At 36.9% G+C, this 72,089-nt stretch overlaps 1 protein-coding gene across 7 annotated transcripts; it reads left to right on the plus strand.

Moving 5' to 3' along the window:
* Positions 1-543: 543 nt before the first annotated feature.
* LOC149576750 (peptidyl-tRNA hydrolase, mitochondrial-like) lies at positions 544-29,304 on the plus strand. 7 transcript variants are annotated; one of them, XM_089819586.1, is made up of 9 exons: positions 680-1,053; positions 10,383-10,601; positions 10,733-10,817; positions 11,067-11,134; positions 16,740-16,790; positions 16,917-16,990; positions 28,377-28,435; positions 28,568-28,644; positions 28,938-29,304. In XM_089819586.1, the coding sequence occupies exons 2-9, from the start codon at positions 10,392-10,394 to the stop codon at positions 29,094-29,096; spliced, it is 783 nt and encodes a 260-aa protein (XP_089675712.1). In that variant the 5' UTR covers positions 680-1,053; positions 10,383-10,391; the 3' UTR covers positions 29,097-29,304. The 7 variants fall into 7 exon arrangements, with proteins under 7 accessions (XP_089675733.1, XP_089675712.1, XP_089675742.1 ...); XM_089819575.1 differs by having other exon boundaries at positions 727-1,053; positions 28,374-28,435; XM_089819592.1 differs by having other exon boundaries at positions 817-1,066.
* Positions 29,305-72,089: the final 42,785 nt, after the last annotated feature.

Genomic DNA, 72,089 nt, shown 5'->3' on the forward strand with positions numbered 1-72,089 from the left:
GCAGAAAGTATAGGAATAAGTTGCATTTTGAAGATTTTTGGGCCAATGTTGTAGACTAAATATGAGATATTCTAGGTTGCCACTTATATTAATCTGTAATGTTCCCCCTAATAATGTCTTTTTAAAGAATAATGTTCCCCCTAATAATGTCTTTTTAAAGAAAACCAAACATATTTTTTTTGATAGGTAATTAACCAAAGCCTAGATTATTTATTATTTATTTATTATTATTGTTAAGATTAATTCTTATTATGTATTAATCTCGAGTAAACATTTTTTTAGGCCTCTCAAATAAGAGGCTTACAATTTACCGTTGTGTTGTAGGCTCTTGCCTAAAAGAAAAATAAACATTAATCATTTAATATTAATTTAAATAAATAATCTTGTAAACTTATATCAAATAATTAATAAGTGAATTTCGAAATAAATTAATTATTTAATTAATAGTTAAAGAGAATTATCAATTAAATAAATAATTAGTTCATTGCGAGAATTTCAGTTTGAATTGAGAACTTTATATGGGCTTCATATCGAAGGGAAACGAAGACTTGATTTTGAAAGTACTTTTCGAAATTTGGAGGAGGTGAAGACTAGATTTGAATTCCTTTCTTTAGGAATCTAGGAATCTCCTGACCCAGTGAAAAGGTAGGAAAGGCTTTGATCGTGCGGGTGGAAAATGAACTTAATTAACTTGTTTCAAAGACCAGTTAAGTTGAGGGAACAACAGATGCTGAAGTGGCAAGCAGTCGTAGACGAAGATGATAATATTTGGCAATGGATTCTAGAGAACTAGGTGGCCGATACGGAATGGATTATATCGACTTGTGTCCGATCAAAGACTAGTTTCAATTGACAGAAGATGAAATACTACTTGTTGACGTGGGATTAAGGGTCGGGTATTATCATCGCCACTCCATCTTCTTACAAGACAAACGTCGCAGCTATTGCAAGGTGGAAGAGTGGACATTGTCAGTACTCTGCAAACCAAAACTAAAGAAATTATGAAAGCCTCACGACCCACACGCCCTGAGTTTGTACCAGTTTATTAGACAGGTAGAAGTACCAGGTGCAAACTTGCTATTTTTTTTTCAAATCTTATTTCTTGGGCAAACCTGTTGTTGTATATATTAATTCAAACGCAGTTATTGCATTCAGATTTCAGTTTATTGTACCTAATGATAAATGATACTTCGTGTAAACATTATGGATCTCAATTGAAGTAATAAAACCCCGCGTTCAGAATTTGCCACAAAATTTGGGCTGGATACATGTTTCAAATATTACTTTATTAATCTGAGATTTACATTCAAGTGTCGATTTTAGAAACTTGGAATTTTACATTGGTATCAGAGCCCTTCATCCTGCCAGCCTGTAGGATAACATTAAATGCGTAAGAAACCATCTCATCGGTACTACCCAAGACGTAATAAGTCCAATCCTGATTTGGAAAACATGGGAGAGCAACCAGTAAATAGTGTTAGGGACCTTATTGCTACATTAGTAAGAAGTCAACAGGAAATGCAAGAAAACCTTAACATGATAAGTACAATGATGAACCAATTCATGACGGTCCAGTTAAATCAAACTCAGAATAATGGAGGGAACAATGGGGCTGGTAGAGAAGAAAATTCTGTCAACAATAATCAGCCATAAAGAACAGAGTCAATACATTCCAGGCCTTTCATGCTCACTTTTACCTCCAGAAAATGAACCCACAATCCATGAAATACAGGATGAGATTTATCAGGATTGGATTATGTCAGGGGTAGAATTCAGATATAAAATGAACTTTAGGGAATATTTTGATCTCAGGATGAAACATAGACCGCATAAAAACAAAAGCCATATGTTGGTACCTATATGGACCCAGTATTTCAAATTTTTAATTTATGGTTTTGAACCTCTTTGAACTAAAGTTCAAAGCAGTTCGAAGTTGTTCGTTGGTTCAAAGTGGTCCGAGATGCAGATTTGTTGATTTAGAAAAGTTCAGAATCCATGTTCAGTTTAATACCCGAATTCAATCTCGGTTCATAATTCAGGTTCAGATTCAAAACATCAGGTTTCAGATTGAGTTTCAAATCCCTGACATGCAAATTCGAGTTGTTCAGAATGGTTCGAAGGTTCAGGTTGGTTTATATGGGTTCAGAATAACTCTTTTTCAGAATGGAGATGATGTGTTGACAGCCTAAGTTCAGTAGTATTGAAAACTTCGAGAGTTCAAGTCTCCGATCCATGAAATTGTAAGTGTGAAATTAACACTTCATTGATGATCGACACTCACTAAATATCTCCAATTGAAGACAAGGGACATGTCAGGTGATATGTATAAGCCTTAAATCAACACTCCAATGTTTCATAGATTATTCAAATAAAGCTCCAGCATCATCAAACTCATGGATGAGTTGGCATACTGATTCTGGGGTATAAAATCAAAGCTTCCCATTGCAATACCTTGATTGGTTCAAAATATAAGTATGAATTGATGGGCGTTATTCAGAGGTGTGGTATTGTGTATCGGATGCCCTTGTACCATGTTTTCTAGTCCAGGGAAGTTAAAATTTCACATGTACAAGAGACATGGAAACTGTTTTACAAATGTCTGTATCACCACAGTAACCACCTTGTACGGCTGGCGGGTTGTATAGAAGTATTCTGAATTATAGACCAAGGCAGCTATGGACACATGTGCCTATGGGTAAGTTGTGTACTTCTATTTGAGAGGCACATATCAAAGGAAAGCGAATGTGTGGTCGGAAGATGCACACCAATTGCTGGACAGATGCTTTGAAATGGGAATGTGAAGATACACACAAAGGACCAAGCTCGACACACCTCTCGGCATCTTCAAACAGTCAAAAAACATAGTGAGTTTCGAAGATTATCGTGGGCAAAAATGATTAACATCGATACAAATACGCCATGATTAACATCGAGTTAAAAAGGATTGAACTCAAATCAAGACATTCGCTAATGATTAGTGAGAGGAGATTGACTGAATTTATAGAAGAACCTTGGGTGCCAACATGTCCAAGTGGTGTAAAGCTGAAGATTCAATTCTGAGTTTCATCAATCATGCTGGGCATCATCATTCCCGCAAATGGTGTAGTGTCATGTTGATGGTATTCGATCTCTCCACTACAATATCCAAACAGCGGCTGGGATCTCCCAAAAACAAACCCGTGGCAGTCAAGATTGAAAACCACACCTTATAAGAGGCCTGTTGTATCATCGACAAATGACATGATCTTTCTTTCAGTTTGGAAGACGTATGCCGAACAGTATGTGTTAAATTTTGGTTACATTTGCGAGGAGGCGGAATGTATATTCTCAAGATGATGACAAAGGTGACCTCGAGCACTACCACATATGAAGAAGAGATGATTCAGATATTTAAGTTGAGACCCTTGCAGTGTAGAAAAACATGAAAATCCAAACATTGTGACTGGTGTTAACCCATAAAGTCTTCGCGATGGAGGACAAGTGCAAGACGAAAACACCTCTCTGCATGAAAGAAAGGAGCCTAGGGGATGTTAGTATTTCTTAAAGCCAACCGAACATCCTAATGCATGATGTTGATAACCCTCAAAGACAGAAATCTATTCTCCTTTCATCCAGGGTTGGCTATGTACATGCATGTGGAAATATCTTTAGAATACTGTCATCCATATATAAGGAGTAGAGCTAAGTTCAGAGTCGTGATTAAGCTCCCTAAAGAGAATCAGTGATTAAAATACCCGTGCAATCAAACTTGTCAGGAAAAGCGTATAAATGCAATGGAAGGAGTTACAGCTGAGTCTCATCACAAATAATAATAGTATCAAGTGCATTATCAATTGTGAGAGGTGTTAGATCGGGAGCTTATTTTGACAAACTTTAGTCGATTCTTTGTGGTGGAACACCAATGGCACATGATAATCATTTACAGAATGCTGATACCAAAGGAATCTATTCAAAGGAATGTGGATCGAGAATATGTTCCATATGCAAACATCCTATCAAACTCATATCTAAACACATGCAGATAATTCCAGGAGACTATTCACCTAAAGACATGGGACTGCGAGATGAAATAAGTCAAATGTTATGCCAATTGAAAAACATCATAAACCACAGAACACTCCGCACTCAAATGAAAAGAATTGGTATCTTGACTGCAATTCCAAGAATCTGAGCATGTAGATAAAGGGAAAGCACTAAACATGCACATCCCTCCTTAATAGGATGACTCATCTCATAAATGACGGGTGGCCACATAATTTGGTGGTGAATAATCTGTCGGTGTTTACTCCAAGATCAACCAAATTACATCCCAAACATAGGAGTACGGGATAATTAAAATGAGCAAAGAAACGAAGAAAGGAGTTAACTTCCAAAAATCAGTTATTAAAACTGAAAGAGATCATCGAGAGACAAAGGAGTTAAATAGGTGGAGAAAGAGAAAGCAAGGGTTCCAGTTTTTCCCATTTTTTCAGTGCTTCGGATGGGAAGGGAAAGCAGACTTTGGGGCTGTAGGAAGAGCAAAGCTCTTGTTTTTTTTTCCTGAACTGTGTGTTAGGAAAAGGGGGTGAAATTTTGATTTTAAACAAAATGTAAGGCAGGGAATTTTTGTTTCTTCCAGATAGTGATTCTGATGCAACATGTAACGAGATCTGTGTCATCTTTTACATTTTAGAGAAGGGAGACTTGGGAGATAATTGCACACCAAAACTTCGAGTTTGGGTAGTTCTCTTTCCACTGATTGTTATCTTTGTGTAATTTCAGTTTTCTCTAAACGCATTTTAGTGTCGCTATTTTCTGAATACGTTTAACTTCAACATGTCTTTGAAGCTTTGATTCTTCGCTTTCTTGGGTTTTCATTCTCTTTGTAATGCTGCATTCCGGTAGACGAATTGTGTGTCATTTACTATTTGTTTCCTTTCAATCAGATTAGTTTTTTTGCATCTATTTCGTGTTTACGAAAAGATGTTTGAAAACCTTTTGTGATTTCTGGTTAAGAGCATCCGTATTTGTATTGCTATGAATTCATTGTAAATCATGCACGGGGAGCTGTACCCAGATAAATTCAGAGGGCATTTATGCTTTTCAATAGCGAAGTGACCCAACTGTTAGTGCATATTCAGTCTTCCGACTTGGGCTTTTGGGGTTAATTTATATTTATTTCTTCAGAGGACAATCTGTTCACTAACACCATAATAATGAATTGCAAAGGAAAATAGTGAAGGTATCAATACCCTGTTATGATGAATCAAGAAAGACAATTGCTAGGGCTTGGGTACAAAAATTAGATACATATTTCTAGTTAAACTCAAAGAGGGAGGATGAAGCCATTAAATATGTTGCTTTTCACTTGAACAATATAACACATGAATGGTGACACCACGGTTGAATAACACTTGGGCACAACTTGATTGACACATGCTAAGTTTATCGAGCGTCTCATTGATCGATTTGATTCCAAATACCCTGAATTACATGTTAAATAATTAACATAGCTTAAACTATGGGGAACTGTGGAACAATATATAGTTGAATTTGAAAAATTAACTGTATTGGTAACAAAAATATCAGAAAGGCATGAAACATTTTTATTCATAGATGAGTTAACAAACTCCTTGAAAGGGTGGATCAAATAATTAAATCCACCAACATTCCAAAGTGCTGTCAAAAGGGCTAGGGAATTGGAACCTTCAGCTAAGGGGAAAACTTTAATAAGGGATCACCATTTAAACAAGACGAGGACAAACTACCAGTCACCAAGGAAAACACATTTAAAGACAAAATGGACAAGGATAAACATGATGAACTTAGAAGGAAAAAAACAATGTTTCAGCTGTAACAAATTGTGGGTTCCAAGCCATAAATGTTTGGGAAAAGGGAAAATACATTATATTGAGGTCATTTCCGATAGTGATGAATAGGATGAAACAAAATTAAATCAAGAAAATGTGCATCCTAATTCAGGAAAGAACCAGGACTTGAATCTGCATCATGACATTATTACAAATGCATGCTTTAGTGTACATAGCAACATTGTTATCAAGAAAGTTGTGAGTGAAAAGAACAACATTCCTATCCTTCCATAAAGTAAACAAAATCTCCATCTTGAAGGTATGCTAGATCTGGGTAAATTTCCTAGGGATCTTAGGGGAATCACCCGACACAACCATATGCCAAGAAAAGGGTTCTGGCCTAAAAGGCTTAAAAAAATCATGTATCCAATGCCAGTAATTTTGAGCATGCCTACAGAACCAAAAAATATGCAGAAACGATTCCGGTTGCCCACAAAAAGGACACCGAGGATCAGGAACCCCAATATGCTTTAGCCGCGGCCCAAGGGGAAGCCCTTGAAAAAGCAGGCACTAGGCAAAATGGGCAATCTTGGGCTTAGAGATAGCACTCCAAATTGTGTCAAAATGCATCGTCCATGATAAAGAGAGGACTGTAGATGCCATCATTGGTTGAGAGTATCCACCATGGGAAGATGAGGAGAGAGCCAACAATATCCTAAGCTTGGCTTGTAACTAGTGAAGGGTGTCACAGGATACCACTTCCAGTCCTTCCACCAAGGTCGAACCGATTGAATTCCCACCTTGTGAATTAAATGATTTGGAATTGCAGAGAGCAGAAGATCAAAAGTCTGTCGATCTTGACAAGCAAGATGAAACTGGACTTGAATATCCTCCCAAGATTTGAGACTCATAGAGACCTTGGAAAAGAGATCTTTAGGAGCCTTGATGCTGTGTTTGAAAAAATGCAGAGCACTCGCACCTTGTGTCTTGGCCAGAGGAACGCCCTGAATTGCAAACAATGGGGACCACCAAAGGTTCTGTTGATTCAAGAAAAGCCCATCAAGAAAACCCATCACTAGCCCAACGAAGCCAAGGCTTGATAGCTTCCCAGGCCTTCCATATGCTTTTGATAACAAAAGAGCCCTGGATGTGAACAAGTTCCTGCATGACAAGAAGGGTTTGAAAGCCAATCCTCTTCCATGCAGGCCTATTGAAAGGAAATCCAGAGGCAATGCACTGCCGAACCAACACTTTCCAAGCTTTATCACCAGTGATAGCACAGATAATCCACTTAGCACAGAGTGGGAGCCCTTGTTTCTAGGTGGAAAGAAGGCCAAGACCTCTAGACTCTTTGGGGAGACAACAAAAATCCCAGGCAACTTGGTGAAAGCCATGGTGATTAGAACCAGACGCCCAAAGAAAGTCATGGAGTAGGCGTTCCAACTTGAGGTAAGAGGCTTTGGAAGGAGCCCAACACGAGGAGTAATAAACATGAGTAGCCACTAGCACCTTTGAGCAAATTTGGAATTTCCTTGCAAGAGAAAGGGGTTTAGTAAGCCAGCAGTCAAGCTTTTTTTCAATTTTCATGAGCACAACATTTCGTAAGTCCACTAGTGAAGCTTGGAAAGCAAAGTGAATGCCTAGAAAGCGAAAAATCTCCATGTGCGTGACCCATTTCCACTCGAATTGAGCAAGCCAGGGTGGGGTTGGAAGAAAAGATTGCCTATAACACAGTGTCTTGTGCCATTGAATAGCCAAACCAGAAGCTTGACAAAAGGTTTCCAAGCATTGCAAGGCATTAGCAATGTTCTACTCGTCCTCCAAAAGAGTGAGAAAAGAATCATTAGCAAAGTGCCCATCGACAAGCTGGGAAGAAGATTCAAGCAAGGAAATGCCACGAACCAAACCAGAGGAGATAGAGTGGGCCAGTAAGTAACCAAACCCTTTAGCAACAAGCACATACCAAGCCGGAGCCAAAGGACAACCCTGTCGGATGGATCGAAAGAGCCCAAATGCTTCATAGTGAGAATTGTTAATGGTAATACAAGCATTAGCATCGCCAAAGAGCATCTCCATAGATTGAAGAAAGTTAGGGCCGAACCCCAAAGCCTGAAGCATAGCCAAAATAAGGGGCCATTCAATGCGATCATAAGCTTTGGCAAAATCAATTTTCAAAAACAAAGTCTGCTGGTTGGATTTGCGAGTCCATTCCATGCCTTCCCAAACAACAGTGATGTTATCAAGAGTATACCTAGACTTAATAAAACCAGTTTGCTCTGGCCGCACAATTAAAGGAAGGAGATGTCAAATCTTAAGAGATAACGCCTTAGCAATGATCTTGTATGACACATTCAACAAGGTGATGGGCCGCTAGTTACAGATATCCTTAGGGTCACCAGCTTTAGGTATGAATTTAATGTTTCCTTTGTTAATAGTGGCTCCTAGGCTCTTAGTATGGCAAGCTTCCATATAGACTTTGTGCAGGTTTGGACCTATAGACTCCTAGAGGTGTTTGTAAAATTCACAAGGGAACCCATCACACCCAGGTGACTTGTTATCTGCCATAGAAAAGATAGCCTCTTTGAGGCCCCTGATGGTGAGAAGCTACTCATAGAAAGCCTGTTGCTCGACCACTAGGCAGTTTGGAGTAACAGAAATACACTTTCTCAGAGCATCCTCTTGAGCAATCGAATTTCCTTGCAAAGCGAAAACATTTTTATAATAATGCACAAAATCTTGTAGGATGTCAGGGAGATTAGAGAGAATAGTATTGCCCTGTTTAATCTTTTTAATCCCAACTTTAGTATGGTGGGCTCTGAGAGCCTGGAAGAACTCTTTAGAAGCTTAATTGCCAACCTCCAACCAATGGAGGCAAGCTTTGATTTGGGCCCCCCTAGTAGCATAGTTATCCGCAATTTGTTTATCATGGTGAAGCTTGACAAGCTGGATTTGTAAATCAACATCAAACAGGTTAAGGGTAAGAGCTTCAGAAGCCTTCCTAAGGGCCTTGGTATTGGTTTCATAAGAGCTTTTTTTGAAGACCGCTAATTGCCTCCCATAGATGCGAAGAAATCTAGCTGTTTTGGTAATAGCATCATTCTACCATTGAATCCAGCCAAATTGAGAGTGAGGATGTGGCTCTAAATCCCAGACACGTAGGATGTGAGCAATAGTGGAATATTTTTTAATAAATTAAAATTCATAAAACTGTTATGCATAAATTTTAAATTAATTAATAAAAGTGCATTTTGGCCACTGCATAGACAGTGCCATATAGCATTCCTACTATCTATATCTGCATCGGCAAAGGGGAATCGGTCGGGATAAATATCAGTCTCAGGGTATGGGGACTTCCATATCTTCTTCGGGAATAAGCCAAAAATCCATAATGTATAGAAAAAAAAGCTTGATAAACACCCCAACAAAGATAAAGCAGTGCTAATCATCCCAGGGGTGGGGATAAAAGCTGGCTCGGGTCTATGCTTTTGATTCCAAACAAGCCTCTGCATGCAGGCAGATCAACCACCCTGCATTCGTAAATACATGTGTCCATAAAGGATTTATATGAGACGATACGTGAGAACTCTTGATGTAGGTGAAGCCACTTGTATATTTTTGATTGATTTTCCGGACTCCACCTAGAGATCTGCTTCTTTATTTTGAGGTTTTCTCTTCTCAGAGTTACAATTCAGTATCAGTTGGTTCTTTCATTGCCAAAGGAAGGTTACAAGGGGACATGCATGGTCAAGAGCATTTGGTTGAACTGGCATCAGCCGGATTTCCTCTCTAAGAGCTTGTTGGAACATATGCTTGAGTCAAAGGTTTCTTACCAAGTAGATCTTATCCAATGTTGAGATTGACCATGGTAATTGTTCTGCCTCTTGCTTTGGTTGTTACATCCATACTTTATAATAGATACAACTACCAAAATAATCTACATTTTATCACATCACTATTTCCTGGGTGGTTGATGATTTTGGTAACATCTACTTTCTACCATTTTTCAATAAAATAGTTTATTATTATTGTCAACAAAATTGATGAAGACTACAACATTAGTGAAAATGTCATATCAAATGATGTGGGGTTGTGCCATATGTGATTGCCATAATGGAAGCTCGCAGTTAAGTGCCAAAGGATCAACATATTAAAGAAAACATCTAGGACAATAAATTATTTCTAGCTTGTTCATTAATTGCAGTCAATTTTAATAGCAGTTTATAGAATGATTTAAATTGACTTAGTGTAGATTGTACATATGATACTGTCTTAAATTCAGCAACCTTGAAAAAGATAACTATTTCTAAGAAAATAATCATATTAGACAAGGAGGAATTGTACTATATTTGATTGCTGTGGGGGCAGCTGGCAGTTAGATTGATGACTGAAGGGCCTCAAGGTTGGACACACATCAAGCTTTAGGAACATCCACCCTGAGCATTTTTGTCTGCGAATATTTATACCTTATGTAATTGGTTCATCAATGAAAGTAAATTTCTAGCTGTTTGTGGGATGATTTGACTTAAAATATTTCCTTGCAGATTATGAATGAACGGCATTTTATTATAAGCTAACTTTTGTCAAACAATGCAGATTTGAGTGATGCTGGGTCTTTTGGCAGCATGCCGTTGCTCATGTTTACCCTTTTTTGTGCCACTGATTCCACACAAGTACATGGTTTCTGGCTTGTCACAGCTGCACAGCCCTCCATTACCCATTAGAAGAGATGGTTCTTCGTACAATAGGCCAAGTCCTTGGCTTCTTGTTGGTTTGGGCAATCCAGGGTCGAAGTATGAAGGCACGAGGCACAATGTACATACCATCTGTCACTTTTCATATTTATTTGTAGCTTAGTTAATATCCATTGATATACACTCCTGTACAAAAATAATGACTTCATTCTTTTGTATCGCTTAATTTGTTTTTTGATCTTGTGAGCTCAGGTGGGCTTTGAGATGATTGATTATATTGCTCAAGCAAATGATATCTCTATCAGTTTGATTCATTGTAAAGCACTATGTGGAAAAGGTGAATGACTAATGTTTGTTTGTACTTTGTAGAGTCTTTTCAATAAGATGGCCTCATTTTGAGGTGACAGTTCTACTAACACAATATGCAATTCAAACTTCAATCATATATTCTTGTTTGCTCCTTTGTTTTTAGACTGTGATGACATTGATTCAAGATGTTGAAATCCCATGAACTCCCAACTAATAAATTGATTACAGTTTTTTGTCTGGAAATACAATAACTACTGAAGCAACTATTTTAATGCAGGCCATATTGGTGATATACCAGTTCTCCTTGCTAAACCCCAAACTTACATGGACCTGAGTGGAGAATCGGTAATTATCACAAATAGTTTTGGTTCATTGTTCATTTGATTTTTGCAATATTTTGGTCTTTTAGGTTTAGTTACTGTGTTCTGGTTCTACAGCAAGTTATCTCTTGAGAAAATGTGTAGAATATTTTCAGCAGGATCAGAAATATCACAACTGTCTGATGGAAAACCTGTAGATAAACCAAATTCAATTAAGGTGTTGATAGGCCTTGCCTCTCTATGAATAAATTTTGGTTAGATGTAGGTTGAGAAAGTTTCACCGTATATGTAGAGGGGGGAGGGGGAATGAACGAGGAAGGGGAGTGGCAGAAGCTTTGATTCATTATATTAGTTACAGCAATGGCTGTAGATTACATTGGAGCATCTCAATAAATTGTTTAATATCCCATATATTACTATTGAACTGCCTACATAATTAGTGAACCTAGCTGCTGACACCAACTAATTTGAAATTAAGTATGCAGATTTTACATTTTTGTCAAGCTATTGGATATAATGAGAATGTATTTCAACATACTTCGTTTAAGGATGGTTTACAGTCCATTCTCTGCAAGCTTAATAACCCCTTAATTGTTACAATTCAATACTGTGGTCTGAACCTCTCAACATCCATAACTGCAATAATGTTATTAAGTCAAATTACTTTAAACGGTGTACTTTCTTCTGCCTTCTATTGGTTATAAGGAAGAAACTGCCATGATAGGTTGTTTGAAAATTCTCAAAGAAATTGCTTCTGTCCAAATGCATAAAACATAATGTGTTGTTATCTTACAGTTACTGGTCCTGTCCAATAAGAGTCTGTAAACATGCCAACTAAAAAGTCTTTGAGCTGTGATAGGAAATCTCATAACCCAACATTTTCTTAATCTCCAGGAAAATCTCTTCGGGTCTGTTTGGTTTGTAGAATTGTAGAAATTGAGATCTACAAATCTCGAATTAGCCAAGTCTCGAATTTGCAAATCTTGAAAATGGTTTTTGGGATTTTAGTTGAACCGTTTGGTTTACACGGAAGATGAGTGGGAAGATACATTTTTATGTGTTTGGTTCCTCAAGTTGGAATTGGAATTAGATTTTGCTGCCATGGAGAAGATTTGCAAGGCTCCCCATTGGGCATGTGCTCATAGATCAAAAGAGTAGTCTCATTATTGGAACAACAACCAAGAAGACGCACAATGTTCTTGTGCCTAACATTATCAAGCACATCAACCTCCATAAGAACACCCCTTTGATGCCAGTGGGCTTCTTTAGGGTTAGTCCAAAGCTTCTTGACGACAATGGTTTCTCCATTGGGCATTAGTGCTTTCTAAACGGTGTCTATTGATTCCATCCCGATGATGTTTGAGCTCTTGACGCACTCAAGAATGGCTTGATTAAGATGGTTGTGGTTCAGATTGTTGGACTCTTGAGAAAAAAGAAAAGTTTAAGAAAAAAAGAACACAGATTAAAGATGGTTGCAGTTCAGATTGTTCCCATGAAGCCGACTTTTGCTTTCTGTAATATTCCGAGTTGTAGCATTCACAATATTAACCAAAACACTGCTGAAAAAATAACCCAGTGAAAGTGAAGTATATGAGAATGCAGTGGTTGTAGACCTCATTCCTTTAGGGGCTTCACTATAAAAAACTCCATTGTACCCACCAAGGTGAAAAAAATTGTGATTCCAGAAACAAAGTATTGGAATCCAAGCCAAAACACACCGATTGGAATGGGCGGCATGGACAATTGTATTGAATCCATCATTCTGACTCTTATTCTTTGGAGGTGAGTGATGCTTGCTTCATGGCCTGGGAGTTTTCTTGCAAAGGGAACGAATTGTCTGTCGTAGATGAGGATTAGGAATACGAAAGGGATGAATGGGAGAGAAGCTGCTGGGATTTTGAAGTGTTTTTCCATTCTTTTGTCCTTTTTCAGGCCTTGAGAGATAGAAGAACATGGCACCAGGACTCCTCTGCATAGCCCCAGATTGCCTGCAAACACACTCCTACGGATTGCGGACTCCAAAAAGAGTCCAATCTAAGTTTGAGCAACTCCTCAAAAAAGTATAACCAGGTTTTAATTTTCAATTCATAGTCTGGAGGGAAGATTGGTAATCAGATTTTGAGGCAAAATTAAGGTCTGATATTCTAATTCCATTTTGCCTTTTTCGACACAAACCCAATTTTTTTCAAATCCGGATTATGCAAATGTCATTTCCAGTCATCTTCCACGAACCAAACGGACCCTTACAGTCTTACTCCAATGTTCTACTTCAGTTGCAGTCTAGAATTGTGAATGATAACTGTAGTTACTGATTTTTTTGAATTCAACTCGGTGGGGCCCAGATTGCTGAACTGACCAGATTTGTCTGATTTGGTCCAGAAATTTCAATTTGAAAGACATTTACAAATTCTACCTTTTTTTAAGAAAATTTTGGAGTTATAAACATTTTTTTTTGATTTCCCAAATGAAGTAAACTTCTATGAACCTGGTAACTTGGCTATAAAGAAAATAACAATTGTTGATGATAGTTTAATTAAACACCTGTTCAATTGTACGACGTGTTTCCCAGTTAAGTCAATATTGGTCAATATAGACATCTTTAATGCACAAGAGTACCGTATAGGACAGTTTGGGACATGTGATGCAAAATATTTCTAGCAAGTTTTTCTTAGGACACGTACACAACTTAGTTACAAAATTTCTTCAAACCAATTGGCTAGATGGCTAGATGTGTCATGTCAAAAGTGTTGCACAGTGTTGATTCAACATTTTTTAGTTCTTTGCTACCAATATCAATGATTTCATCCGCACAACCAAAATAGTATCACTTTCAATGAAAATCAAGGAGGAAAAGTATTGACAATAAAGCTTCATAGTGGTAATGGTTGCACCCCAAGTGACTATCTGATCTGGTCTAAATGAACCAAATGTTGAATTTGATGTCTAGACGAAGAGAAATACGAAGATGTAAAATACGAAGATGTAAAATACTAATGTGCAATGTTATTATAAATAATATATAATTTTTTTATATAAACAAAAATACTCATAACTTGATAAACAGAAGTGAAACTATCTCATAATTTGAAAAAAGGAAAATTCCCATAAATGTGTAATTCATTGATTTGTCAAACATTAATGCAAAATGGAAATAGCAATCAATAATCTTCATATTTCTCTTCGTCTAGACATCAAATTGAACATTTGGTTCTTTTAGACCAGAATTAGTTGCAATGCCACTCTCAATTAGTTGCTGCCTCATTGAAAGAGATTTTAGTAGGATGTGCAACATTAGCATACTAATGAGTTAGATCCCAATTCTTCATCACCTGTTCATTGTAATCAAGTTTCATATTTGACAAGACATTCAAGTTGGACATTGGGGTGCACATAGACTAAGTCCTTAGCTTTTCTCAATTGGTTGTTCTTAACTGAGCGGATAAAATATTATGTGCTCCAAGTCCACTTAGTTGAAGAAGAATTTTCAACTTAGTGAAATTGCATTTGCGTATGCATTCAATACAACATATACAATTATAAAACATAAATTATAATATAAAACATAAATTATAATATCTAGCAACCAAATGTTTTTGAGAATGTTAAAAATTAATTTTTTTGTGTTGAGGTAGAATATTTATTGCAAGAGGCTTCATTTCAATATATCTTTGGCTGTGTATGTTCCACCATTCATGAGCGTCTTTCTTGTTTTTGTCCTAGAGAGCACAAACATCATGGTTCCTTAAGGGTATAAGTGACCAAACTCATTGAAGACAGCAGTTTGTATGTCAAAATTTGAAAAGATTCTTCTAACGGTTTTGTATCCAACAGCGACCTTTTCATCTATATATGGTGCTACCCTCCTCAGCAAGGAATGTATCAGTTGTGTAATATTTTTGAGACCATGCAAATATTAGGAGATGTGAGGGTGTGGTCATCTTGTTTTAATGGTCATAATGATTTTTGCACTTGTTTGAAAATGCTTCCATAAAGTCTATTTCTTTGTGTTACAGTATGGTTCTCTTAGTTTTTTCTTAAACCATGAAGCACATCCCATCATAAATTTCACTAAAACATGACCAATTTGTATTAACATACCTAATTATAGTTATGACGAGCTCAATAAAATTCAAAATATATCCTACATGAGCCCACCACTTATCATCCAGGGTCAATACTTTTAAGTTTTTGGATTCTATCTTTGATTGTCTTCATACACTTAAGTTGTGATGGCCGTCTTGTTCAATGCCTTTCACACCTTCACAAGTATTTGAAAAATAGTTGTGTGATTTGAATCAAGCCTCAACAATTTAACATAGTGTAAATGTTAGAAAGGCTAGGGTTGCCGTTGTGCCAAAAGATTGACTTGTCAATGCCCGATACAACCAATAGTCTTATAGAACCACAGGAGGCCGTTAAGCCATGTTGCGAATCCTATGAGGGATGCTGACCCATTGCCAACAATCGCCCTCCCAGCGTCACTCACCGTGGCTTGTGAGATTTGAACTTGTGACCAAGCTCTGGTACTGATTGTTAGAAAGGCCAGGGTTGCCATTGCTCCAAAAGATCGACTTGTCAATGCCCAATACAACCAATAGTCTTATAGAACCACATGAGGCAGTTAAGCCATGACACGAATCTTGCGAGGGATGGTGGCCCACTGCCAACAGTAAAAAGTAAAACAAATAAAAAATAAAAAATCTAGGTGCTATCATTTTCAAAAAAATATTAAAAAAAATAAAATTACCTTCAACAAATTCAAGTTGGAGATGGCCTTGAAGATAGCTTGTCACATGATGTTTTGTTTCAAAACATTGAAATCTCCTGAACTCTGTGTAGATTTCTTTGATCCACTTGATCTCTATCTCAATCTTTTGCAATATCAAGTTGAGGGATTGGACGGCATATTTTGTCCAAAACATATGCCCGTATATCAAGAATGACTGCTGAGCAAATTCAAGAAAATATTATTTATTCTTTTGAGGTAAACTTGTCATTTACTTTCTGGTTCCTCATTACAATTCACAGTAGAATCAATGTGTGGCAATCTTCCAATTCGCAGAGCAGATATAGAGAGTAGAAGTTGAGGACAAACCCCAATGCAAGAGCATGTGCAACTTTCCTTTATTGGAAAAGGGCAGCAAACAAGTTCTGTAGAACAAGGAGGATTCAGAGCAGCAGTCAGCATGTCAGTTGCAGAAAATAAGTGGAAAAACCATGTGAGTTTAATACCAAATTTTAAGGATAACTTTAAAGTCGAGCATGGTGCAATATTTGATTGGCAATGCCCACAGAATCTCCTGCCAAACATCAGAAAAGGTGCAGATTTCTATGCCAACATTGAAAGGTCAAGTTAGGGTGAATATACTTACGGACAAAAACTCAGTTTGCTGATTTTTTTCAGTATATAATTGAAGTCATTGAACACTAACCTTGTTGGCATTCAAAGATTCATTTCCTTAACACATTATTAAAGAAGAAAAAAATTCGCATCTTTTATATGTGTAAATGTCTGGTAAGTGTCTTATTGAGGCTTCTAGATTTTTATAAGAGTGTATTTTGAATGGATGCCCATCTCTAGTTGAAATTTGTCCTGATCTATCATTTGAATATCTGTTTTTATTTCTAAGGTTGGCCCACTTGCAGCATATCATCGAATACCTCTTCACAATGTGCTTCTGGTATCTGTCTATTATTTTTTACCTTGAAAGTAAATTTCTAAGATCAAGCATTGTTGTATTTAAGTTGTGGAAATGCTTGATTCTTAATTAGTCACGTAATAACTTTTGAATTTCTATGATTTCCAGATGTTTGATGATATGAGCTTACCATGTGGTGTTTTACGCCTTTGTTCACGCGGGGGTCATGGATGTCATAATGGGTAATACTTAAAAGGGAGAATTCATTTTTTTACTCTGTTCCCACCCTTTCTTTTGAGTGAATTTTGTTGGTTTTTAAAAGCTGATTAGTTTCTAACGTTCTATTGTTAGAAATTTGAAATTCTTATACTAGATTTTGAGTTACATCTTACATTCTAACTTAAAATCTTAGCAGAAATTTTTAACATGGGGAACCTTTGAAAGTGTTTTAAAACATTTAATGGAATTTGCTTATTGGGCATGCTCCTTGTCTATTCTCATTCAATTGGAATTTGTTTTTGAAAAATATACAATAAATACTAGGTTGCATGGGCATGCGTACCCACACTCTTGGGACACGTACACTACCCACGTACCTAAGTACTGGGTACATGTACCCAAAGCATTGGGTTCTCAGTGCAAGGCATCATAGCTAAGGAACTTGATTAAGATTTGTGATTTTTGTTTCAGGTTTTTGTTTGTGTGCCAGCTTGTTGTTTATCAAGCTTAATTCAATACATAATCAGTTTGAAACTTTGATATGATAAACAGTAAGCTTTATCATTGTTTAAGTCAGAAGTTTATCATTTACAATGTCATTGTTATATGATTTATGATCTTCTTGTTCATGTTTAAAGTCTGCCTTCTCTGTTATGCATCCAAACATTTATCATTTATTATTATTACAAAAATACCGCAAATTTGCAACTGAAAACAATACATTACATCTGCAAACTTTATCACTGTTCTTGTTTTGAAAAACTATTGTCATGACTCATATTTTCAGATTTTCTATAAATATTAAATTATATTAAAAAAGCTTGACATGCCCAAGTACCCCATTCCCTAATTTGAAAAATAGCCAGACCAGTACCAGTACCGGTACCTGAAGTACCCAAGTACCCCCGTTCCCATGCAACCTTGAATAAATATAATTTGAGACAAAAGGAGCTGAATCATGTTTCGAAAGGATACTCCATCATTATTTCACCAACATAAATCTTATCCCTTAAATAAAGAACTATGACTCTCTTACTTTTTGTTGAAGAAATCAGTGGGTTTGTGCTTGACACTGAGTTGTTTAAGCGCTGTCAATAAGCTAGACCGAAAACATAACAAAATATATAATAAGCACATGAAATTCCTTTAGAGAAACCCAATACAGGAAAATTGTAGAAGAATAATGCCTTTACCTTCTCTTGTCACTATTTCTTTTGCAAATATTACAAGCTATTGTAGATGGTTGGTAAGAGTGATACAAACTACAATGTCAAAATGGTGGTGAAGGGCTACTTTTGAGGAGAGTCACTTTTGGTAATTTTCTTCTTGTTGCTAATTTAATCTCCATTAGATTCCTATTATGTAAGGTTCCTTCATATTTGTGGACTTTCACTCAATTTTCATGATGTGATATGTTGGTTATCACAAAGGGACTTATGCTATTCATTTGATGGACATCAACTGCTTTGACAACTTGAATCATTTCCAACCAAATAAACTGCAAAGGAGAAAGGGTTTAGGATTCCTATCTAATTCTAAGAATGTAGGATAATGTTGATGAGGGGGTGAGCCTCTAACTAGTCATTGCTTCGTCCTGTAAACTAGGCATAGGAGAGTGCTATCTTCTATAGATGAGAGAATGGTTTTCACTTTGTCAATATTCATCCAAATATCCTATGAAGGCACAATCTAAATGAACACCTCCAATAGAAGTTAAACACTTGCAATTTAGGCCCAAAACCTTGCATTGTTACTTACAATTAACAAGTACCAAAAGGTATGGACACTAGCTTCACCATTAATCACCATTCTACAATATCTTCCATCCATCTACTTCTACTCAACATGAAATAAAATCCCCATCTAAGTGAGAGATGTAAAGAACCATGCAATACTCCGAAACGATCATGTATATCCACCATGCATGTGCAACAATGAATAGAGATCAATTTTGGTAGTACTTTGGCAACATTTCTTCAACATAAATCCTTTGCAAATGATGTGAGCAAGCCTTTATATAGGGGCTCAATTACAATGAATGACCAAGATTAATTTGAAATTGAGGGCCAAGATTAAACCACATAAGCCCTAATTAGGGTTTCCATAACCATGGCTAAAAATATTAAATGCCCACCCAATTACAATTAAGCACCACCATGTGGGTAGTAAAAGAATTACATTGCTTTCCAAGGACCAATGGAAAAATAGAATAAGCATAACAACTAGATAAGGTGCACCAATGAATGGGCCGATGAAGAATTTACAATATTTTGTGGGCCAATGAGAAGAGAGGTTTGGTAGAAGCTTGTAGAAGAAGATGACTTATAGATAAATCTATCATTTAATGGACCAATAAGATGATGCTGTTTGTATTTACACCAAGTCATCTCTAAGAATATTCTTTTTTCTACCCCCTTTCTTTCTTGGCAGATTCAAACGAACCTAGACACATTATGGTGAAGCTCTTTCACTAGGACCCTTGGTGCATCCTCATTGGTTGAGAAAATGGTTGCCACCTCAACATGCTCACCCGATAACCTTGATAAATACCCTTTGTCATCTTCATAAACTTCTACTCTTGGAAATCGTCTCATTTAGCTTGGTCTTGCATTCTTGACTGCTTGGTGTATAGACCTTTGAAATCTTATATCTCTTGGAATCCTAAAATTTTGGCTTCCTATATTTTTGGCCTCCCAAAATTTTTTTAGGTTCGTATTATTTCGTGTTTTGGAAATTTTGACTTTCTTCTATATGTCCAAAAAAACCTCAAGAGGTATGACCATCAATCTCAGCCGACTTGGTTAGAGGCGAAAACTAAAAATTAATCAATTTATCAATTAAAATCGCCTCCTTTTATTATTAAAATCACAACTCCATCATATAAAAGTCACACACCATCGTTCTTTAGCCTTCTAGGCAAACCACGCATTTGGATAAATTCAATGCCACAATGGATTAATTAATTAATTCATATTTAAAATCAATCCATATTTTGCAAAATCGAGGTAAATTTAATCTCATCTCAATTTAAAACCCATTTTCATTTTGCAAACTAGAGTTAAATTGAATCTCATCTCAAATTAAAATTAATCTTCATTTTGCAAAATCGAGGTAAATTGAGTCTTATCTTAATTTGAAATCAATTTCCATCCTAGTTAATACCATTAAAATTAATCTCCCCTTGCTTTATACTATTAAATTTTTAATCAAAAGCTCAATGCAAGCTTTAATTACATTAAATGATTTTCTAATGGAAAATTCAAACTCACCAATTATGCTCAAATTGATCTCTTTGGTTAATTCATTTCATCGACACATGGGGAGTTGGAATCCACTTCTTGATGTGGCAAACTTGTCACTTGAGAAGGTGGAGTCCACTCATTTATGTGGCAAACCGCCAAAAAAGGTGGAATACACTCCTTTATGTGGCAAATCGCCAGAAAAGAAGGTGGAATCCACTCCCCTATGTGGATTACTAGAAAAGATGATGGAATCCACCTCTCTATGCATCAACACAAAGAGGGAAACGTAATTCTAATTTTATCAATAATATTTTTTTTGTTTCTCTTTTTAGGCGATTTACTTAGGCAAATTTATACATCTTTCATTCATTTTTTAAATTTCATTTCTCATTTCTAGACTTAGCCAAATTTGATCAATTTTTTCCATTTTGACCCTTAGCTAAATTTCCTCTATGAAATCCCAATTCTGATACAATCAAATATTGCCATTTTTGCTCAATTTTCACACTTTGGGGAGGCCTTTCCAAAACCTAAATTGTTGCCAAACTCGCTCTACCACCTAAACCTATCAGGAGAAAGAGGGGTCCTCATTTGTAATGGGGTGATGGTATTAAAACCTCACAATAGGTAGCTTGCCAATTTTGTTCTGAAGGTTGTGGAACATTTAGTTTGCAACTTGACATGGTCACTGTAGGGTCTAAAATAGTCACTCATGATATGGTACCAGAAGTTTGATGCCTTTACATTGAGTTTAGGTTTTGTTAGGAGCAAGAAGGATCATTGTGTTTATGTTAAAACTATTGATGGTCAAATTCTAATCATTGTCTTATGTGTGGGTGACATGTTTATTAGTAACAATGTGATGATTAGGAAGCTCAGTACTCAACTTTTTGGCTTATTTGATATTAATTAGCTTGGTGTTGCAAAATACATTCTTAGTATGGAAATTAGTTGGAATTGGGTATGCAAAAAGCTTTGGTTAAGTTAGAGTAAGTATGTAGATATCATTTTGCAATGGTTTAGAATGCATTACTGTAAACCAGTGAGTTTTTCATTTCTTGTTGGTGCCAATTTTTCTTTAAATATATTGTTTACCGACAACATATACATCCCAAATGAGATGATATTTTTGCGGTTATGTCTAACATGCTTTATGATATTGCTATTGGTAGCTTGGTTTGCATAAGACATGATATTGCCCATGCAGTGGTAGTTTCGAGTAGATTTATGTCTTTTCTTGATAAGGAGCATCAAAACTATGTTAAAGGTTTTAGACATTCACGAGGGACCTTTGGTTACTATTTGTGTTATCATGGTACTAATGACATGGATATGATATTGGATGCACAACACTTTGTGGATCTAGATTGGGTAAGTCATTAGATTAGGCACAAGTCTACTAGTGGTTTTGTGTTCTCTCTATTTGGTGAAATAGTGAGTTAGATGAGTAAAAGTAGCTTACAATTGCATTGTGCATCATTGAACTAGGGGATTGGGTGCTATAAATGCCTTTAAGGAGGTGGTGTGGTTACAAAAAGTATGCATAAATATTGGTTTTGATCGCAGGGATGGTTAGAATCAAATGTGATAGTCAAAGTGCTGTTTGTGTGGCCAAGAATCCCATGCACCATGCTTACACTAAGCATGTTGATGTTCAAAATCAATTTATGGATGAGATGATAGAGAATGGTAAGATTTTCTTGCAAAAGGTTGACTCTTAGGATCATAGTTCCATGACTTAGACTCGGCTATGACTCAACAAAATGGAAAAACCCTTGAAATTTAGAGATTTTAATGATTTAAAACTTATTTCATCCACCCATTATTGAATAAAGCTTAAAGACACTATAACATCATCAAATAGAAGATAATTTGATCACATACATATATCCATGACATAAGTACAAATGTAAATTGTAGCTAAAGGAAATAGAAAACACAGATATACAAAATTATAAATGTTGTCAACTGTACACAAAAACTATGACATCAAAAGCTCAAATATTCCCAAACATACGTGTAAACGAAAACAAGTCTATGGCAACAATGAAAAAATATACATAAAAAAATAGGGAAAAAGTAAGTGGTTTTTTAAAATGTTAACTTTGTGGATGATTATTGCTATGCACAGGCCATAGGTCACGATCTTGACGGGTCCTGGCATGATCCTTTGGCTCAGCGAGTCATGTGGGTCATGACCCATGAATTGATGGGTCATGTTGGCAGATGATATAAACTTGCCAAGCATTCCATAACTCATGAACCGCTTGAACTCACATGACTCGACGTGAGTTATGGAACACCGCTCAATATAATGTCATAGATGCACTCACTAAATTAGTGACCACAAATAAGTTCTATTATTGTAGGAAGGCTGTGGTTCTTAGATTTTGTACTTGATATTTTTTATTGTTTCTTTGGATGTCATTGTATTGCATAATATCAAATGAGAGAATGTTAGGATAGTGATATTTAATAGCAATCCTAATGTGCTATTTTGGGCATCTCCAAAACTCATGGAATGGGTTCCTGGACATCCATATTGTTGAGGGATATTATTTTTCTCCTTGTTGTCTTGGAATACTAGTTGTGATGGCATTCATGAAGGGTGTGGAGTTGGTAGTGGTAGTTACAAGATATTTTCATTAGATTTCTGAACTTGAGCACTATAATTCAGTAGTGGTGAATTTGAGGCCCATATGCATGCATGGAGGTGAATTTGGATACCTACCTCGTGATGTGTGCCACTAGGGAGGAGTACAAGTAAAATATATGAAGTTTTCTTTTTGCAATTCATGATTCATTGGGAGTTACATTTACTATTCTGTAAAGATCCTCCTCATTTTGGATGTAGAAGTTTTTGCATTCTACCATGGTTTGATGGTACATTTTTTCTTGGGAAACCATTTGTTCCCCTGTTTTGCTATAAATTGGAGGCACAAGAGTAGTTTTTGGTATCATTTTTAATAGGTACACAATTTATGTCAAAATTCATCAGATTGGAGGAAGAAAAGTGCTGCTTATGTACTTTGTTGTAGAAGATTAATACATTCTTGAACCTTTCTTTTGACTGTGGAGTCTTTGTTAAATTTGGGTCTTTTCTAGAGAATAAATCTGTACTTTCTTAAGAACAGTTTGCAATGTCTCTTAGCTGAGATTGTTCTTAACACCTTTTACTTTTCCCTTGGTTATAATGTAGATCAGATGCTTATCTGATTTCTTTGCTTATTATAGAGAACCGATGAAGGACAGTCTGAATATTATTGATATCGATGACTGCTGGGAGAGACACAAATGCCTTGTTATTGATTGTATATATAAGCATCCATCATTTTGTATTACAAGTGTCCTTAACTAATCTGAATCGGTAGTCTTAATGCATCGGTCTTCATTGGTTGTAATTAAGACGAGTCACGATTATGAATGGTTGTGACTCCTCCCGTGGCACTAGATAAGCATCCATCATTTTGTATTACAAGTGTCCTTAACTAATCTGAATCCTTAGATAAGCATCCATCATTCAAAATCGTGACTCCTCTTAATTACAACCAATGAAGACCGATGCATTAAGACTACTGATTCAGATTAGTTAAGGACACTTGTAATACAAAATGATGGATGCTTATCTAGTGCCACAGGAGGATTCACAACCATTCATAATTGTGACTCCTCTTAATTACAACCAATGAAGACTGATGCATTAAGACTACCGATTCAGATTTGTTAAGGACACTTGTAATACAAAATGATGGATGCTTATCTATCTATCTATCTATATATATTTGTTTCTTGTCAACATCATATTTATATATATGTTCGTTCATCATTATTCATGATACGAATGCTTCAATCTGATGAAGCTATATTCTTTAACACTCCCTCTTAGAAGAAAGAGGATTGAATGCATAGTTCCTAGTAATGCACCTGAATCAACTATTATCACGATTCATATTCATACTGAATTTGAATGCAGTGATAATCACAATATCAAGATATTCAATACATTCCTGGGTTTTAACCCCAATGTAATCAACCTTGATACATCCGTCATTATGTGTTTCATTTAATAGAAAAACACATAACAATAGGTCAACTATTTTTAAGATCGTCACCTTACAGTAGTGATCTCAACCGCATGAAAGATCGTTACCTTTCTTGCCACAACATATCCACAATATTGCAATATTGATTTTATTAAATATTCAATAATGAATTTACAAAATATTGAATTACATTTTGATCATACCAAGTTTGTTCCTGAAGTATTCAAATTTAAACCTACCAAGAGGTTTAGTAAAGATGTTAGCCTTCTGTTCTTGAGTGCTGATGTATATCAGCTTAATAATATTTCTGTCCACCATATTTCTTATATAATGATAAGGAATCTATGTGTGCTTGGACCTATTATGAAAAATTGGGTTAACTGATAGTTTAATGCAACTTTGATTGTCACAATGAATTATAGTGGAGTCCAATGGTTTTCCAAATAGTCCATATAAGAGTTTCCTTAGCTATACTGCTTCATGTGCTCCTGTGGAGGCTGCCATATACTCTGCTTCCATAGAGCTCTGAGCAACAACTGAGTGTTTTCTGCTGAACCAAGATATCATTGTAGAACCAAGACTAAAACATCCAAATGTACTCTTGCTATCAATAGAATCACCCCAGTTTGAATCAATATACCCTTGAAGTTGTAGCTCAGTTTTCTCATACTTTAGCCCTAGTCCAATTGTTCCTTGAAGATACCTTAGAATATGCTTGGCTACCATTAGATGAATCTTCTTGGGTTCACACATGAAGTGACTTAGCACATTTTTAGCATAGCAGATATCTGGTCAAGTGTTTACTAAGTAAATAAGAGAGCCAACAATTTATTGATAGTGAGTAGGATGTAGTGATTCTAAGTTTGCTGTTTCACTCTTAAGTTTATGAAGATTAGTTTCCATTGGAGTAAATAGTGGCTTACAGTCCATCATCCCAAATCTGGTCAATATATTTGTAGTGTATTTTTCTTGATTTAAGAAGATGCGATTTTCCTTCTGTCGTACTTCTAGACCCAAAAAATAATTTAGAAGACCTAAATCCTTCATATCAAATTCAGCTATGAAATCCTATTTACATTTGGTTATAAGATGATCTGCAACTGTTATCAACAAGTCATCAACATAAAGAACGAGTATCAAAATGTCATTATTAGATATTTTGAAGTATATATTCGAATTAGCTTCGTTCTTTGAGTACCCCAATTTGAGAAGATAGTTGTCTATTCTCAAATACCAAGCCCTGGGAGCTTGCTTTAACCCATAGAGAGATTTCTTTAGTTTACATACGTAATGTTTTTGATCATGTGTAGTGAATTCTTCTGGTTGTTCTATATATACTTCTTCAATGATGCCATTTAAGAAGGCTGTCTTTACATCCATTTGATGTATTTTCCATCCTTTGGATGCAGCAATGGCCATTATCGTTCTTATTGAAGTATAACGTGCAACTGGAGCAAAAGTTTCTTCATAATCAATTCTGGCCTTTTGAGGAAAACCCCTTGCAACAAATCTTGCTTTGTATTTTTCAATGCTTCCGTTAGGTGCGTACTTGATTTTAAACAATCATTTTGAGGATACAAGTGATTTGTCTTTAGGTCTAGGAACAATATCCCAGACATCATTTTTTAGAATAGATTGATATTCCTCTACCATTGCATCTTTCCATGCTTGACATTTCAAGGCTTCCTCTACATTAGTTGGTTCTGTTTTTGTGAGTTCTGTCAATAAAGCAACATAGCATTTTTGATTTCTTGTTTTCTTATTTTCTTTAGAGACACCATCTGGTTCCACATTGTTTTCTTCAATCATTTTCCTTGCCCATAGTGGTAATTTTATGTGGTTTAAAACTTCATCATTCTCAGCATTAGATGTAGGTGTGTCTTTGTCTTTGGAAAGGCTCTCCCTCAGATTTCTAGTTGAATTATCTTCTATAGTGTTCTCCCTCTGATTCTCATTAGTATAATCATCTTTTATAATGAACTCCCTTTGATTTTCAACTTCTTCGTCTTCTTTGTTTAAAGATGTTTTAAAAGCAATCGCTTCATCAAATTGAACATCCCTGCTGATTTCAACAGACTTTTGTCCTAGAATATGTACTCTGTATCCCTTAGTTGTTTCATTGTAGCTAACGGATATTCCTTTCTTTTCGGAAGGTTCAAGTTTAGACCTTTTCTCTTTGGGAATGTGAATTTAGACTGGACAACCAAAAATTCTTAGATGACTAAGATCTAATTTGATTCCTGTGAAGGCTTCTTCAAGAGTTATATTTTCTAATGTTACATGAGGGCTTTTGTTTTGAATGTAAACTGCTGTTCCCATGGTATAGTTAGGCCTCTTAGAGCAATTAGAGTAAGTTCTTCGTCATCTGCATTGTTTCCAATAGTGGCAAGTTGGTCTCTTATCTCAAAGATTCTTAAAAAATAATTTGTAATTGACTCTCCTTTGTTTATTTTTATATTTAGGAGTTGATGTTTTAATGTCAGTATTGTGCTTGCATTGTTTATTTCAAATGTATCTTTTATAGTTTTAAACACTTCATACGCTGTTTTCAATCTTGCTATGGAAGGAAGTATGTGATCCCTTACAGCATCAATTATGATCTTCTTAGCTTTATTGTTTCGTCTTTTCCTAGTTGTTTTTTCTAATCCTTCTTTAGGCATCTTAATGTCTTTTTCTATAAAAACTCTAATTTGAGTTCTTCAAGTAAGGATATAATTTGAATTTTCCATGAGGAGAAGTTTGCAGTCCCTTCCAATCAATCTTCTACTTTGATTCCGTTAACCATTTTGATTTGAGTAGAGCTTGATTTTTATAAGGCAGAGAACAATTCTGAATTCCGATTTTTTTCTTCTAGTTAAGCTCTAATACATTGTTAAATTTGGATTTTTTATAGAGAATAAATCTGTACTTCTTAAGAACAGTTTGCAATGTCTCTTATCTGAGATTGTTCTTAACACCTTTTACTTTTCCCTTGGTTATAATGTAGATCAGATGCTTATCTGATTTCTTTGCTTATTATAGAGAACCGATGAAGGACAGAGTGAATATTATTAATATCGATGACTGCTGGGAGAGATACAGATGCCTTGTTATTGATTGTATTCTCTCACAGCCATCGGAGATATAAATATACCACAGGGAGTCACGATTATAAATGGTTGTGACTCCTCCTGTGGCACTTGCCATGGGGAGTCGCACCCATTCATAATCGTGGCTCCTCTTCATTACAACCAATGAAGACCGATGCATTAAGACTGCCGATTGAAGTTAGTTAAAGACACTTGTAATACAAAATGATGGATGCTTCTCTCTCTCTCTCTATATATATATATATATATATATATATATATATGTTTCTTGTCAACATCATATTTATATATATGTTTGTTCATCATTATTCATGATACGCATACTTCAATCCGAAGAAGCTATATTCTTAACAGTTTTTTCCTGAAAAGAGTTTCTCCATGTATATTTGGTGTTATTTGTTGCAAATTTATGATGTGCTGATTTTCTTATTGATAGTTTACACACATAATTATTTATGTGTAATCCAATGTTGCATAACTAAAATTCAGATTTGCATCACTTTGGGAAAGTTTTGAGCTTTGTTCATCTTGATTAACAACACTTTTCTGCCTTACTCGAGCAAAACTACCACATGCATTGGGACACAATTTCTATGTCAAAAATGTGACCACAATATTACATAGAACACATACCACTATGATGTTTCAAACACATGATACATATAGAGCAACCATGATGCAAATGAAACTGTTCTGACATATATGTAAAGACAAACCTGATGTATTTGTTTGTACTTCGCACTGAACTGTGTACTCCGGTGTTGCTGGCATATGTCATTTTGGGAGCCATTGGAGTGTTTCAAGTTGCCTTAATCATATTCACCATTAGGTGAGATTAGGGCTCTAGTTGAACTAAACTTAACTTACTTCATGATCACATTCAGATCAGCTTCAAGCTACCTACCTTTTGAATAAATGGGCTTAGGCATTTTTGAGATTTTTATGTGGGATGCCTTGTTGTTCTCTGAAACTAATCTATCTTTTACAGATCCAGCAAAGACCTCCTTTGTTAACATATTCTTTTTATGTCAGCAGGGTAAGAAGTGTGATGAAAGGTTTTAAACAGAATCAGAATTTCGCTCGTTTACGTATTGGTTAGCTTCTCTTTCTTTGCATCTCACTAATTAGTTAATTATGATAAATCATTGAGCAAACCTTGTCTGTTTCAGATTAACTAAAATGAAAAACCTTAGGTAACTGATGGACATCTGAACTTGCTTGGTCAGGCATTGGTAAACCTCCTCGAACTGTTGATCCCAAGGCTTATGTACTGGAAGTGTTCAATTTAAGTGCTCGTGAAATGGTGTGCGCTCATGGTTATCTATTACAATTTTGATACTTTCTCTTTTGCAGTTGTTAACTAATTATTATTTACTACTCACTTCTTCTATTCAAGTTTATAATGAGAATGTGTAAAAAAGATTTATGATCGGAGTTGAAGAAATGCTTTAGTCATAAATTTTTGATGGCGTCTGATTATAACAACAATACATCAATTATTGGTTCAAGCTTAATCACATTTTACTTGTGCTGTGAACTTGTCCATAACTAGTGGAAAAAACTTATGCAAATTTATTTTGATCACATCTTTAACAGGTTAATAGTGCCTTGAAAGAAGGGGTTGAAGCCGTGAAGCTTCTCACATCTGAAGGATTTTTTGAAAGGGTTAACCGCTTTAACATAATGCAGAAGTATAAGTACCAGAAGTTTGATTTCTTGGATATTGGTAAAATTCATGACAGTAGTGGAGGGTAAATGGATTCTTGAAAAGTCTCTAGTTTCCAAAATCCATGATGTAAATTTTGGCAAATCCAAATTGGATTAAAAATTGGCCTTTTTTAACATATAGAAGTTGTGTGGGAACAATTATTATGTAAATGTTACAATGTGCTTTTCCTACACTTTCTAGTAGCTCTATGTATATCATCCTTTATTAATATCAATGATCTTCAAAAAAGCACAACATTTGGCTTCTCTTTATGCACATATAAAACTTAGCAACTAGTGTATGCTCATTTGAAAAATGGTTGACATTTAAATTTGCCCAGTACTTGGAGGTTTCCAAAGGTTAGTAGTTCTTAAAAATATTAAGCTCTTCCAACATGGTTTTCTGTGAAAATGATTCTTTTATTATACCAAATGGTGGAAAGCATACAACATGCACAAATATTAAAGAGAGTTTTTATTTGTTTTTTTTGATCGGTATAAGGCCAAAGCCGTATAGTATTATATTAAAAAGGAGAATACAAAATCTTCGTTCAAACGAGCACTAGCAGGAAAGAACGAAGAAGAAAATCTCTAGTCTCACCCAGGGCAAAAGCACTATACATGTATACAAAAGTAAAAGGGGAAAACCCCAGTATCAGATCTTTTTGAAGGGAATGCCCCTTCTTTATGAATTGAAACCTTCCAACTAAGGTATTTTATCTCAATTTTGTTAATTATACATGTGCCCTTAATACAATTATAGTCTAAGAAAGGCATTCCTTCCTTTACATCTTTCTTTAAAAATTGAAGCGATCCCTTGCTTGGGGAGTTTTAAATCTCTTGGGTCTTGCCATGGTTAAGGTGAGCTCTTCTTCATTTTGGTTTTGCATATTGGTTTTCGGGTTCCTTCTTTAGTCTCTGCATAAGCTTCATACTAATTGAGAATGTTAGTTTTGAAAAACTAATTAAATGATCAAATGACTAAGCCTCTTTTTTGAGATAATTTTTGAAAGTTTTCATTCTAAAAGAGAATGGCTTTTTATTTAGAACATTTTATCTTTGGTTGATATGGAGATCTTTCAATTATACATGTTAAGAAACCTTGACAATTAATACTAATTATCAATTGGCGAAGATTTGAACTTTTAGGTATCTAGTTTAAAAGGACTAGTTAGAAGAATTTCCCTTTAAGAAAATGGATAAGAGCAAAAGGAGACGATAAATTGGTAATGAGACCGAATCCAAAAACTTGTTGTTTTGGCTAGATGTTTAGGTTAAGAGGGCCAAAAATGTTGATTGTCTACCTCTTTTTTATAAAAGGGATCTCACATCTTTAGAGGTGTTAAAATTGATTTTAAAATCGGTTTTGAACGGAAGTAGAGAGTATGTTTGTTGATAGTATTAAGTGATATGAACCAAATTATAATTTTTGAAGCTAATTTGCATTTGCATCCAATGCTTGAATGTTCAATTATTTTCCATTCTAATAGTGGAAGGGGAGTTTAATTGTAGACCAAAGTTAACCAATGTATTTATTTTGAAAATGTAAAGTTTATTAATGATTTGGATATCATGACAAGTCTTATCTAGGATTTGAGAGGGCATAAATTAGTTCTACAGGTCTTGGATTTAAATAATTGCGACTGATCTTCCATTATCAAAATTTCCCTTTGTTGTGTTTGTGGGAAGTGTCCATATTCATGGCTCTTTGTGGAGAGAATTATATTTTATGCTATTTAGTCATTATCAACATCGACTGTTATGTCCATTTAACCATCTAATTGATTTGGTTTTGCTGGTTAAAACAAAGGATTTGTTGGAAAACAGGGGAGAGTCAAAAGATTGAATATACCAACAGAGAGTCTTGAAAAATTGTTCTTTGGTTTTTTGGAAGGATTTCCATATAGTATCATAAATATTTTTCTAAGTCGAATTCGTCCCCAGTTGCCCGGATTCGGGTCCAAGTCCGCACGGGTCTAGATTCGCTGTGGGTCTGGGCAAGGTCCTTAGTTTGGGATGTTGGTTCGCCTTATTGGAGTGAACTCACAACGAACCCACTGCGAACCTGAGAGCATAGTTGGAAAACTCACCAAAGGCAAAAACTTGCCAAGCTCCCAAAAGTTTAATTGGGAAAAACTCGGCGATTTTTTTAAAAAACTCGAGAACCTAAAAAACCACTGAAATTTAATTAAAAATACATTTATTTTGCAAAATTTAATGAGAAGATGCATCTAATAAGTTAATTAAAGACAATACAAAAGAAACAAGCATTGTTTAGATATATATAAATGCATAGTGCATACAAAATTGCATTCTCATGCGGAATGCTCATGGTAGGAAGCAAAATAGTAAATGGTTTCAATCTGTAAAACTAGAAGTAAATACTAAAAGTCTAAATACATCAATGATCAATACAATCACATCTTCCTCTTTCCACTTGCACTAGCAGGAAAGTGAGGGGGTCTAGTCCTAGAAGAAGTGACCCGCACTGGGATAGGGCGTGAGCTGCGTGGTTGTGAACTCTGTGGCTGTGCCCCCTCGCTCGACTGGCTCGGGGTCCTGGAAGAGGATGCATCTCCTCCTAATGGTAATGCCTCATCCTTTGAGCCTGAATCATCATCCTCCTCGTCCTCATCCTCAATGTCATCCATTGTGAACTGATAATCAGTTTCAAAATCCCCCTCCATGGCCTGCCTCTCCAAATCAGCGATCTCATCCGGTGTAAACAATGGACTTGGCTCCTGTGCTGTCCAATTAGAATAAGGATCTATCTCATCTAGATCAAGTGGACCAGGTAGTTCTAAGATTTGTGCCTTTTTTATGCGCAACTTAAGATTATAGTGCACATAAACAAGGTCATTAAGCCGTTTTTGAGTCATTTTGTTTCTTTTCTTTGTGTGGATGGACTCAAATAAGCTCCAATTGCGCTCACAATGGGATGAGCTACAAGGTTGGGATAGGACTCTGAGAGAAAATTTCTTTAAATTGGGGGTATTGCCACCCCAACTTGCCCACCAAGAATCTGCAAAACAAAATATAAAAAGTTATAAAGCAATAAAAAAAGATAATCAGAAGCACAACTTATCAATTAGCAAAAGTTTTAAAGTTTGACGCTTTACTTGGTGCTTGAGTAGATCTTGCTCTCTTTGCTAGCATAGAAGAGAACAAAGGACCCCTCGATTCCACAAAGATTTGTTGTTCGGTCACAATAAGGTCTCTCTCCGCTTCACTGGATATCATTCTCTCAATTCATTTAGAGAGACCTTCCATGACCTCTCCATTAGGATCTGAGTAGGGATCATCAGCCCTAAAACAAATAGAAAATGATATCAAGTCTTACTACACAACCTTAAAAAATAGAGTAAAATAAAGTCATAGTAAAATCCCAACTTCAAGGACAATCATAGTACCTAAATTTGGGGTTGAGGAAGTAGCCTGCTACATGAATGGGTTGGTGGAGCATATTGTTCCACCTCCTATCAATTATTTCCCAAATGGGGTCAAATCTAAGACTGTCCCCATGATAGTAACTTCTAACAGCCTCTTTCGCCCTATCCATGGCCTCATAAAGACCTCCCATTGGGGATTGTTGCCCATCACATATGCGCAAGACTAGAACCAGGGGCAGAGACATCTACATTTGAAATTGAAAAATACAAATTAGTTAATAACATAGTAAGTTATGAAATAATAATGAAACTTGAATAAACTAAAAATATAATGTTTTGATTCTTGAAGTTAAAGTTACCTCCACAATCTCCGTAGCCTTTGCAAAAAAACTATCATCAAAGACTATCCGTGCCACAGCCTCTCCTTTGGGCTTCTTTGAATAAGGTGAAGCAACCCAATTAGCACACACAAACATTTGTTTCAAAGCCAATATGTGGTCAAGAATACTTTGCAACGTCAGGAAGACCATTGCAAACCTTGTCATAGCAGGTCTCATCAAATCTTTGCCTTTAGTGGCCTTTCTCATCAAACTGAGAACCCATGGGTGATTATAGATATATTTGGTGACTCGCCTAGCATCTTCCACAATTGGACTCACCCAATCAAGTTTTCCTATGTCCTCCAAAAGAAGGTCAAGGACATGTGCTGCACAAGGTGACCAAAAAAGTGTGGGATACCTCTCTTGGAGGATTCTACCTAAAAGATTAGCAAAAAATCAATAATTAGTTACAAACTTTCCATATTTAGTATTTACAAATTACATCAAATCTAAATTGAATAATACCATAGCATTACATTCATGATTCATATTGATTCGAACATAAAAAATTAAATTTACCTGCTGCCACATATGCTGCTACATTATCTGTGATTATTTGCACCACATTCTCTATTCCCACCTCCATGACAACATTCTCCAACATTAAAGCCAATGTGGCAGCATTTTTCACTTTGTTGGAGGCGTCAATAGATTTCCAAAACACCACATCATCTTTGCAAGCAACCAAGAAATTAATGATGGTTCTACTTCTTCCATCTGTCCACCCATCAGATAAAATGGTGCAGCCATACTTCTTCCACTCTTTCTTTTGGTCTTCTATCAATACAGTTGCCCTACCAACCACTTTGTCAAGCAACCTACAAAATTTAGGCATAATATTAATTAAAGTGTTAGTAAAAAATAGGAAATAAGTTATAACAATTAAGATTTAAAATATAACAATGAACTAAAGTGAATCACAATTATTTACAATAACTAAATAGTAAAATACTAACCTTCCACTCATATCCTTGCAATTAGGCGGCTTGTACCCTTTGCCCGATATTGTCATTGCATTCACCATATTGACCCAATAGGGACTATTAGCTACATTCATTGGGATATTGTTGAAAAACCAAAAATCAGTTGCTGCAATATCAGTTTGCTCATGCACCTCCTTGAACCATGCAGTGCCCTCTAATGATGGCTGTGCTCCAGCTGTGTTCCTAGGCACAAAATAACCCCCTATCCTTGATGTGGATGGTGATGAAGTAGGAGATGTAGAAGAAGTGGAACCGGTAAAAGAGATATTTTGTTTGCAGATCCGTGGGCCATGAAGAGATCCTAGTATGTTCTCAAGTGCTTCTTCTTCCTCTTGCATATCAAAAGGAGCTCCTTCAGATTCAGCTATGGCTGCCCTCATAGCTAATTTTGTCCTCTCCCTATTCAATTTTTTCTCTTCAGCAGCTGCAAGTAGGGCATTGATGAATCTTTTTTCTTCATTAGTTACCTTGAGACAAGGATTTGAATCATGTTTCTTTATGCCTGCAAGGTGGTATTTGAGGCAGTTTATGCCTCTAGAAATAATTCTCTCACATGGAATGCATATCACTTTCCCAACATCATTTGGAGCTTCATAGGCATACCGCCATGTCTTATCTCTTGCATTTTTAAGCCGAGTGCCTATATATCCAGATGGGCATGGTGTTTGTGGCCACTCTTCTTGCGGGTTTGTCATGTTTTCTTAATGCTTGTCCGCTGCCCTACACATAAATAATTAAATTTATAGAAAAATGAATAAACAAAGTTAGAACTTAGAGTTAGAACTTAGAAGGTAGAAGTTTAGAACAACTAGGGTTCCAACTTTCAAATGATTTGAAATCATTTACAAACAACAACAAAAACAATAAAAACTTTGCTTAAAACTATAAAAAGTTTTCAAACAATGATAAGATGAACATACCTGGAAAGAAATTTCTCTTCTAAATCCGGTTAGAATCCTCCAAAATCCACTCCAATCTGCCTTGATTCACTTGCAATCAGCTAAAACCTTCTTTGCTCCACACAAATGAAAGAAACAATGCAAAAAAAATGCATTTTGACCTATTTAGGCGTCACTAGCTGCAGGTTCTCAGAACTGTGAGTTTTTAAATAAAACTCGCTGAGTTTTTGGGTAAAATTCGCCGATTACTCGGCGAGTTTTTGGACACTAGCCGAGCTTTTGAACAGGCAAGTTTTTGGCCCATTTACTCGCCGTCCCAAAATACTCGGTGAGTGTTTAAAACTCGCCGAGTAACCGGTGAGTCTTCCATCTATGCTCGAGAGGACCCGAGGCAATAGGGTCAAAAATGTGAAATAAAACAACTTTAAGGAGTGTTTTATTTTTTATTTTTATGTAACTCTAAAAGGAACCTAATAAAAACATATCACTCATCTAATCTCTTATGTTGAGGGGAGAATAATGATATAGCAGCATATGGGACTAGTGGAACCAATTTGGGTTCCAATGATGAGGATCTAGATATAGTTGCAGTTGGGGATGAAGCCATTGAAGGGCATTTGATACTATGATCATTGATAAACTACTAAACACTTGTCATCTATCATTATGTTTCAAACTTTATTATTTGTTGAACTAGTCTATGTAATGCAATTTCATGTTGCAATTTAGTAATTCAATGTATGATTTTCTTTACAATCATGAAGATAGATTAATGAGTGAGTATTTAGTGTTTATCGTTGACATTTGGCATTGATCAATGATCAAGCAACAATTATTCATACTGTGAAATGACTTTGTTTTGCAACTATGCATGTTTCTCTTGTATGTATGTATATATATACACACACACACACACAATCACAAACCCACCCACGAACCCAAATGGGAAATTTTGTTTTTACCTGAACCACGAATCTGAACCTCAAACTTGAATCCGTCCCTGAACCCAAATTGGCAACTTAGATTTTTTTTAGAGGAAACCCGGGAGAGTCAACATTCCCAGGGGATAATACCTTTATTAACTCTCTCCATGAAGCTATCGAATAATTGGGGTAGTAAATTATCAAGAATCTGCAATAGCCTGTGTTTTAACAATGTTTGAGGGGAATTAACTTATTGATAATGAATGTATCAAAGAGATTCTCAAACAATCTATTTAATACCATTACTAATAGTACTGATTTTAAAGAATTTATGAATTGAGATTTAGAGTGGCAATATTAATTTAACCCCAGAAGTCAATTATTGGTAAGAAATTAAGTTTGTTGTCTTTCACTAGAACTGAACAGGACATAGCTATTAGAATATTCATCCATTTGAATGAGACACCAAATTACTATTCCTTAATATACTATTGCATTAATATCTTTCTTTATACAATATATAATTTCCATGTTCAACCATAGAGCCAGACCCTTGAGAAAATGGACAGGCTAGAAGCAATTTCGATGAAAACCCAAACCCTAGATGTCTGGGAAAAGACAGAGAAGAAAACATAGAACTAGGACAAGAGCCTAAATAAACAAAATGGCAAAACCCAGAGATTGCTAGGGAGTTGTGGTAAAAGGGAAAATAAAAACCTAAGATTGAGCCGAATGATGCCATAAGCAAGATACATAATAGACTATATGACCCAAAAATTAAGAGAAAATTCTTTACTCGGAGTCTTCCTTCATAAAGATAATTCTCCGCCTCGTCAAGATCAAAATCTATTTGTCTAGGCATTAGGACGAATGTAGTCTTAGTCCTGCTAGATTTGGCGAAATTAGGGGTGGTAAATTCCAGTTTACTCAGGTTTGTGAAGTCCACCTCTAGTGCCTTATAGAATCCAAATGCTCTTAGGTAGCTGAAGAGCCATTCCCGGTTCACGTTCTCTCTGATGTTTGTCCATCTTAACAGAAAATGGATACTAGCCTTCATCTTTGGCCATGCATCATCAAAGAGGTTGCGTTCTTTGATGTGTAGGAGAGGGCGCCTAGGAACATTTGCCTCAAGCAATGAACTAGGTGCACAAACCATGTAGTCTTCTGCATACGAGATCTCTAAGGTCGGAGTAATGTTAAGTACCGCTTGTTCCAGGTGCTCCAACCAAGTTTCATCAAATAGAAGCCTACAAAATTGGATAATTTCCACATGTCCTATTTGAGTTCTGCCCATACAAGCTATGAGGGCACCTATGAAAGATTCCCAATTCCGGTGATCGTAGAAATTACTGTTTGCATCAAAATTTGAATCTATGACTAGTGTTTGTTACCATTGAATGATCTTAGTTGAATTCTATTTTCTTTTTTCTTTTCCTTGTTTTTTCAGTTTTTTTGGAAATAAAATAATTGCATAACAAATAGGAAATAAATAGCACTTAAGAAATGTAAACATATGCTGCAAATTTTACCATTATGGAATTTTGGAATAGTACATACTCGAACCAACCAACAAGCTAATATATTAACTTCAAAGAGATCACTGCCAATATACAATACTCTCTTAAACATGGATCAACACCAGCTACAGGGAGATGCTTTGAGAATGATTCAACCCTAAAGAAATTGCTGAAAGGAACTGTTCAATGCCAAAGGGAAGCTATGACGTCCAATGATGAAGAGAAGACCTTTTGCAATCCCCATGTGAGCTGTTGTAATGAAATGCCTGTTGCCAAAATCTAGCCGCCCAGTTGCAAGTGCTATACTCCACTCAAATGATAATGCCAAGATAAATCGACCACCTCCTTTGTCAATCTAAATGCAATGAAATACAACTCAAATCACCAAGAACTGCTAAGATTTGCGTCCTAACAATCCAGATTTGAGGGTTTTGTCTCAAGCCACAAAATTGCCCTTCTAGAGCAATTTCACAATTCAATCCTCAGCCTCATCATTAAGATCAAAATATAATCCCTCACCTCATCAAAATCAAAATCCATTTGTCTAGGCATTAGGATGATTGCAGTTTTAGTCCTGTTGGATTTGATGAAATTAGGGGCGGTAAATTCCATTTTACTAAGGTCTGTGAAGTCCACCTCCGGTGCCTCATAGAATCCAAATGCTCTTAGGTAGTTGAAGAGCCATTCCTGATTTACGTTCTCTATGATGTTTGTCCATCTTAATAGAAATTGACTACTAGCCTTCATCTTTGGCCATGCATCGTCGAAGAGGTTGCGTTCTCTACTGTGTTGGAGAGGGCGCCTAGGAACATTTTCCTCAAGCAATGAACCAGGGGCACAAATCATGTAGTCTTCAACATACGAGATCTCTAAGGTCGGAGTAATTTTAAGTACTACTTGTTCCAAGCCTTCCAACCAAGTTTCATCAAATAGAAGCCTACAAAATTGGATAATTTCCACATGTCCTATTTGAGCTTTGCCCATACAAGCTATGAGGGCACCTATGAAAGATTCCCAATTCTAGTGATCATAGAAATTACCGTTTGTTTCAAAATCTGAATCTATGACTAGTGTTTGTTACCATTGAATGATCTTAGCTAAATTCTAATTTCTTTTTTCTTTTTCTTGTTTTTTCAGTTTTTTGGGGTTTTTCGGAAATAAAATAATTGCATAACAAATAGGAAATAAATAACACTTAAGAAATGTAAACATATGCTGCAAACTTTACCATTACAAAATTCTAAAATAGTACATACCCGAACCAACCAACAACCTGATATATTAACTTCAAAGAGATCACTGCCAATATACAATACTGTCTTAAACATGGATCAACACCAGCTATAGGGAGATGCTTTGAGAATGGTTCAACCCTAAAGAAATTGCTGCAATGGACCGTCCAATGCCAAAGGGAAGCTATGGTGTCCAATGATGAAGAAAAGATGACCTCCAACCCCGACGTGAGCTCCTGCAATGAAATGCCTGTTGCCAAAAGCTGGCCGCCCAGCTGCAAGTGCCTTACTCCACTAAAATGATAATGCCAAGATATATCGACCACCTCCTTTATCAATCTGAATGTAATGAAATACAACTCTAATCACAAAGACCTACTGAGGTTTGCGTCCTAATAGTCCAGACTTGAAGGTTTTGTCCCAAGCCACAAAATCGCCCTTCCAGAGCAATTTCACAATTCATAAGTTTCAAAATGCCAAAAGATAATAAACAATTAGGTCTTCATCTCCTTATAACTCCTCCCAAGTGCAAATCAAACCCTAAATGAGAATTACGCTTTTCACTTTATAATAAAATAACATTTTCCCAAATAAAGGCGTCCAGGCTATAGGAAAAATATTACTTTATTAAAATGTCATAACACATAGCGCCAAAAAGTCTCTGGATAGTGAAAATAGTTTATAATAATTCAAGATCTTTCCAACGAGCTATAACACAAGGGCACATCTGATCAAACAAAGCCATATTCCCCTTATTACTCCGAAATGGCTACATAAATAGCCTTATTATAAATTATTTAAATGCTAACTTAGAAAATATTAAAATATATTAAAATATTCCCCATTTTGCCTCTACAAGCCCAAACCAATCAAATAAACACAAGATACTGGACGAGATGGGTCAACTGGCAGTCCCTTCCCTATAATCTAAGGATGCTCCTAGAAACTAGGGAACATATCTTGTCATCCTGAAACTGAAACCATGGAATGGTCCTGTGGAACCTCACATTTGGAAACTGCCACATCGTCCTAAAATGTAGGTATGTCCACTAAAATCAAGGAATCTCACCGAACTGGCTCTCAACTATCTGTAAAGTCAAGCTCGGTCACTGAATATCCTGTATGAGTCTCTATTCACAACTGCTAGCCTAGGAGACCCCCATAATAGGCTAACTCACATAACTCTGCTAGTCAGACTAAAGAGGGGACATGACAATCCTCCCTTCTCAGAGATGCTTGTCCACAAGCAACTGCAATGCTGGGTGCTGCAAAATGGATTTACCCTCCCAAGTGTTATCCTCTATGGGTAGACCTCTCTAGCGTACCAAATACTCCTGAATCACCCTACTTCTCAAACATTGTTCCCTCACCTCAAGAATCTCCTTAAGAACCAAAGTCAACTTATCTTCCTCATTCAAGGGAGGTAAATCGGGTGATGCTATAATATGCTGCCCGAGTGCCTTCTTCAGCCATGATATGTGGAACACATTATGAATCCTACTATCAGGTGGTAACTCAACCTCATAAGCAACCCCTCCAACTCGCTTGAGAACTCTGTAAGGTTCGTAAAAATGAGGTTTGAGCTTTTTAGCTCCTCCCCCTTTAAGGGTGTTCTGTCGGTAGGCCTGCAAGTGTAGGAAAACCATGTCATCCACCTCAAATACCCTCTCTGTCCTATGTTGATCAGCATACATCTTCTGCTGATTCTGTGCATGCTGTAAATTCTCCCGGAGAGAACTCATGATATTTTGGTTCTCCTGTAACCAATCCTGTGCCAAAGGAACTCTGCTGTCACTCAAAGCCAGATCAACAAAAGATAATGCATCGTAGCCATAAAGAGCTCTGAAAGGAGACATATCAATGGACATGTGGTGTATAGTATTATAATAATACTCACCCGAATACAACCAACACACTCGTGCCTTCTACTGCCTCGACACATAGTTACACAGAGACCCGTCAATCCACTTATTAACTATCTCTGTTTGCCCATTCGTTTGAAGGTGGTAGCTGGTACTAGGTGTCAACTTTGTGCCCGTGAGCCTAAAAAGTTCTTGCCAAAAGGAACTCAAGAATCTGTTGTCCTTGCCACTCATTATGGTCTTAGGGAGACCATGGAGTTTGAACACCTCCCTGACGAATAACTCAGTCATCTAGGATGATATGAAATCAACTGCAATCACAAAGAAATGGGCATATTTAGTCAACTTGTCCACCACAACGTAAATACAATCCTTCCCTTGAACTCGAGGAAGATCTGTAATGAAGTCCATGGAGATTCCCATCCACTTCTGTTTTGGTATAGGCAAGGGCTGTAGCAAACCAGCCATGAAAGTATGCTCTGTCTTGTTCTACTGGCAAGTCATGCATTCATGAACATGGTGTAAGACATCATCCTTGAGGCCCTTCCAAGAGAATCTCTCCCGTACCACTCTATATGTCTTACCATAATCGGTGTGCCTTGCTATAGGAGTATCATGGAGAGCATGCAAAATTTGTCCCTTTAACTGTGATTTAGAAACAAGGTAGACTTTGTTTTTGTAATAGATGACATCATCACTCATTCTGTATTTATTATTGTGTACCAATCCATCCATGATCTCACAAGCATGCTGATTTTTGGAATACTCAGCTAAAAGTTGAGCCTTCCAATCTGCTGAAATCTCACTCAATGAACATAGGGAAGCAAGTGAAGGTTTCCTAGAAAGTGCATTAGCAACAATATTCTTCTTCCCCTTAATAAATTCTATGTCAAAATCATAGGCTTGAATTTTGCTTACCCACTTTTGTTGACGATCACTGAGCTCTTTTTGATTAAGGAAATATTTTAGACTATTGTGGTTAGTTCTTCCCATGAATTTGTTGCCAACAAGATACAGACTAAATTTGACTAATGCATGCATAATAGCCAACTTCTCCTTATCATAAGTAGAATAAAACTTCTCATTATCACGTAGCTTCCTACTCTCGTAGGCAATGGGATGTCCATTCTGCATCAAAACAACCCCTATACCCTCACCTGAAGCATCACACTCAAGTACAAAAGGCTGCGAGAAATCAGGGAGTGCTAAAATCGGACATGTGCTCATAACCTTCTTGAGTTTGTCAAAGACTCCCTGTGCTTGCTCTGTCCATCTGAAGGTTCCCTTCTTCCTGAGATTTGTCAAGGATGCTGCTAATTGAGAGAATCCCTGTAGAATGGATATATCACAAATACCAATGTATGCTAATCCCACAGAGTAATCCACGAACCTCCGATAATATGCACATAAGCCAAGGAATCCACATAATTCAATAATGTTCCTGAGATAGGGCCAATCCCGAATTGCCTAGATTTTCTCCTCATGCACCTTCACTCCATCCGTACTGATCACATGGCCTAAATATAAAATCTCACCGAGTCCAAACTCACATTTGGATAGCTTAGCAAATAGAGACTAATTCTCCATGATGCTAAGTACCTCCTCTAGGTGTCTGAGGTGATCCTCCCAAGTACAACTATAAATCAAGATATCATAAAAAAAAACTAGAACTGATTTCCTCAACTGCTTGTTAAAGATATGGTTCATACAGGACTGGAAAGTGGTTGGTGCATTTGTGAGACCAAAAGGCATCACCAAGAACTCATAATGCTCATAGTGACATTGGAATGCAGTCTTATGTACGTCCTCATCCTGCACACGTATTTGATGATAGCTTGAACGAAGATGATAGCATTCTGGAGTGATTTGACCTTGAGATTAAAGAGCTCGGTTGAAGAAGAGGTGATGCTTGGTCGTTATTGGTAGTTCCTGGATGCAGTATTGACTGAGGAGCTTGGTCACTAAAGGAGCTCGGCAAACACTATTTTTCTCAGTTTATACGACATTGCTCAACCTCTACAATGTTGTTCGATTTATACTTCATTGCTCGGCCTCTACTTTATTGCTCAACATGTGTTTCTTGCTCGACATATACTATTTCTTGGCATATACTATTGCCCAACAATGCTTGTGGTTTTTGCTGACGCTTTGTAATGTGGCTTGCAGGATGGAGTTCTTGCGGATTGGATCGAACAACTTGGTGCATTTAATGCACGTGGCATGTGATCGTGACGTGGATCGATCATGGGGATGTGTGGGTACCTATTTGGGTTTTGTTTATTTGTCCTAGGTGCATTTAATGGGTGTTGTAAGCAGATTAAGGCATTTTGTATTTAATATCTGTTGTAGGCCGACTTGTGGCTGGAGTATTTATTTAATGTAGGGGTTTATTTAATTTATAACTTGCTAGGTGGACCTGTGGTTTAGTTGGATATAAGTAGAGGGTCTTGTGGTGTCTTGAATCATTATTATTTAGCTCGGAGAAGAAGAGCAACTAAGAGGAGTGAAGATTGAGTAGAGCTAGTAGCTAAGTGTGGGCTTGGGAAACAAGAAGGTTGCTTGGTGGCTTGCGAGCACAAGTTTAGATTCTTCTTGGGGTTCTCTACCAGATTGTGGATTTGGGCTAGCTAGTGGTTGGATCTTGCGAGGTCTTGCAAAATTAATGGTGTAATTGCTTTTTATTTGGCCGTAACCTGGAAGGCCTTACAACCAAGCATGTTGGATATAGATCGTATGATTCTATTATGAGAATTGGCATTGTTGTGGATCTTAATCTCTGTGTTATTGTTTATATTCCACTATGGTTAATTGCTGGGGCCTAGGACATCTTATTTGGGGATTCTCGTGCCTTGCACTATGTCAGGTGGTATCAGGGCGAAGGTTGGATCTGGTTGATTTGTTGCTTTGGGTTTGTGAAGATCATGGAAGATGCCTCCGAGAAGATTGGACCCTAGTGCAATTGATGATCTCTGTGATACTATAGAGACTAGGATTTTAGAGGTGAGATCAGATTTCAGATCTGAGATGGATTAATGAAGAATGAGATCACGAGAGCTATTATTGGTGTACCGAGGAATGTGGATACTTGAGGATGGATATGAGGAAGCTCCTTAAGACTTTGAATTTGTTGGATCTATTGGTGAAGGCAGATGTGATTGTATGGAGAGACCTATGGAAGATAGGGCTGGTCGGTTGGATATATCTAGATATCAGTTAAAGTTGAAGCATAAGATGGATGTTTCTGTTGGGTGGATATTTTGCAACCGACTGTTTTGAGTAAAAATCCAGTTGCAAAATAGGATGACTAGCCATAGCGTGTGAGACAGTCTCTCTTACCTTAAAGGGAAGGCTCCCCCTTCTCACCGTTCCTTGGATCAACTCAAGGTAAGCAAGAAGTTGAGAGATTTTATAAAATGGGTGTTACCAATATCCTTTCTTCTTATCTTTCAAGAAAGAATCCACTTACTCGTGGAGCGAGTAATGGGCAAGGTGAATCTCTAACTACACTTCTATCAAGAGATAGAAATAGTGATATTGATAAACCCTCACTAACTCAAAGGCTAGCTGAAAATGTACTGGTTTGGCTCTAAGTCTGGTCATACTTCTATATGGAAAAGCTTTACAATTAGGGCACAAAAACTCCTAAAAGTAAGAAAAACTTAACTATTTTGTGAATTAAGGACGAAAATATAAGTTACAGACAAATCTTCTCGCTATACACTTCCACAATTGCTCCTAGTCAAAGCTCTGGTCCAATTACTTCTTAACTTTTTTCTATTCAATTCACGAGATACAATTGCCAAGAACTCTAGATAACATGAATCAAAGATAAGTTGGATGAATTATAGACAAAGCTTATAACTCATGCAAGTAACAATCTCACTTAATCAAAATTAAGTCTCAAATGCTCCTTTGTATTCACTTTCTCTCAAAATAGTGCTTACACAAACAAAGTTTTGCTGACACAATTTTTCCAGAGCTCTCTTACATAAAGATAATGATGATTTTATAATGAGGGGGCACTCCATTATATAGGTGTTACATCCCAAATTTTGCCCTAAAATTTTAAATTGATTATAGCCGTTGAACCAAATTATTTCTTCATGTGAAATTGAATTAGTTAATTATAGCCGTTGTTATAACATATGAAAATGAGTTAGTTAATTATAGCCATTGTTCATTCCTTCATGATCATGTGAAATTAAGCTAGTTAATTATAGCCATTGTATTGATTTAATTATCATATGAAAATGAGTTAGTTAATTATAGCCATTGATCAATCTATTCATGATCATGTGAAATTGAGTTAGTTAATTATAGACGTTGTACATATATGATGAGCATGTAAAGTTAGTTATTCATAATTTGATGAAATCCCTGATGGTTACTTATTTATAAATCTTGAATTGATGTCTTAGCGAGAATGTTGTTTTGAATGTTTACAGGATGAAGACTAAAGAGAGAGGGGAAGCATTGCGTAACGGGGTCATCGGAAGGGGATGGTTGAATAGCTTAGTCATTAGAATCGACAGGTTTGACCTAAAACCATCTTGGCAAGGTTACTAGGACTTGGCAACACATTTCATGGTGGAACCGCATGAGCTATAAGTGGAGCATTATAATAAATAATATAAAATAAACATAAATTCTTACCTTTAAAGAATTATCAAGTATAAATATTATTTAATTATTATTTTACTTTCTCAAATATGATCATATGTAAATAATAATAAGATTACACCATTACATTATAAATTAATAACCCAATGATGCCACCTTATCATTTTGTGCACATAAACATAGTTGAGAAGATAAAACAATAATAAAATAATATTAATTTTTAAATCTTTCATCTTCTTTCTTTTTCCCTCCTTTCTTTCTTCTTTTCTCTTAAGTCGATTTGAGGGCATTCAAATTGAATCTTGTAACTGTAGGAAGCCGTAAAGCTAGGCTCCTATATTATAGAAAATCATAAGTTGTCTATGGCATTCCGAATTACCCTTAGCATTCGAGCCTTGCTGGTTATTCATTCTGTCCCAATTCGAATCAAATCCACCTTATCGCGGGTTACAGAGCCGGACTAGCAGATTTCTCCAAGCTCAAGATTACCTTCAGACATTTCATGGTGGAGTCACGTAAGACTTCTGATCTGTTTATTTGGAAATTGAATTTGTTTATTAATCCATCGGTTCAGGTTATAACCTTATAACATGTGATAAAAGATGCCATTTAATGCATAAGTCTACCGTTTCTCCTATGCAAGTTTGTCGTTTCCTTAGAAACAATATGACAGTGATTAATGTATATAGCATGTCGTCCTTCTTGTAAAAGTCTATCATATTCAAGTTTGTCGTTTCCTTGGAAACACTATGACAACGATTAGTGTATAAAGCATGTTGTCTTTCTTATTCCTTACTAAGTTTATTAAGTCTGCTGACTGTCATTCATGGTATTTACTGCAATGATTTATACTCAGGTTTGAGTTCTCTTTTGTATATCCGAATATTTAGAAGTTTCTTTGAATTATTTAAGAAAGTTATCTCAGATAAAATCATTTACATCCTGATATAAGCATAAATAATTGAGAGTGAAAGATTGAACCCAGAACACCAAGGAATTCAGCAGGCTAAAATGCCAGAATAAGGTGAAGAAGGTGTGAAGTATCATAGTAAATTTAATCTGATAGTACTCGAGAATCACTAGCTTGATGGCCTGAAATAGGTGAGGAGGTGCAAGGAATCTCTAAAAACAAGAATGTCATCAGGATAAGATAATAACATGATAAATAAAAACGTTTGCTCATGCATGTTCCACTCATCAAGGAAGTTGTCAAGCCGAGTGCTGGAGATTGGGTTTGACAACCCACATTTGAAATCGTTGGCCAGGGTGGAATTAGGCAGATTTGCTAGAACAAGTGATCTATGTTGATTGTCTAGATGCTTCAGTTATTTTGTCGAATAACTGTTGGGACTTCAACCCACTTGGATACTCTGATGGCTGGATTAATGAACATCCCAAGCCTGATCTCGGGGTAGGGAGGGCCGTTCTATTAAATTAGAATAAGTGGGGATAAGTAATGGTCTGTGGTTGGGAGGTTAAGCCTATATCAATGCTTCTCCTCTCACCAATGTCAGGGCTTGGATAACGAGTAAAAGAAGTTTCACAATTCTCACTGTATGTTCTTTTCACCTCTGAATGTTTAATTATTTCTTTTCTAGAAGAAAGTTATTTACTTTTCAAATAGCTATTACATTGAAGTGGATAAAATGATCACAAACATCTCAAATTGTATTGATAGATATCTCTTGTTTCTTTTTAAGAATTTCTTCTATTTAATTTTGATTGAAAAACTAGAAGTAGATTAAATGAATACATCAGATATTTATTTTTAGTTGATTAAGTAGTTAGATGTTAACATCTCATTTTGTATTCTTGGTAATTCAGTAGATCTCATTTCAGTTTGAACAGTTGTTGGAAATCTTAGTCATGTGAAATAGGAAATCAGCTTAATTCAAGATTAAAAACTTGTCTAGGAAATCCGTATGTTACAATAGGCACAGGAGTTGAGAAAAAGGTGGAGGAAAAAGTGGGAACAACTCAACCAACTTTGACCTTGTCTAACTACAGGAGAAAACAAAGGGTTATATGCAACTACACATGCAACTCGCATTGCATCCTTTTAGATACATGTAACTCGCATTAAATGTATTTACACTTTTTCATGTAATGCATCCTTTACAACTACTAACATGAAATAAAAACAAAAAAAAACAATCTTAAAGATTGTTTCTCAGTGCCTTGAATTTGATAATGATGCACGCACTGTGGGAAGATCGACAATTTCCATGGTCTTTGATATGGCTTCTACTCTCACTGTATTTGCATACGCTGATTGCACAACTTTGGAATTTGCTGCTATAGTATCTAACAAGTGTTTTGTCAAAGATTTATGCAAGACAAACTTGTCCATTGTATGCGAACCAAAGTCTTCAGAATCTACATTAGCATTGATCCTGATTGTATATTTTGAGTTTACTCTCTCTACTACAATGAGATTACCAGATTCATCAGTAACATGGCACCCCATCTATTCCAAATCACAAGTAACACTTGTTTCACCTGCTTGACAATCTCCAAAGGCCACTTGCAACTTTGTGATTAGCTTCCTCAATGTCTCCTCTTTATAACCAATGAGCCCTTGAAATCTGAAGAACATTTCACATGACGGAAGAATATCACATGAGACCAAGGCATCCAGATCGAATTTCACCATTTCATCCCAATCATCAAGGATTCCTTCAAGTTATCTGCTTCTTGAGTCAAATAAGAGATTAAGTTTCACTCCATTTCATTCATCTCTTTGATGTGCCTAAGGACTGCAAATGTCTCCGTGATGGCTCGAACTCCTTTAGAAATGATTTCCTATATCCAAGACTCGGCAACTTCAATCAACTTTCTTTTCTTAGATGTTTGAGACATAACAATAACACTTTGAGAAGACTGTTTTTGAATGACCTCGTTCAGACGAGAGACCTACTGTTTCAACTGATTTTTCTTTTCCCATAGCTCATGATTTCTCTTGATACATTAGCCAATGCATCTTGAGCATCTTGCAAACAACTCAAACGTGATTGCTTTCTGATTTCAACCTTAGTAAACTTGTAATCAGAACGAGTAAGTTCTTCAATAGGTTTGTCTACCAGGGGCTCAACAACTTCAACAAATTTGGTTTTATCCGAATCGACCAAAATCTTGGAAACAGTCTTGTCTTTCAAAGATTTGGGTTTGGTCTTCTTAACAGGGAGATTGTTCGGAGGAACAACTTCTTTTCTCCTCTTCGTTGTTATTTTGCTCAACCATGCAGGTAGGATGAAACCTTCATCTGTAGAAGCAAATATAGTGGAGACTATTGGCATTGACCTGATTGTATTTCCGTTGTAATAGAACAAGATTCAGTTTGCACAATTGAAGGCATAGGAATATGCTGAGAAGACTCCGTCATGAAAAGCTCAAACCCTATTAAAGATGTATCAAGTTGGGAAACTTGACTACTGGTAAGAGTTGGAAAATCCCAAACACATTTGCTAAATGTTCATATTGTTCATTTGCAGGGATGCAAGGAGCAACAGAGGAAATAGGAAGAGCCATGGTATTAACCTCTGAGACTAGAATGGAAGGAGTAAAAACAATGGAGAATGAATCCACATCATCATCTACTTCATGCACATATAGAAGATGTACAAGCTTGTGTAGGCTTTGGGGGAGATATGATCATGATTTCCCCTTCATCTGAATCTTCTTTATCAGATTCTATTTCCAATTTCTCTTCTGATTCTTCCACTGATTCTTGAATTGGTTTAGAGATTTGAAATGATTTAGCTCCTTTTCCGCCCTTCAATTTGAATTTGAGGGAACCCTTAGCATCAGAAGATGAAGCACCATCTTTCCCTGTGATTTCTAGTTGTGACTTTCTGCCAGGAGGACCAAAACTTCCACAATCCTATCCCATCTTAGGATTTACTTTTTTAAGGCCTTTACTTTTCAACCATTTATTGGTGTTTACCAAGATGGATTGAAATCTGTCCATGATAGATATACTTTTCTTTTGTTGCCATTGAATAGGAAAATGGTACTTCTTATCAAAGTCGACTTGATGAAATTCCAGATCAAGGATGTCACCATCATCTTCAACTTGGAAATCTGAAGGGATCTCCAACATGTTGAGATCGATTATTTGCTGCACGGTTAATCTGCAGTAGTCCATCTTCATGATGTCAAGTTCTATCCTCATATCAATCCAAATGTCTTCAATGTGATGAACGAGTGTAAGCTCTTTTCATTTGAGAGTTCATCTTTCGGTAGTCAAAATCAAATTTAGCTTTGATTCTTCAAGGTGATCAACTGCAACTCTGCTTCCATGTTCTTTGCTTTAGGCATAGAAAGGATCGAATAATTACCAATAGCCAAAGGTTTAGCTGAGACAATGCCGAAACTAGGCCTATGCATAGCATGCCGATCAATCTGCACATTCATAAGTTGTCTAGCTCGCTCCATCAAAATAATTCGATTTTTAGCATACCTAGGTAAGGTATACAGCTTGCATTTGAAATATCCAACTCTTAAGTATGTGAAAGTGGGAAACTGAATAAAATTACAGCTGTATTGGTTCACCTTCTCCCATGCAGCATCATATACTCTTTTAATAGATAAATGTTTATTGAAAAAGCACTGAAAATGCCCAAAGAAGGCATTTTGGACTCTTCTACAATGAAATTTATTATTTGCCAAAGTGATTTGGTCATAGTAATCCCAAACAGGAACCTGAAGACGATCTCCCTTGGTAGAAAGACCAGAGAAAGATCCCATGGCAACAACAATGTAATCAAGATAAGAATTCATGTAGAAGGGCGCTGATGTTCCCACGTTGCTGATCTGTTGGCAAAGTGCAGTGCTGATGAGCTCTCCCCAAAAGATGTGTTCTTTATTCTCCATAATTTGAAACATGAACTTATACATCCATGGCTCGAGATCAGTAGAATCTTTAAGGCCACAAATTCTGATTCAGAAGGATGATGAGATCTTTATATTCTTGCTTGAAATTAGACCGATGAACAGTCTTTGGCCATTTGGAGAAGTTGCTTCTTTTATTGTCTAACCAATAAAGGTTGACATACTTCTAATAATCACTCTTTTGCTCATTCCAACATACCAAAGATGATTCTTTGGTCAAATCTGCACATTCTGCTTTATGTGGAACCTTGAAAATTTGTTCAATGACCTCAGGATCAAGGCTAATGATAACCTTGCCGTTAGCATCTTTGATAGTCTTCATCTTTGGAGTAAACCACTGTGCACATCTGAGAATGAAATTAGGTTCTGTGGCCGCCATAGGAAACGTAGACACTAGGTGAATGTTGCTTCTCTTGATATGCTTCATTTTATGATCAACTAGAGTTTCAACTCTTTGTAGAAAATCAACCACGTCCACATGACCAATCTTTGTGTCCATCACGTTATCCAGAATAGATATGACTGATGAAGGAGCTGCATGAGCCAATACTTTATCATATTGATATTTCATTTTGCCTTTGGATTTTGATGGTGAGGACATTTCTTGTGTTTGTACTGCAACACAAAAATCCCAAAACATAAGTACATTATTAGATGGAACCGCCATACAAGTTGATTTGTGATCATCAAAGATTTGGAAACAAATTGGAAACTTGGTAGATCCAATGAAATGAACTCGAAGAAATCATATGCATATGCAATGGATGAAAATAAAATGAATGGAATGCGGAATGAAATATTATGAAAGTGAACATATGGAAGATGGAATGAAACAAAATGAAATGAGAATGTGTGATGGTGGAACGCATGGGAATGCGTGCAAATGAAGATTGCTGATTTCAAAAGTGACTTAGTGTTTTCAAGGCATTATTGCATGAAAAATGAATACATGTAAGTGCAACATGTAACGGGAGATGAAAGGTGAGATAAGATGCGAATGTGAGCGGAGGATGCACTTCACATGTAAGTGCGAATGGAGGATGAGATGGAAATCATGGAAAGATGTGGAAACATGTATTTACTCATGGAGGCGCAAATGCATATGGAGGGATGGAAATGGAAAATGGAAGAGGGATAATGAGTTTTATAGTCACTTTTGATGAAAAGGGGAAGTCGAAGTACATGGGAGATGAAAATGACATCTTTTTGACTTTTCAAAATGTGACTTTTAATCAAAATCGGACATTTTGGATGCAATTACATATAAGGTATTTCGTGTAATTGTGTCGTACAAATGGATGTGAAAAGTGAGATGAGTGAAAATGGAAGCGGAAAATGAGATTACATGCATGTGCAAATGGTGAATGAGATGGAAAACATGTAATCGCATTTGTTGGATGAGATGTGAAGTGTTGTGACATGGAAGATGGAAGTGAAATGTGATGATGCTTTCGCATGAAGTGAAGCAGCAACAAGTTTTTGGGAAAGAACTTGTAACTTCTCCAAAGTGAAGAAAATCGGCAAGCAAGCACAAAGCACAAAAACACAAAGAAAAACGTACCTTTGGAAAGTGACTCAAATATGCCAAGATGTAATGCACTTCAACATACAAATTCGAATTTAGAAATTGGGGAAAAACTAAAAACAAGAAAATGAATAATTTCTTCATTTTTAAAGAAAAATGCACTTTCCATGGCATTGATTTTAACAAGTGGCAATCATCAAGCAATAATGTGCATGGAAATAACAAGATAAGCATGAATTGATGAGCAAGTTTGAAAATGTCCACTTACTTGAAGGTTAAAAAGCCAAAATAACAAGTTTTATAGATTTGAAGACCAATTCTTCCTTAAATCCAGATTTCCAAACAATTTTTTCACTTTTTCCATACTTGCATTTAACAAAAATTAATGAGTAATGAAGGGTCGAATTTGACATGAAAGTGCCAAATACATGGTCTCCAAAGACAATATCATGCATTTAAAACTCAAAAACAATTCCTCTTGATCAAAGGTATGGGTTGGAAATGCAGTTTTTTGAACAAAACACGACTTTTTAATGCAAAAATCTCGGCCATTTTTGCAAAAACGTGACCAAAAAATGCATGTTTTTGAGTCATTTTTGACTTGTGAATGCAAAAAAAACTTCCCCAAATGCATATAGATGGATCAAAATGCAAAAATGTGACCAAAATGCAAAAAAGTGGATAAGAACCCCAATTTTCTGCACGTTTTTAGCAAAAACATGATTCATAAAAGGCAGGAAATCAATTCGTTTTTGGCTTCCAAGTGCAAAAATGTGAGCCAAGATTTATTGCAAATGATTGAAGATGCCAAAATGCCTCTTTCCCTTGCAAAAACGTGATTTAAATTACTCAAGATGGATTTATTTGAAGATTTTTCCAAAAACGTACCCTTGGAAGGAGTTTGAAAAAATATTTTTTAGCAAGATAAATCCATTTTTGATGTTAGAAAATCCATTGCCAAGCAAAAACGACCCTAATGGGAAAGATCTCATGCAAATCCATCAAGAAAATCTCCCTCAATGATCAAAATCGGGTTCTTGGAAGGCAATGACATGTATTTCTTCAAAATCAGACTTTTTGAAGGGCAATGCATATTTTAAAACATGCTTTTAGTTAAAATCGGACCTTCTTGGGTGCATAGCATGTTTTAAAATCTTTCAACAAGGCATATTGGACCTTTTTGGGTCAATGACATGTTTTAAAATGTGCAAGTGATCAAAATCGGACCTTTTGGAAGGGAATGCACATTTTAAGTTACATCTCACATTTTGGATGCAAAGACATAAAAACTTACCTTTTGATGCAATGACATCAAAAAGGTCCACTTTTGATAGCCTTTTAATCTAATGAAATCAAAATGGTCCACTTATGATTCCAAGTTGAACTTTATATGTAGTGGCATGTAAAATGTCCACTTTTGATGGATTTTTACATGTAATTGCATATAAAATGACCACTTTTGATAACTTAAAGTCATTTAATCCACTTAAATTTATAAAAATGTTACTAAATGAGTTGTAAACAATATTTATATATCATATTTAAAAATATAACATATAAACATCATTTAAAAAGTAAGATTTAAATAAGCATTTGATTTAAAAATAAAAAATTAAATTGGAACTATATAGTTATATAGTCACTTTAAGTGAAAAATTAAAAAGTAACTCAACTTAAAATTATAACATAAAGTGCACTATAGTCACTTTAAGTTAAAAATTTAAAGTTAAAGTAACTAAAAAACATAACAAAAAGTCAAAGGGCCCTTGGTCTACTGGTGAAGTTGAAAGGCTCACAAAGAGCCCACCAGGGATCAAGTTTTGCTGAGTGCAAGGTCCCCGCCATCTAAAAGGGATGAGACCGGGATCATGCCCTGGACGAATTTGGCAAAATGGATACACCTCAATCCTTGGTTCTTAACCAAAGAGGCTAGACAAAAAAAGCTGACCTCCATAAAAAAAAAAAGAAAAAAGAAAAAAAAGAAGAAAAAAAAGAAGAAAAAAAAGAAAGAAAGTGAATTTGAGTTATATTTATTAAAAAGAAAGTCAAATTAAAAATATAACATCATATTTTTAATTCGTGTTATTGCAATAAAAAAGGTCCACTTTTTGGGCACTAAAATGACCATATTTCTTAACTGACAACTTTGATTGAGCTCTAGGTTAGACCGAATTGAAGGGAAAAGCGAAAGGCATGACATGAGCAAGACCAAAGGATTAAAAACCAACAAACGCCAACTCAAAAGCAAAGAAAGGACGATGAAGGCTTCAAAAATCAAGTAAGACTCAAAAGAAAGCAAAACAAAAAAGACTTGACGAAGGCCTTCAGTAAAATGATTTGATATACGAATTGAAATGCATTGATCGATCAACATCAAGCAATTGAATATCAAATTCAAGCTTAGAGAAACACCAAACTAGTTTGGAAAAGTTTGGTGCTGTTACCAACATTTTGTGGTGACAAAATGCAAGACTATAGTTTTTAATTTTTCAGGTACTTTGAATCCTGAAGGCTTGATTCATTGGACTGGTGAATTGGAAGACTACTTTGGGTTAGAGGATATTGGAAATCCGCTCAGAGTGAGGTTGGCACAGACTAAGTTGAAAGGACATGTTGCTTTATGATGGAAAGAATTGTAAAGAGATAGAGAAGGTGAAATGAAGATCACTAGGTGGAGATTGATGGTGAGAAAATTGAAGGCTAAGTTCGTTCCCGCTGATTATGAACTTGAATTGTTTAAAAGACTGCACAATCTAAAGCAGAAGGATATGACTATGAAGGATTATACGGAGGAGTTCTATAAGTAGACTATTCGGTGTGGACATAGAGAGTTGTTTGAGGAAAAGTGGCTCGGTACATTAATGCTTTGAGATTCAATATTTAGGATGAGGTTTGGTATGCTGAAGATTGATTTAGTTGAGGATGCTTATCAGTATGTTCTGAAGGCAGAAGATAAGTTGTAATGCCCTGCCCGGAGATCCTTGGAAACAAGGATGAAATACAAGCAAGATGGTTTTTTTTTTAAAACCAAGTGAAAGTGCACATGATAACAACTTACATAGATCATAAAGATCGCAACAGAAGACAATAAACAACCTCACACCAACGGATCTCCAAACGCCACTACCAACCAAAACATAAAAGGAATCATATGAGATCAACCAAGCTGAAGACAAAAGCTGACTCGTGAAAATTGGCTAAGTCTGAAATCCTGAAGCCCTGAAATTTGGCTAAGTTTGAATTTCTGAAGCCTTGAAATTGTTTAGAATCTTTATCTTAGCTCGTAGAGGTCTAAAACCTATCTCAAATGAATCATCGCATATATTGAAATACTTAAACAATATATTTTTAACCCCTTAGGAAATCTATTTTGAACTAGGAAGGTGAAAAACCCAAAAGGGTATCCAAAACTAACTTCCAAACTTTTTTCTGACAAGCGCAAACAACCCCTGTTTTTCGTGTGAAAATACAAAACTGCAGAATTTCGTGTGAAGAGATGCATCTTGCATGAAGAAGTGCACAGGCTCGCGTGAAGAGATGCATCCCTCGCCGCGAAGAGTTGCATCCTCGCGCGAAGACTTGCAATCTCACGTGAGAACTCAAATCAACACGCAAAAAAAAAAAGTTAAAACAAGCCTAGAATTCTACGAAACAAAGTTCCTCCACACTGAGGAGTACCGGATCCACATTTCTAGGCAAAAACACTCGAATCAAAGCTAATAGACAGAAAAATGGAAGCCAAGTCTAACCATCTAACCAATAGTAAAGGGAAGAACGAAAAGGAAAACATCGCAGTGAACTGAAAATAACCACATCACATTTAAGCATAAATAACATAGCAATAAACAAAATAACCATACTAGGTACGCGGTTCCTCCCAACCGTCAATGGCATCATAAGACCATCATGGGCCCTAGCCATCCCTCGTGCATAACATCCCAAGCCACCGATCAGATCATCGGTACTATCGTGATAGGGATGCCACTACTAAACATGCTACAAAATAAGCTAAGAAAATCTAACATGCTAGAAGTAAGCATAAGATAAACCTACAAGCAGATAACATCACCTACCACATGCTAAACATCATAATAAGGAATGCGTAAAAACCAACATCATCTAAACATGGTAAACAACATCCCAAGGAAAGCATAAGTCACAAGAAAGCATACTCTGTAAACCGAAGTACCAAGTGACACATCCAGCCACGGCCGCACTAGGACAATAGACCGTCTTTGTACACCGGTCCCTAGTAGTGGTGAAAGTAGCTATGCCTCCCAACCACGTGGCACCCGTAGGTCCACACCCGCCGTGTTGATGGAGATAATGATCCAACCACAAACACACAAAACAATATCCATGGCTAACACACACGCCAAGTAGTATGATGACTAAACCCAAGACAAGACAATGCATAACTACAGGTCCTGGTTAGACATCTCAATGGGCTACTACGCAGGGACTGACATCATGGAGAGTCGCTTGGCATCGACAAGCCCAAGCTTGGATCATGCGTTTCAACTCGTCAACGGAGGGCCCCACATACACTTTTTATTATCTTAAATTTTATTATCACCCAATGTTTTATTTAATTATCACTTACTTAAAACTTCCTCTGCCAACCCTATGGGACTAAGGTCATTAGGTTGCGAGATAGAAGCCCCCTCCATATGCCACCCTACCCCACCCATGCTCATCCAACGATGAGTGCCCGTAGGCATGCAAACTCCCAACCTAACCCCAATGATCACAACTTCCGGAAGTACCATGAAAGATCGGGCCCCGCAGGTCACCCGACAGATGAACATGTGTGTGGCGCACCACCATCACAGAGATCATACACAAGGACAGGATGAGAATGCAAACAGAAGTCAATCAACCGAAACATAATCGGGATGACGGATGCTACACGCATCCCAATGTAACAAAAGATGCAAAAGTGGTCTGACTGGTATCCAAATGGATCATCCAGGTCCACGAACCACATCGTGCCAAGAAAACTCGAGAAAATAGGGCGGCACACAAAATGAGGTAAAAATCCCAAATTTTGGAAAAATCCCAAAATTAAAACCCATTTGGCCTTTGGGTTCAAAATCCCAAAAATCCAAAAATAAAAGGAATCGAACACCGTATGCAAAAACGGCCAGCATAACGACTAAAAAACGCGAACTCCCATTTCAAAAATAGGGAAAACGCTCATACCCAACCAACCAGGCAAAACTAGCAAACAGAAACGGAAGGGAACACTAGTTCTCAACCTCCTAACATACTGCTACAAGAAACAGAAGCTGAAATAGAGCAAAAATAGTAAAATGGGAAGGCCCTACTTGATAGCAAAAAGGGTAGAAACCAAAACCTGCACAATAAAATAAATAATCCACTAAAACTGCTGAAACTGACGGCAAAGCACAAACTCCCCGAGCCAAATCCAATGAGACCAATCTCGCGAAGATCCCACACTCATAGCTCCCAGAATGAACAAAAGATCAATCCTTTAGAAGAGAATTTTGGAAAAAGCTCTCCAATTTCTAAAATCCAATTTCAAAAAGTGACGAATTAAATTCCTCTTTCAACACTTATTCACTTTTCGAGTGAATAGTCGATTAGGGCAAATAGCCAACTATAGTAGCTAATCTCCTAATCGATCCAAATGAAAATAGGTTATTATCTGTAACGGAAATTCACCTAAGGCAAAGCTGCCAGAAATTAAATCTAAAAAAATTTAAAACCACAAAATCCAAAATCACAGAAAATCACTTAACACTTTCGTGACAAATGCGAACTTCGAAATGCACAGATGCTCATTGGTCTAATCACATAATGTAGATGAGTTCGGATTTACTAATCACCGAGAGGTTTTAATTAGAACAATGAAAATAAGGATATGTCGACTATACAAGGATGACATTGGTAAAACATGAATAGTTGAATCACTAACTCCATTGCCACTGCCAGGGATATAATCCCTGCACACTAAAACATACGATCAAGTGCAATTGCATATAATATAATAGCCGAAGCAATTTAAACATTAATTAACTAATTAATCCATTTACATCACTCACGTTCGCAGAAAGCGTAAAGAACATAAATGAAGTAAATACCCATAGCATAGAAACCATCTCATAACATAATCAACAAATATGTCCAATACATCATATAACCATATATCATCATAGATCTACTATCATCTCAAAATAGCATCAACATGCAAATATGACAAACTGAACAGCATAGTAGTACAACATCTATGGTACTAAATCAAAGAATATGTGAAGAACCTCCTTATAGCAATATCGTGAGAATGCCCGAAATAACAGAATACAAAGTGATAGCAGAACTCAGAATGAATCTACTGATCGCAGGCCACTTCGAGGGGGTAACCTCCTTTGAGCAAGCTCAATACAATAAATTCGTCCGTGCTCATCAAGGGCCTCAACCTATTCTTATATACTGGGTACGATCTAGAAAAGTAATACTACCTATGCATGTGGGATAATAAAATATACTCACGGGACGACTTACAAAGCATATGCGTCCAACAACACTACTCTAACAAAATAAACAGAAGGAACACACAGGTTCCTAACATCCCCTCTCCCTTAGAAAAAAGCTTTGTCCTCAAAGCTTAAGGTGTGGAAATTGTTGTTGAATCTGAAGAAGGGGTTCCCAGGTAGCATCCTCTGGCTGCATGCCATGCCACTGAATCAAGACCTCAGAGATGGAGCGAGAGCGAAGCTGGCGAGTGCGCTGGTCAATGATTGCCACCGGCTCCAGGATAATGGATCCTTCCGTATCCATTTCAGGGAGAGTAGTTTGTGCTCTGACAGTGGTACCCAGAACTTTCTTTAGACAAGAAACATGAAAGACTGGATGAATGCGGGAAGAAGGAGGAAGTTCCAGTTTATAAGCAACTGAACCAATCTTCTGCAGAACCTTATAAGGCCCATAAAATTTTGGGGCCAGCGTATGACGCCCTTTCAGCTTTAGGGAGGATTGTTTGTATGGCTGTAGACGAAGAAAAACCATATCCCCAACTTGAAATGAGCGCTCAGAACGGTGTTGATCTGCTTGCTGTTTCATCCGATTACGGGCCATGTGAAGATTATCCTGTAAGGTACGAAGAATCTGATCCCTGCTGCGGAGAACTATGTCAACTGCCTGGACTGGTGAGCTGTTGGGAGTGTAGGGAAGGAGCACTGGAGGTGCCTGACCATAGACTGCTTCATATGGAGTCATTTTAGAGGCAGTGTGGTAAGAGGTATTGTACCACCATTCAGCTAAAGGGAGCCACTTGGCCCACTGATGTTGCTGTTCGGAAGTGAAGCAACGAAGATAAGTTTCCAAGCATTTATTGACAATTTCAGTTTGACCATCAGTTTGTGGGTGATAGCCCGAACTCATCTTCAGTTTGGTGCCAGTTTTCTGAAACAGTTCAGTCCAAAAATGACTGGTAAAAGTTGCATCACGATCAGAGACAATGGAAGAAGGAAGTCCATGAAGACGAAATATCTGGTCCATGAAGATTTGTGCAACAGAGGAGGCAGTATAGGGGTGGCTGAGGGCACAAAAATGACTATATTTCGAGAGACGATCAACCACAACCAAGATCACTGTCTTGCCACCGGATTTAGGAAGCCCTTCAATGAAATCCATAGAAATATCAGTCCAAATCCGTGTAGGGATGGGCAATGGTTCGAGCAAGCCAGGAAGGAGGGTCGTTTCACCCTTGTGGCGTTGGCAAGTATCACATTCAGCCACCATCTGTTGAATCGTCTGTTTCATCCCTTTCCAAAAGAAGTTTCTCCTTGCTCGCTCATAAGTTTTGAGGAAGCCTGAGTGCCCTGCTGAAGGAGAAGCATGGAGTTCATAAAAAATAGCCTGATGTAGAGCTGGGTTCTGAGGAAGCACTAGCCGACCCTTGTATCGAAGAGAAGCACCATCCCAAGAGTAATGTGGTATAGCAGAAGGATTATTGGCTAGCTGGTGAATGATTTGAGATAAAGAAGAGTCACTGTCATAGCCCTGCTGAACAGACGCTAACCAATTGGGAATGGGCATAGAAATAGCGGAAAGGGAAGCTTGATTATCAAATGTGCGAGAAAGAGCATCTGCCACAATATTCTCCTTACCCTTCTTGTAGGTGATCTCATAATCATACCCCATGAGTTTGCTGACCCATTTCTGTTGTGTAGGAGAGGATACCCGTTGTTCCAGGAAGTATTTCAGACTTTGGTGATCGGTTCTGATGCAAAAATGACTCCCTAAGAGGTATGGCCGCCACTTCTGTACAGCATGCAAAATAGCCATCATTTCTTTTTCATAAGTAGAGAGGGCTAGATTCTTACCAGAGAGGGCTTTGCTAGTGAACGCAATAGGATGGTCATCTTGCAGGAGAACAACACCCAATCCATTGCCGCAAGCATCACTCTCAATAGTGAAGGGTTTGGAAAAATCTGGCATCGCGAGAACAGGTGTACTGCACATAGCCTGTTTCAGTTGTTCAAATGCAGTCTCAGCAACAGGGGTCCAGGAGAAGGCATCCTTTTTTAACAGAGCTGTCAATGGTGCTGCAATTTTCCCGTAATCTTTGACAAACTTGCGGTAGTAGCCATTCAACCCCAAAAAACCCCGAAGGCTCTTGAGAGTTTTAGGATGCGGCCAAGTTTTCATGGCATCTATTTTTGTAGGATCCACCCGCACTCCATGGTGTGCAACAATATGCCCGAGATACTCCACTTCCTCCTGGCCAAACACACATTTAGATAGTTTTGCACAGAGTTGATGATCAGAGAGAAGTTGCAAGACAAGCTCCAGATGATGGAGATGCTCAGCCCAAGTTTTGCTATATATGAGGATATCATCAAAGAAGACCAGAATGAATTTCCGGAGGTATGGTCGAAATATGTTATTCATCACTGCCTGAAATGTTGAAGGAGCATTCGTGAGGCCAAAGGGCATGACTAAAAATTCATAGTGACCATCATGTGTGCGGAAGGCAGTTTTAGGTATATCCTCCTCATTAACCCGAATTTGATGATACCCAGAACGAAGATCTAACTTGGAGAAAAAATGAGCCCCATGAAGTTCATCAAGAAGTTCATCAACAACTGGAATGGGAAACTTGTCCTTTATAGTGAGATGATTAAGTGCTCGGAAATCAATGCAGAGTCGCCATGACCCATCTTTTTTGCGAACAAGCAGAACTGGAGAAGAAAAGGAACTGGTACTAGGGCGAATAATACCTTGCTTCAGTAAGTCACGGACAAGTATCTCGATTTCGGTCTTCTGATGAAATGGGTAGCGGTAGGGCCTGATGTTGGGCGGAACACTGCCAGGAAGGAGCTGAATACGGTGGTCCTCTGGACGAGAAGGAGGTAATCCCACAGGTTCAGCAAATATACCAGAATACTTGTCCAAAATGTGTTGGAGATCGACAGGAGTGCTAGAGACTGCTGATGGCTGCATCTGAATGGAATGGAGCTGAGCGATGACACCATGTGAATTCTTCTTAAGAAGTTTTTCCATACGGTGTGAACTGATGATGCTGAGAGACCCTGGGTGTAAGCCTTTCAAAGTGTGTTGGTGCCCCTCGGCTGAAAACTGCATCCAAAGTTCAGCAAAATCCCAGAGAATGGGGCCAAGAGTGCGTAACCATTGGGCACCCAAAACCACATCACAGCCACCTAAGGGTAAGGCAAACATGTCAGAGCGCATGTTATAATCTCCAATAGAGAGACGCACATTGCGACATTTCCCTTTACAAGGTAAAGTGCCCCCATTGGCAATCATAACTTCAAAGCTAGAGCAGGGATGGATAAAGCAATTAGCCTGTTTGGCTATTCGTGGATCAATGAAGTTATGAGTGCTACCAGAATCAATGAGTATAGTAAGAGGGATCTTCTTGAAGAAACCCTGGACCCGCATGGTTTGTGGAGTAGTGACTCCTGCCAAAGCATGGACAGATATCTCTGGTGGAGCTTCTGGTGAAGGAGGTTCAGGCTGGTGAGGCTCAACCTCATCATCCACTGTTTCCTGAGCATCTACATATTCTTCCAGTTCCGGTGGAGAATCCACATCCAAGAGATAGAGCTTTTGCTGAACACATCTATGGCCCCGAGACCATTTCTCATCACAATTATAACAAAGCCCTTTGTCTCGCCTGACTCGCATCTCTGTTTCAGACAAGTGCTTGATCGGAGTAGTTCTGGGAGCTGGTATGACTGGAGGGTTGTGAGAACCTGTATTTCTGAATGGAACAAAATTAGATCTGGAGCGTTGTAGAGCACTAATCTTGTCTTCCGCTAACTTAGCCAACCCAAGGGCTTCCATCATTGTAGTAGGTCGAAACATTTTGACTTCTGAGCGAAGTGCATCCTTCAGACCACTGACAAAACAACTACGGAAGAATTCATCAGACAAGCCCTCTGTGTAATTAGCTAATTTTTCAAACTCTGTCTGGTATTCTCTTACAGTGCCTGTTTGACGCAGTTTAGTTAGTGCTCCTGTGAAATCATCAAAGGAACTAGGGCCAAAGCGCTCCAAAATGAGGGTGCACAATTCTCTCCACGTTGGGCGTACATTAGCCTTGATGTACCAACGGAACCATTGAAGAGCTTCATGTTCCAAATGAAAAGATGCAAGGGAGACTTTGTGGTTATCCAAAGTATTATGCAAGCTGAAATACTGCTCTGCCCTATAGATCCATCCAGTCGGATCAGAACCATCGAAGCGTGGAAAATCAAGCTTTGGTCCACGGAAATTGCCAGAAGAGGACCCAGTATCTCCTGAATGGTTTCGGCTCATGGCTGACTGCTGAAAGTTAAGACCCAGAATTTTGTCATCCAGATCTTGAAGTTCGGTTTTGAGGGATGCAAGTTCCTCTTCCATGATTTTTGCTCCTGTACGCGTAACAACCATAAAACAAGGTTTTTTTTTTTTTTTTTTTTTTTTTTTTTTTTTTTTTGTTTTTTTTTGGGAATGGGTAGAAGATGAGAAACAAAAACTTTTTTAGTTACGGCAAACTTGGATTTGGGTAAAACTCATATAGGAAATGGGTGTTCGACGGGTGGTGGGAGACTATCTGGGGACAAGGGAAAAAGAAAAATGAGGGTTTCAAGGGTAGGGAGGCGAAATGAGGCGAACAGTCCAAGAGGGATAAGGGAGCAAAATGAGGAATTGAATCTTGTGGCTCAGTTTGGTGGCGATTGGATGAGAGGTGAAAAAGATAGGGCAAACCCTAAAATTAGATAAATGAGGGATTTAGGGCTTTGATATGTAAAATTTGGGGTTGGGTCGCCAAGGAAGGAAGTATGCGAAATGATATTGCAGACGTTCTGCGGAAGGATGAGCAGAAACAGAAAGCAAACAAGGAAGCTACGACTAAAAAACAGAAAAATTTTTACTCTTTTTTTTTTTTTTTTTTGAACAGTCGACGTAGAAAAATTTACTCACAGACAGAACAACTGAAAAGAGTTATTGCAATAACAAGAGATATTAGAAGTGAGAGGAACCTGAAGGCCACGACAGAAAAAAATTTGATGTAATTTCCACCCAGCGAGCCCAAGAGAGTGCTCTGATACCAAATGTGAAGAACCTCCTTATAGCAATATCGTGAGAATGCCCGAAATAACAGAATACAAAGTGATAGCAGAACTCAGAATGAATCTACTGATCGCAGGCCACTTCGAGGGGGTAACCTCCTTTGAGCAAGCTCAATACAATAAATTCGTCCGTGCTCATCAAGGGCCTCAACCTATTCTTATATACTGGGTACGATCTAGAAAAGTAATACTACCTATGCATGTGGAATAATAAAATATACTCACTGGACGACTTACAAAGCATATGCGTCCAACAACACTACTCTAACAAAATAAACAGAAGGAACACACAGGTTCCTAACAGAATAACATCCGATCCTCGAGTCATCTCAAGAAACATAAAAAGAGTATCAAGTATCTCTCGAATAAAAAATAGACAAGGTACAGACTGCAAACATGAGAGGCACTACATAAGTTGAAAAGGAGACATTAGGGTAGTTCCCGTGGAAAGGAGAAGCAGGATAACTCGATAAAGGATAAACCGAGTGTAAAAGATGAACCAAAACCTGTTGAGATGAGGACAAGTAAGGTTGCCTTTAAAGGTAATTGCTTTTGTTGTGGTGAAGGACATAGAGCTTATGAATGCTCCTAGAAGGATGGTGATAGAAGAGCTGCTGGTGTGAATGAGGCTTAAGACTCAGTTAATGAACCTGAGAGGGAAGGAGAAAACTTATTGGCTCGACGAGTACTATTTGGTAAAAGGGTATTGGAACCTTGTGAAAGGAGTAATTTGTTCAGGACTCATTGTAAGTCTGCTGGTGAAATCTGCAATGTGATTGTGGATGGTAGTAGTACTAATAACCTTGTTGCTGAGAAGATGTTTTAGAAGCTTGGTTTGAAGAGAGTGAGACATCCTTGTCCTAATAGGATTGGTTGGTTACAAGATGATCATCCTTTGGAAGTGAAGGATTAGTGTCTTGTTGATTTTCAATTTGGGGAGTATAAGGATCAATTGTTGTGCGATATTGTCGAAATGAGTAGTCACATATTGCTTGGTAGACCTTGGCAGTATTATTGCAGGGCTATCCATGATTGTGTCAAGAATGTATTTATAGTTGAGAAAGGTGGCAAGAAGTTTTCATTGGTTCTTTTGTAGAATGAAGAACTCGGTAGGAGTAACCTAAGCTTTGGAAGCCAAGTTGAGCTGAAGAATTCTGAGAGGGTTAGAGATTAGCGTGGAAAACATATCTCTGCTACACCGAGAAGGGATGTGTAGAAGCAGAGCAACCATGTCATTGTTGCTAGAAAGGATTGGCAGATGTGGAGTAAAGGGAAGAGTGTGCAAGTTGATAACTTGGAGGATATGAATATGTAAAGAACCAGTTTGGGATTTATGTGTTGAATACTGCAAGATGTTCTTCCAATTGCTAAGAACATCTTTTCGCACCTCGGGTGTCTGATGCAAGAGCATCCTAGGGAAGTTGGAAATCTTGCATGCTGGAGTGATTTGACCTTGAGGTTAGAGAGCTCGATTGTAATGTCCTTGCTACTACAAGGTAGAAAACTTGCAAAACAACTATTAGAATCATAAATCTTATTATATTATTCTACCCTTCTATCTTAATTCCAAACCTTAAAGATGTCTCTAGATCGGATTTCTTAACTATAGTTATTCAACCGTCTTTTCTAGAATGCACCCTTTAAGGTTCACATATGCATATGTTGACACCATTAGAATGTTTTTACCATTATATAACCTCAAGTATATCCTTGAGGTCGTATCCATTTATATAGTGTTTGGCCAAATGGGGTATTAAACCCATCTCTAATACCAATACTATATATATCTTAGGTAGTGTATGGCCAAATGGGTATTAAACCCATCTTTGATACCAACGCTATGAATCCTTCTTACTTGTTTCAGCCAAAGAGATAGTTATACCCATTTCTAATACTATCACAAGAAGTATAACCTTTCCTTCATAAAATATTTATCAATCCCTTGGAATATTAAGTTATTTCTAATTATGATTTTCTTTGAATAATGTAAATACCATTTGAAATAATAATAATTACATATTCATGTATATATATATATATATATATATATATATATATATATATGCATTATTATTGATTTATTACTTTAACATATTTAAGATAAATAAAACATGTGATGCTTATATTAATAAGCCACAATACTACACCTTTGTAATGTACCTCCGTACTGCTCGGCCTATTGGCAATCTACACTCACTTTGTTTGATTTAACTTTCTTGTACTCCCGCCTTATCCGTGACTTGTTCCTTTGACTGTTGCTCCGATGTCTGTGCTGCACATGAGGATATGAGGATGGCCTGTTGCGGTATGGCACAAGTCCTGGAATTCCATGTCACTGGTGTCTCTTAGTTGATGTTTCTTTTGTTGAATTTCCTCTTTTAGTGGATGTTGCATTCCTTCGATGGTATGTGTATTCAAGATGACCAATATGCCTCTTTCTTTTACCCCATGCGCTGGCCTTCTTTATACTCGCTTCCCTTTTTTCTATTGATGTGACCTATGGCCACGTCACTGACATGGGTGACGTTTGCATTAATTAATTTCACTATTCAATTTTAGTTTGGCCTTATCATATTATATCTTCATTTGGTTCTTAAACGATAATGTTAGTGCCTAAATTATTTGTAATTAAGTCACCTTAAAAAAATAAATTAAATGATAAATTATTACTAGTATGTCATTGCCAATAATATATAATGATAATTTGTACATTTCATTAGTACTTTTTGATTTAATTGAGTTCCATTGCATTGGTCAAAGAAGAGCTGATGCTCGGCCGTTATTGGGTAGTTCCAGGATGCAGTATTGACCGAGGAGCTCAGAAAACACTATGTTGCTTGGCTTATATTGCATTGCTCGACCTCTACTGTGTTGCTTGACATGTGTTTCTTGCTCGGTATATACTGTTGCTCGATGATGCTTGTGGTTTTTGCTGACACTTGGTCGTGTGGCTTACAAGATGGAGTTCTTGCAGATTGGATCAGCCGACTTGGTGCATTTAATGCACGTGGCATGTGATTGGATTGGCCGACTTGGTGCATTTAATGCACACGGCATGTGATCGTGACGTGGATCGATCGTGGGGATGTGTGGGAACCTATTTGGGTCTTGTTTATTTGTCCTAGGTGCATTGTAAGATGATTGAGGCATTTTGTATTTAATATTTGTTGTAGGCCGACTTGTGGCTAGAGTATTTATTTAATGTTGGGCTTTATTTAATTTGTAACTTGCTAGGGTGACCTATGGCTTAGTTGGGTATAAGTAGAGGGTCTTGTGGAGTCTTGAATCATTATTAGTCAGCTTGGAGAAGAAGAGCAACTAAGAGGAGCGAAGTTTGAGTAGAGCTAGTAGCTAAGTGTGGGCTTGGGAAACAAGAAGGTTGCTTAGTGGCTTGCGAACAAAAGTTTAGATTCTTCTTGGGGTTCTTTACCGGATTGTGGATTTGGGCTAGCTAGTCGTTGGATCTTGCGAGGTCTTGCAGAATTACTATTGTAATTGCTTTGTATTTGGCTATAACTTGGAAGGCCTTACAATTGGGCATGTTGGATGTAAATCTTATGATTCTATTATGAGAATTGGCATTGTTGTGGATCTAAATCTCTGTGTTATTGTTTATATTCCGTTGTGTGGTTAATTGCTGAAAGGCCTTACAGCCGGGCATGTTGGATGTAAATCTTATGATTTTATTATGAGAATTGGCATTGTTGTGGATCTAATTCTTTGTGTTATTGTTTATATTTCGCTGTGTAGTTAATTGCTGGGGGCTAAGACAAATCCTTTGGGGATTGTCCAGCCTTGCATTGCGTTATACCCTTCGAATTCTTGTGTTATTATACTTATATTTTGGTCTTTCTCTTTTTGGATTGTAATCATGTTTCTGTAAATCCTAATTTGGATTTGATTCCTTATTCATAATTGTTCAATTTAGAGATGAGATAGGAAAACTTAGGGGGAGGATAAATTTGATCAAAATGTACCTAGATTATTTTGGATTAGAGTTAATGTTGTCAGTCTAGGAAGAAGATAGGGAGTGATTTAAGGAATGTTTAGGGGGTGAAAAGGATAGCAGGATCCATTTTGAAATCGTTCCTTTGTTAAAGATTTTGGGGTAGATTTAAAATTGTTTTATATTCTTCTAATGAGGAGGTTCTCTTCATTTGCTCCCTTATTGGCTAGAAAATCCGCTTCCTTATTCCGTTCTATGTATATATGTTGAATTCTTAATTCTTCAAACTTGTCAAGTAGTATGAGGGCATTTTCTAGTTTGGAGTTGATTTTCCATTTAGGGGTGTTGTGTTTCTTGATATCATTTAGAATTATTTGGGAGTCCCCTTCTATGTATAGTCTCTTAGTTCCCAAGTCTAGACTTAGGTTTAAACCTTCCATAAGGGCCTCTAATTCTACAATGCTGTTAGAGACTTCTCCTAATGGTTTGGCTCTCTTTACAAACCATTCTCCTGTTTCTATACATATGATACATCTTAGCCCTGCCTTCCTCGGGTTGCCTCGAGATGCTCCATCAAAGGTCAATTTCGACTAGCCTGCCGGGGGAGTCTCCCATTTGCAATTCTCTCTTGCTTTCTTATTATTTTTGGGGTAAACTAGTGGTGGATTAATTAGCTTGCTCTGGTTTTTCCGCATTTTTCTGTCCTAATCCGAAAATGATCCTTCTTCTTTCACTGTGTTCTTGAGATTGCTATTCATAACTTCCATGATACTTGCTTCTACTTTGTTGAGGAAGGATGGGATTGTGAATTCTGCATTATCGGATGTTCTTTGATTTCTTTCCTTTCAGATCTCCCATAATAGGGTTGAGGGCGAGATATTCCATAGTTTACTACAAATTCTCTTCTTTCCGAAATTGGGCCAGCTATTAAGATGCTCCCCTAGATTAACTGGTAATAGTATAGACCAATTTAGCTTTTTACATAGCCATTGCCAACATTTTTCAGTGAAGGTGCATTGATAAAGAAAGTGGTCAGCTGTTTTTGAGGCATTTTTACATAAGGGGCACTTGGACAGGCCTTCAAAGCCCATCTTGATAAATCTATTTGCTGTAAGTATTCTATTCTGTGATGTTGACCATAGGAAAATACTTGCCTTTGGAAGGCATGCTGGATGCTAGCATAGATTGAGAGGGATATTTACTTTTTCCCACCTTTGAGAGTTGATTATCAGGTTATATCCTTGTTTGATGTTGTATTGGCCATTCTTAGATGCTCTGCAGATTAGTTTGTTCTTTCTACTTTTGTTATTGACTTGCCTTTGATTAAGGAAGTTCCTAAATATCAGCTTTTCCTGTTCTGTGAGGATGGTTCCTTCTACTGATTTCCATCCCGAGATCTCTTTGCCATCTTCTATTCTAGATTGTTTATAGTTGAAGACTTGCTTTCCCCAAAGATTAATTAAAGTTTTTTTAATGTTAGTTGGAAGATTATAGTTATCAAGGGCTAGGAGCCCATCCTAAGAATCTTCCCAAAAGAGGGTTTCCTTACCTTCTCCTGTATCCCAAGTCAAATTGTTATTGATGATTGGTTCATTGCATCATAAAGTTACAAGTTTTAGAACCTTTGGGAGGGTTCCTTGTTCTGAATATAGATAAAGGATTTGTGCTATTTAGATGCTTGTGGTAAAGAATTTTTGCGCATTTTCTATCCTTTTTTTGGTACATCCTCCAAACTAGTTTGGCTCCCAAAGCTTTGTTTTGCGAGCTAAGATTCTTGATTCCTAGACCACCAACTTCTTTTGGTTTGCAGATGTTTTCCCATTTGATTAAGGTTTGTTTCTTTTTCTCATCTATTCTGTTCTAGGAGAAGTTCCCGAGTTTATTGTCCAATTTCTTTTTAACCCCTTTTGGTAGGGGCAAGCATGACATTTGATATGTTGGAACGGCTGAAATAACTGATTTGATCTTGATTGCTCTGCTTGCTTTGGTCAACCACTTTCCTTTCTAGCTGTCTGCTTGTTTATCTACTTTATCTAGGATGGTGTTCCAAGTTTTTGAGTCTCTTGCTCCTTTTTCTAGTTGGATTCCTAGATATTTGCAAGGAAAGGTACCTTTTCTAAAGCCCATTAAATTGCAAATGTTCCTTTCCATTTCCGGTTGAGTATTTAGAAAGAATATTTCTGACTTTTCAACATTTACCTCTTGTCGTAATGCCTCCATATATGTTTGTATTATCTCCTTAAAACTCTGCGCTTCCTCTATCATACTTTCCCCTGGAAGGATTGTGTCGCCTATGAATTGTTGGTGTGTTATGTTTGGGATGTCTTCTGCTACGGTTATTCCTTTTATTTTTCCTTCTTCTTGTGCTTTCGTAATTGACCTACCAAAAATTTCTTCCATGATCATAAATAGGAAAGGTGAGATAGGGTCTCCATGTCTTATTCCTCTAGATATGCTAAAGAAACCTTTCGGAGTTCCATTGATGAGAAGTGATATTTTGGGGGTAGCAATGCAAGTGAAGATTAGGTTTATCCATTGACGTGAGAAGCCAAAAGCTTTTGAAGTTTTACACAGGAATCTCTAGTCTACCTTATCAAATGCCTTTAGAATATCTAGCTTCTTTAGCATACATGGATTCTTATTGATTAGGGACGATTGTATTGTTTCTTGTATAAAAATGATGCTGTCAAAGATAGATCTGCCTAGTACAATTCCCGTTTGTTCTTCTGATATTAATTTAGGGAGAACTTTTTTAAGTCTCTTTGCAAGGGCTTTTGTTAAAATTTTATATAATGTGTTGCAAAGCGTTATTGGTCAGAAATCTCTTGGTTCTTCATGTTAAATTTGTTTGCGTATTAGTGTTAGGAAAGTATTATTAATCACAGTTAAGAGTGATCCTGCATTTTTGGAAGCTTCTATGGCTTTCCATAGGTCTACACCTAGGATTTCCTAGTATGTTTGGAAGAAGAATGCTTGGAAGCCATCCGAGCCAGGTGATTAGTCGGGGTTCATACTAAACAGGGCTGATTTGATTTCCTCTATCGTGAAAGGTTTGTTTAAATATTTGTTGTCTATCAATGTGATAAGTGTTGGTATGGTGTTTTCCATTATTTTTCCATTATTTTTTTGTCTTTCAGATTAGAGCTATCAAAGTTGTTTAGTATGTTATTATAAAAGTTGACTAGAACCTCAGAGATTTTACTAGGGTCTTCTTCCAAGATTCCTTCTTCGTTTTTTATTTTTGTGATTCTGGTGATGTTTCTATTGTTGATATTGCTGTTGTGGAAGAACTTAGTGTTGTGGTCCCCATCTTCCAACTAGTTTTGTTGAGATTTTTGGTGCCAAAAGATTTTCCTATATTGCTAACAATTCTTTTTCTTTAATATAGCTTTCATTATTCATACCATTCTTTATTATCTCTTCATTTAGCTGCCTTAAGTCCTCTTAATTGTCTAATTTCTCTTTAAATATATTGTTAAAATGGTCTTTGTTCCATTTCAGAAAATTTTCTTTAAGTAATTTTAATTTGGAAACAAAACAATACTTTTTAGACCCTTCAAAAGAACTTTCTTGCCACCACTTCTTAATATTAATCATAAAATCTTCATCCAAAAACCACTTCTTTTCACATTTAAATGGATTCCCGGATGGAATTTGGGTTTCTTCAAATTAAATTCTTACTAGAAAGTGATTTGAGCCTGCATGTGAGAGGATTGTGGAGTGGATTACTGAGTTGATAGTGCTTAGTCACCTTTGACAAAAAACCTATCAAGCCTCTGTGCAGTGTGACAAAAACCTTGTCTTCTATTTTTCCATGTGTATTTTCCATTAATTAGTGGGATATCTAGTAGGTTGTTCTGTCAAACCAATCTCTGAAATCTGTTGTAGCTTGTGTTATGATCTATGAGCCACCATACTTTTCATCTAAGTTTAGAATTGCATTGAAGTTGCCTTTGATGCAAAAGTTCTCCATAAAGTTTGTTTCCATGTATGTACCAGTTGCATTCCATATCTCTTTCTTATCCATTGTTTATGTTGGTCCGTAGACATTAACTAGTGTTAATAGGAGATTACTTATGAAGCTTTGTATTTTTGCCGCCATCCAATTTTTGCTTGAAAACATTTTAACAAAGTTTATTTTCCTAGGGTTCCAAATGATTCCTATGCTTCTTGATACCCTATTGGATTCTACTAATTCTGATTTCTAGTACCCCAACTTCTTGCTTAGTTTGTCTCCTTCATCTTTATTCAACTTAGTTTCTTGAATTAAAATTATTTCGGAATCAAAGAGGGTTAGATTGTGCTTTAGTAAGCGCTTCTTGCTAGGGGCATTTAGGCCCCTAGCGTTCCATGTTGTTATCCTCATTGTTCTGTTAGAACTTCCCCTTCCCTGCATTCAGGATATCTCTTATCTTCTTCTGATTCTCTACCTTCCCTTTGGTAGATCTTAACTCAGCTAATAACTTCTTGTCTCATTTTTTCTTTTGCTTACCCCATTTTGGTTCCTCAATTCCTTCTTGGTTTGTTGAAATGCCCAATTTGTCAGTATATTTGTTGGCATTATTAATACTTCTTGTTATTTTTACATCCTCTTTTACTTCATCTTCCCTTAGTTCTTGTAGTATTTGCTCCCCTATGTCGGTTTCTTCATTTCTGTTTCCATCTCTTGTGCATCACTTATCTTCACTTTTGCTACCTCCTTTTTTTGTTCAAATGCATCTAAAACCCCAAACTCTTCCCAAAATTGACTTTCTTCTATTTCTTTCCCTCTGTTACTAGGATTTTTGTTGTTGTTCTCCGTGTTTGATGGACTTGCTAAATCAAGCTTACTCATGAAGGAATCCACTTCTATTGGCAGAAGTCTCCCCTTTTTGTTTTCCACTTTTCCATTGTGATTATTCAGAAATTCATCTATTTCCTCAAATGGATCCTTCCCATTTGAAGGAGTTTGCCAAAACTTATGTGAGATTCGTTTCCCTTCTTTTGTTCTTTTCCTTGTCGTGATGTTTCCCCATTGATTTGATGAAGTAGGGGGGATGGTAGTGTACTGTTATTGTAGATTTGTCTGCTGTGTAGATCCAACCTTTTCCTTTTCTATTTGCCTCTTTGTTTTTAATGTTGTTTCAGATTGTTTCTTCCCATAGTTAGGGATTGTGTCATTTATACTAACTTCTGGACTACTAGTCTGTGTTATTTGGTTGTGACTTTTTGCATTTTTCTATGCTTTCTTGAGTCCTTAATCAGGATGCTACCATTGTTTCCTGCACTTCTT

This window comes from Cupressus sempervirens, chromosome 1, assembly GCF_028749045.1.
Source record: "Cupressus sempervirens isolate cs-2001-9-10 chromosome 1, ASM2874904v1, whole genome shotgun sequence".
NCBI lineage: Eukaryota > Viridiplantae > Streptophyta > Pinopsida > Cupressales > Cupressaceae > Cupressus > Cupressus sempervirens.

Coding starts and splice junctions, on each gene's coding strand:
- LOC149576750 (XM_089819575.1), top strand. CDS start 10,392: ATGCTGGGTCTTTTGGCAGCATGCCGTTGCTCATGTTTACCCTTTTTT. Junction 11,135..16,739: donor TGGACCTGAGTGGAGAATCG/GTAATTATCACA, acceptor TTTATTTCTAAG/GTTGGCCCACTTGCAGCATA. Junction 16,791..16,916: donor CTCTTCACAATGTGCTTCTG/GTATCTGTCTAT, acceptor TATGATTTCCAG/ATGTTTGATGATATGAGCTT.